The sequence below is a fragment of the Bubalus bubalis genome, chromosome 11 (genome assembly GCF_019923935.1).
Source record: "Bubalus bubalis isolate 160015118507 breed Murrah chromosome 11, NDDB_SH_1, whole genome shotgun sequence".
Taxonomy (NCBI): Eukaryota; Metazoa; Chordata; class Mammalia; order Artiodactyla; family Bovidae; genus Bubalus; species Bubalus bubalis.
In genome coordinates, this window is record NC_059167.1 from 83,394,847 (window position 1) to 83,455,794 (window position 60,948).

The 60,948-nt window shown below is 44.4% G+C and overlaps 1 protein-coding gene across 6 annotated transcripts; it reads left to right on the forward strand.

The window, feature by feature from the left end:
• The first annotated feature begins 28,169 nt into the window (after nucleotides 1–28,169).
• ADPGK (ADP dependent glucokinase) lies at nucleotides 28,170–59,255 on the forward strand. 6 transcript variants are annotated; one of them, XM_006056893.4, is made up of 7 exons: nucleotides 28,189–29,354; nucleotides 35,325–35,550; nucleotides 39,048–39,110; nucleotides 47,864–47,984; nucleotides 52,267–52,463; nucleotides 53,082–53,180; nucleotides 57,653–59,255. In XM_006056893.4, the coding sequence occupies exons 1-7, from the start codon at nucleotides 29,122–29,124 to the stop codon at nucleotides 58,205–58,207; spliced, it is 1,494 nt and encodes a 497-aa protein (XP_006056955.3). In that variant the 5' UTR covers nucleotides 28,189–29,121; the 3' UTR covers nucleotides 58,208–59,255. The 6 variants fall into 6 exon arrangements, with proteins under 6 accessions (XP_044781293.2, XP_044781294.2, XP_025151982.3 ...); XM_006056894.4 differs by having other exon boundaries at nucleotides 57,656–59,255; XM_025296197.3 differs by lacking the exon at nucleotides 52,267–52,463 and having other exon boundaries at nucleotides 28,173–29,354; nucleotides 53,113–53,180.
• The last annotated feature ends 1,693 nt before the right edge of the window (nucleotides 59,256–60,948 follow it).

Below are 60,948 nucleotides of genomic sequence, written 5' to 3' on the forward strand. Positions count from 1 at the left end.
AAGGATTCAACTCCTGGGTCGGGAAGATCCCCTGGAGAAGGAAATGGCAACCCACTCCAGTACTCTTGCCTGGAAAATCCCATGGAGAGGAGCCTGGTAGACTACAGTCCATGGGGTTACAAAGAGTTGGCCACAACTGAGTGACTTCTCTTTCTTTCTTTCTTTCTTTCAACAAATCTAGAGCCCACACTTCCTTTATCATATTCTTACACACTAAGCCAATAGCCTCCCTGCCCTAAATCACTCCAGGGCCACGTGCCAGACAATTTAGAACCAGCCCTATAGCCAGAGTCTACCAAGATTATTTGAACCATCCAATCCTAAACTTACTCACTGTGCCTACCCTGTCTCGCCCATGCCTTCCCATGAAAACCCTAATAAAGACTCTGATCCTGCTCTCTTCTCCCGGATGTTTACCTCCTGACCAACCCCAGTGCTTCCTCATGTGGCCCTGCGTGGCACACATGCCTCCTGTTTCTAGAGATCTGCGCGTGTAAACGTCTTCCTCTGTGACAGTCATTTCCATGTCTGCACGTCTTACCATACCTGATGAAAGCAAACCCTGGGTACGCTTTTCACGTATTCATTTATGTCTGTGCTGGGTCTTCTTTGCTGCTCTCCGGCTTTTCTCTAGTTGCAGCAAGGGCTACTCTCTAGTTGTGGTGTGCGGGCTTCTCATTTCAGTGGCTTCTCTTGTTGCAGAGCACAGGCTCTAGGGTGTGCAGGCTTCCACAGTTGCAGCACACGGGCTCAGTAGTTGTGGCACATGGGTTTAGTTGCTCTGCAGCAGGTGGAATCTTCTAGGACCAGGGATTGAACCCAGGTCCCCTGCATTGGCAGGCGGATTCCTAACCACTGGACCACCAGGGGAGTCCCCATCTTTTAAAAAATATCTGTTTATTTATTTGGCTGCATTGGGTCTTAGTTGTGGCACACAGGACATTTCATTGTACTACACAAATTCTTTAGCTGTGATGCACAGGCTCAGTAGTTCTAGCTCCAGCTTAGTTGCTCTGTGGCATGTGGAATCTTAGTTCCCCTACCAGGGATCATATCTGAATCCCCTGCATTGTAAGGTGGATTCTTAACCATTGAACCACCAGGGAAGTCCCCTGGGTACACTTTAGAACAGCCACCATGCTATGAGATGTCCAGATCACACAGAGAGGCCACAGGGAGATGTGACAATCAGCAGCCCTAATTGAGTCCCTAACAACACTCTATGTCAGCTGCCAACCACATGAGTAAACCCTCCAGGACATTCCACACAGAAAACCACACAGCTCCAATGAACATCTGACTACAACTGCATGAGAGATGTCCACTGAGCCCCACTGAGCTAAGCCAAATCAGCCCATAGAATAATAAATTAGTAGTAAATCACTCTGTTCAGCGGAGGGGGTGTCTTGATACACAGCAGTAGATGCCCAGAATGTGCCTGATGTTCTTTCACTGAAGGAGTAGTTCCCACTACATTAAGTTCCCATGAATGGTACTGTGGCTCCTTCCTACTCAAAGCTTGAAGATCTGGAAGCTTGTTACAAACACAGAATTTCAGCCCCACCTCAAATTTTCCCTAGCCAGAGTTTGCATTGTAACAAGAACTTCTAATGAGTTGAGTGCCCATTAAAGTTTAAGAAGTACTGCTGAAAGACTTCTCTGGTGGTCCAGTGGTTGAGAATCTGCCTTTCCATGCAGAGAACAAGGGTTCTATCCCAGGTCAGGGAACTAAGACCCCATATACGTGGGGCAACAAAGCCCATATACCACAACCAAGACCCAGCACAGCCATAAGTAAATAAGTAAATGAAGCACTGCTGAAACCAATATTAACTATACTCTGCCCAGCTCCCCTTGGATCCTTAATTGCCCTTGGATTAATGGAGTTACTCTGTCTGTATATGCAGATAGCCAGAAGAGTCTGGGAGTTGACGTCCTGTAGGGTTGCCCATCCAATGACCAGCTAGCAGCATGAAAGCCCAGCTCTCTTGCCTTGAAAGTGAAGTCGCTCAGTTGTGTCTGACTCTTTGCGACCCCATGGACTGTATAGCCTACCAGGCTCTTCTGTCCATAGGATTTTCCAGGCAATAGTCCTGGAGTGGATTGCCATTTCCTTCTCCAGGGGATCTTCCCAACCCAGGGATCCAACCCAGGTCTCCCGCATTGTAGACAGACGCTTTACCGTCTGAGCCACCAGGGAAGTCCCTCTCTTGCCTTAAGGTAGAACAAAACCATAAGATGTCATTTTCTCCAAAGCCGTCAGGATCAGTCTAAGACTGAGACTTTGCCTGAGATTTCAGTCTTGCTTCACCTCTTCCCCTTCCCTGTGCTGCTTCCCCACCTCCTTTTCCAGCTCTCTTGGGAGCTCTTCCTTAATGCATCTCTTGCATGTGACCCGTCAGCCCAGGGTCTGCAACAGGCACCTCACATGAGAACATTCCGACTAATCAGAACACAGCAGGGCCCTGTCCTAGACACACAGGTGGTAGTTACTGGCTAACACATTAGGACAGACAGGACTGGGTGAGATAAAAGTGCTGGGGGGGAAAAGAAGACGATGAGTAAACACTGGGTTGGCCAAAAGTTCCTTCAGTTTTTCCTGGACTCTCTCATGGAAACACCCAAACAAACTTTTTGGCCAACCCAATACAACTCTTTTGAAGAGCTTTGCTATCAGAGGGAACTAAACGATGATACAGGAATTGGAGAGAAATGAAAGTTGTATTAATTGTATTTCCATATAATCCATAACTTCAAAACATAGCAACTTAACAAACATTTATGATCTCACACAGTTTCTGAGGAATTTCTCAAAGTGGTCCTGGCCAGTCAGGACTGCAGCCCCAACTGAAGGCTTGGTGAGGGCTGGAAGACCTGAGTCTCAACTCACTTACATTCCTTCAGTTCCTTCAGCTTCAGTTCCTCTCCACCTGGGCCTCTCCATTGGTTGCTCATTACAGAGCTTCCCCAATAGTGCATAAAGAGACAGTATTTGCAAATATGTAGGCAGGAATCGGGAAGGGTATACCATTAACAGTTGGTAAAAAAGAAAAAAAACACCTTAACTCTTGGGAATGGGATTGAGGATTGAAGAGCACAGGACTGTGGGGATGATGAATATAGACTTCCATTTGTACGTCAAGGCTGTATATTGTCACCCTGCTTATTTAACTCATATACAGAGTACATCATGAGAAACGCTGGGCTGGAAGAAGCACAAGCTGGAATCAAGATTGCTGGGAGAAATATCAATAACCTCAGATATGCAGATGACACCACCCTTATGGCAGAAAAGAAAGTGAAAGTGAAGTCTCTCAGTTGTGTCCGACTCTTTGTGACCCCATGGACTGTAGCCTACCAAGCTCCTCTGTCCATGGAATTTCCCAGGGATTTTCCAGGCAAGAGTACTGGAGTTGTTTGCCATTTCCTTCTCCAGGGGATCTTCCTGACCCAGGGATCAAACCCAGGTCTCCGGCATTGTAGGCAGACGCTTTACCATCTGAGCCACCAAGGAAGATCATGGCAGAAGGTGAAGAGGAACTAAAAAGCCTCTTGATGAAAGTGAAAGAGGAGAGTGAAAAAGTGGGCTTAAAGCTCAACATTCAGAAAACTAAAATCATGGCATCTGGTCCCATCACTTCATGGGAAATAGATAGAGAAACAGTGGAAACAGTGTCAGACTTTATTTTTTGGGGCTCCAAAATCACTGCAGATGGTGATTGCAGCCATGAAATTAAAAGACACTTACTCCTTGGAAGGAAAGTTATGACCAACCTAGATAGCATATTCAAAAGCAGAGACATTACTTTGCCAACAAAGATCTGTCTAGTCAAGGCTATGGTTTTTCCAGTGGTCATGTATGGATGTGAGAGTTGGACTGTGAAGAAAGCTGAGTGCCGAAGAATTGATGCTTTTGAACTGTGGTGTTGGAGAAGACTCTTGAGAGTCCCTTGGACTGCAAGGAGACCCAACCAGTCCATTCTAAAGGAGATCAGTCCTGGGTGTTCTTTGGAAGGAATGATGCTAAAGCTGAAACTCCAGTACTTTGGCCACCTCATGCGAAGAGTTGACTCATTGGAAAAGCCTCTGATGCTGGGAGGGATTGGGGGCAGGAGGAGAAGGGGACGACAGAGGATGAGACGGCTGGATGGCATCACTGACTCAATGGACGTGAGTCTGAGTGAAGTCCGGAGTTGGTGATGGACAGGGAGGCCTGGTGTGCTGCAATTCATGGGGTCGCAAAGAGTTCGACACAACTGAGTGACTGAACTGAACTGAAATTCCTTCTGTAATTTTAAAACATTAAAGGAGAAAGTTTAGATGGATGGTCAGTAGTTGGTAACAAATAAAACTAAGTCCACTGCAAAAATTATCTATGAGAAGGTTAAATGACAAACAAAATTTGAGTTGGGTCATAAAAAAATATGTGGGTGATAAAAAACATGTGACTGATTTTAGAGGCTTGTATCTGTCCCATGTAGAATTTCTGGAAGCAGGTTGTGAGTTCTTGACTCCAGGCCTAACGGAAGTTCCTACCTCCACTGAGAAAACCCAGAGTATCCTGAAAATGAAAGTGAAAGTCATTCAGTCGTGTCCGACTCTTTGTGATCCCATGGACTATACAGTCCATGGAATTCTCCAGGCCAGAATACTGGAGTGGGTGGCCATTCCCTTCTCCAGGGGATCTTACTGACCCAGGAATCAAACCGGGGTCTCCTGCATTTCAGGTGGATTCTTTATGGTCTGATCTTCATAAATACCTCATATCCAAACATCTCCTGCTACCTATGGCATGGGTTACCATTTGCCCTGGATGTAGGGCCCTGACTACTCTAGCAAGCACGATACCTGAAACAATCAAGTCTCAAATTTTGGCCTCAGTCCCTAAGAGTAAAGACAGGTAAATAGCCTAGTCTCAGCTCCAGAAATGCTCCTGCCCTCTGGCCCTGTCAGAGCAGAGAAGTAGCCACATTCCCTGAGTTCAAGGGGTAAAAAAGCCCTCTTGAGCCTGACCCTCATCCCAGCAATGTGGGGAGAGGCCTAGGAGACGTCCTGGCTGTGTCAAAGGCAACATCACACTTTCCGCGTGGTCCTCGACTTAGAAGCCCCTCTCCAGGCTTAACATTCAAGGCCCCTCCTCATACACCGATGTAAGGTGACTCAGGGAGAATTAGGGGCTATAGAGGCTCATGGAAATGATGGGACCTTGGACATTTGCACCTATGTCAGAACAGTGACAGGACAGACGACTTGGTGGCCTGAAATGAGAGCTGCATGACCTAGGGGAAAGCTCACTCAGAGACTGAAAAAGCCTGTGGGGTGGGATTCAAGCAAGAGTGGCTCCTACCCGGAGTCCCTTGACTTTCTGAGTAATGTGGGCCATGGACCAGAGCCTGTCCACAGTCTGTTACTGATTCTTGATGAGTACACACAGAAACCAAGAGTAATTTTATGTCTGTTGAATCTGTAAAAATTCAGCCTTGTATTTGGTATGGATTTTTTTTTTATTTCATTTTTCTAGTGATTTATTTTTATTGGATTTTTTACAAAAGAATTGGTTTGGATTGGATTGGAAAATTAAAAAGCAATCCTGTACCACAGAAAGTTTGCAAAGCCCTGTTTTAGAAGTTCCCACACATCCCAAATACACCAAAAATAAATGGATTAAGGAGCACTTGGAATCTGGTGCTCAACAGGGGCCGAGCGCAGCCTGCAGGTAACACAGTTCAGGCCCCAGGAAACACCACTTTCCTATGCCCTAGACACAAAGAGCAGCCATGTCTGAATGTCACAAAGGTTTCAGGGCTGTGCTTCTGCAACATCGGAGACAGACACTGCTTCAGAATAAGAGGAAGACTTGAGTGGCAGAAGCACTTAAGTAAGAAAAAAAAAAAAAGACAAATTAATTAACTTGTCAAATCCTTTTTCTCAGATAGCATGAATGTAGTAGTTTCTTGCAGGGTGAAGCACCATTTCCCAGGAGGGCCATACGTCCATTTTCATGCTTCATTTTGTGCTCCAGTTTGTGGTCCAGTGGGTACTCATGAAGCAGTGTGGTTTACACAGTTTCGCATGGCGGCTGAGGAACATTTTGCACTAATCACACTTTTTTTTACCTTTAAAACAGTATATATGTTAAGTATAGATACATAACACTAATTCTTCCTATCACTGCATGAACCTAGATATTCCTTTAAGAGACAGTAAAATTTACAGTGTAAGAGGTAAAAATTTATATTGTGAAATTAAAAGATTTTATAACATTTTCTGCAATAATATGATTTATCTTAACTTTGTTAAAATATTTAAACAGATTTGTACAACTCATGGTTCACTTGCAAATTTAAATATGGTTTTTAGGGTACTTCTGTGGTGGTCCAGTGGCTAAGACTCCACATTCTCAATGCAGGGGACCCAGGTTTGATCCCTGGTCAGGGAACTAGGTCCCACATGTTGCAACTAAGACCCAGAGCAGCCAAAGAAATAAATTTTTGAAAAATAAATAGATGTGGTTTTTAAGATTTTGATAACAATCTCACTTATTATTGAAACGTTCTCCAAATTGAAATTAATTTTAAAATTTATCTAAGAATTGCATTGATTCAAAACAGATAGTCTAATTTGTCATCATTTTCAATAGAGCATAAATTGTGTAAAAACCTTGCACAATGGTGATTAAGTAATTTTGCAATAAAGGAAGAAAGAAAAATAAAGTTAATGAAAAATTTGTTGTTGTTGTTTATTCGCTAAGTCCTGATGGACTCTTTGAGACCCCATGAACTTTAGCCCAGGAGGCTCCTCTGCCCATGGGATTTCCCAGGCAAGAATAGCAAAACGGATTGCCATTTCCTTCTCCAGATCTTCCCAACCCAGGGATCAAACCAGTGTCTCCTGCATTGGCAGCAGATTCTTTACTGCTGAACCACACAATAATTTATGATTTATGTAGATCTTGATTTTATTACTTATCTAAACATCACCAGCCAGTCCTATCCCTCTTTGGATATTCACACAGAATATCCAAATATGTGCAAAAATAAATTCTGTGATCTTCACTGGCTTGCCAACTTTCATTTACATAAAAACCATAGTGTTATACTGTAACTAATTTTTCTATCTTATGAAGGTATATTTTTCAAGATAGGAGGATAAAATATTTTTATCTAATAGTTGATTGGCTTGGCTTATAATTTTAAATATTTACCCATGTATGACATGGCCCTCCATTTAGTATAGAGACCTGCTTAGAGCTGTCTTCCTGAGCTAAGCCACGGCTGCCCAGCAATCGAATGGAGGTTGGTGAGCTCAGTTCACACGTTAATTCCCTTAAGAGAGGGAGCATCAGGTGAAGGGAGATGTGACTTGAATGCAAACATCTGAAGGGAAACATAGCTTTTAGATAATAATTATTTGCAATTGGTCTCATGTCTCATTTATTCTTCAGGTAGTAGAGATTTTTGCCTGACTTTGACTTTAAAAAGCCACTGTAGGCGTGACTGACAGTGGATATCCATAAGAGCCACCTCTGTGATCCTCCTTTGTGGGTGTCCCTTCTTTGATCCTGCAGGGACAGGATCTGAGCCCTGCTAAGAGAGGATGCCACTGTCCTGCATGGTCACTCCTCCAAGTCCTGCTCTGGAATCCAAGCTGCTGGTTAAGGACAAGAGGAAATGGGCTTTCGATCATCCACAACTGTCTGCCCTCCCCCGCACTCGAGGTGAAGACCTCTTTCAGTCCATAGTTTACCCTGAGGCCTCTGGACTGAGAACCCTGAGGGAAAGCACTATCATTTATACCACTTCTCTGCTGAGAGGCATTTGCTTTGGGTTGAGGGGGGAGGTGTATGTGTATGTCCGCACACACAGGCGCCATGCGTGCACCTCTACGATCAATGCTGCAATAAACACCCTTGTACATGGGCCCTTAGGTGGAGACTTTCATTTCTCTGGAATAGATTCTCTGGAGTGGGACTGCTAGGTCAAAGGGCATATGTATTTTTAATTTCAATGGATTTTTCCTGATTGATTTCCAAGAAGGTTGTAATAATTTACATCTTCACCAGCAAGGATTAAGTGCACAATTTTCCCCCATATGCAATAGATATAGAGGCTCTTTTTAATTTTAATTTTTAATTTTGCCAGCCCAAAGGGTACAAATTGGTAATCTTATTACTACTTTTACATTCCCCAGAATTCTAATGAATTTAAGCATTTTTCCATATAGTTGAATAATTTTCTTCTCTGACTTGCATTTGCACTATTTTATTTATTTCTCCATTGGGTTGTCTTATCAATGGGTAAGAGTGCTTTACACATTACAGCTTTGACTGTCACCTGCATTACAAATATTTTTTCCAAATCTAATGCTTATTCTTGACATTGCTTGCAGTATCTTTCACCATAAAAATGATTTTAAAATATCTATATGCAAAAATAGCTATCTTTTTTATCCCCTAGATTTCCAACCTTAGTTGGGAAAGTCTTCTAACCCTAAGTTTATATGAGGCCTCCTTGCCAAAAATTTTATTGAAGTATAACACATATTTTTGTGGATCCATAAAATCTCACAAGTAAAATATTCATGCAACCAAGGACCCAGCTCAAGGAACAGAACATTCCCAGCACCCTAGAAGCTCTTTCATGTCTCCTTCCAGTCATCACCCTCCCTAAAGATTAACCTCTACCTTGACTTCTAAAATCATAGGTTAGAGTTAAAATTTGCTTAAATGAATCATCCATATGTATTCTTTTGTGTCTAGTTTCTTTAACTCAACACTGTGTTTATAAGATTCATTCATGTAGCCCACTCATTCTCATTTCTGTGCAGTATTCATAATACTGAATACTGAATACATATATATATATATGAATATACATAAAATTCATATATATATATAAATATACCACACTTTATTTATCTGTCTTACTTCTGAGTTGCTTCCAGCTTGCAGCCTTTACAAACAGTGCTGCTATGAATGTTCTTGTATATAACTTTGGCGAATTTATGTTTGCATTTCTGTTGGGTATTTACCCAAGAATGTAATTTCAGGATAACAGGATATGTGTACATTCAGCCTTCGTAGGTATTGGCAGTTTTCCGAAGCAGTGGTACCAATTACCCCCTCACCAGTAATGTGAGAGATGTCTTAGTTGTTCTATATCCACCCCAGAACTTGGTATCATCCGACTTTTTCATTAGGTAGGTACGCGCTGGTGTTGCACTGTGATTTGTCTTGCCAGACTCCTAATATTTTCTTTTTTACATTTTAAACCCTTAATTCAGCTGGAGTTTTATTTCTGTATATGATAAGATAGAAATCCACTCTGACTCTGTTTCAGACAAATAGCCAGATGTGCTAGATTAAATAATATATATTTTTGCCCTGCTATGTTCTGAGGTGTAAGTAGACATCTGCCAGGTGGAGTGAGGTTGGGGAGAGCACTCCAGGCTGATGGGCCTGCAGGAGCAGAGGCATGAAGTGGCATGATTTGGCTAAAATTAAAAGTGTGAATAGTGGGACTTCCCCAGTGGTCCAGTGGCTAAGACTATTCCTTCATAGGGGATGCAGGTTCGATCCCTGGTCAGGAAACTACGATTGCACTTGTTGAAGGGTGTGGCCAAAAAAAATTTTTTTTAATAAATAAAAGTGTGAGCAGCAAGAGGCACAGGAGGGAGACAGAACCAGCTCTTGCAGTTCTTGCAAGAGACCACAGGCACAAGGCTGCTGCTGAATGGGTGCACAAAAGGAGGAAGGATCCCCTCCATTTCTGATGTTTGAGGACCTTCTTTGAGATCCTCATTTTGAAAAGTGTGATTATCAAAATGTCACTTTCAAGGGAGTGCTGACTGAAGTATTTGTTATGATCCATGACATCTATTATTTCATTTAATCCTCATGACTTCACAATAGGGGTGCCATTAATCTCAACTTACAGTTAAGGGCTCCCCTGCAGGAGGAAATGGCTACCCACTCCAGCATTCTTGCTTGGAAAATCCCATGGACAAAGGAGCCTGGCGGGCTACAGTCCATGGAGTTACAGAGTCTGACATGATTTAGCAACTGAGCACGCACAGACACGCACGCACAGATGAGGGCTGGAGGCTCAGAGAAGTCAAGTGGCCTACCCCAGTCACACAGCTAGCAAAAGCCGAGACTGGAACCCAGGTCTGTCTGCTTCCTGAGTTCCTACTCTCCCTTCCATATACACTGTTGGCACTGTCCATGGACAGAGACTTGAGCTTCCAGCTGCTTTCCAGACAATGGAGCATATGATGAAGCAGAGATTTAGAGTCACTCCTTCAAGCCCCTGCAAACAGACCCTGTTGGTGGCTATTTCCCCTTCCCCAGTCACACAAACAGGTTGATTTCTTGGGAAACCCAGCTGCTGTTCCAGACAGCAATGGCCACTTCAGCTGAAAGGCAAGCAAACTCAGACTGAGGTGGCTGCTCTGGGCTCCTGGGGAAGTTTATGAGTCCACAGAGAGACGGGAGCACATCCCAGGAGAACAGAGTGTGGTGATGGAGACAGAGAACACGAAGTTGCCTCTGTCCTCTGCCCTTTTCCCATTTCCAGTTCTAGGTAACAGAAGGCCTGGCTGTTCTTTTTTTCCCAACTGAGAGTTCTCTGTTTCCTGCAATAACTACCCCCCACCCCTGTAACCTGCATGACCTCTGTTCTCCACTGCCAGGGAAACATGGACACTCACTGACAGGAACACGTTTGTGCTCAGACACACATCAGACTCAGACACATGCAGGTGACACGCAAACTCCACGCTGACACAGCAGGGCCCAACCCCCACTTACCCAGAAACTGCCTCCTGGAATAGCAGATCCCAGAGAATCAATCTAGCTCAAGGGTTTTCAAAGTATGCCAGGTGAATTATTCTGCAGAAAGAAGTCACACAAATAATGAAGCGATTTCCCACCAAAGGGAAGATGTTTAACTGCTAGAGATAACTGAAGAAAAGTGCACTGAAATTATGAGGTGTCATTTTCCTCTATCAGATTGCAAAGATTTAAAAGTTTGATAATATCCAGTGTATAATATCCTGGTGTATCTTTACACCAGGGGGTGTAAAGATAGGTCATTTGGTAGGAAAAAAAAAGATTACAATTTCTGGGATAGGTAACTTGGCAATATATATCAAAATGTTAAATGTAGCTAACCTTAAACCCAGTGATTCCACTCATAAAATTTACCTTCAGTTCAGTTCAGTCGTTCAGTCGTGTCCGACTCTTTGCAACCCCAAGAATCGCAGCACGCCAGGCCTCCCTGTCCATCACCAACTCTTGAGTTTACTCAGACTCACGTCCATCAAGTCAGTGATGCCATCCAGCCATCTCATCCTCTGGCGTCCCCTTCTCCTCCTGCCCCCAATCCCTCCCAGCATCAGAGTCTTTACCAATGAGTCAACTCTTCGCATGAGGTGGCCAAAGTACTGGAGTTTCAGCTTTAGCATCATTCCTTCCAAAGAAATCCCAGGGCTGATCTCCTTCAGAATGGACAGGTTGGATCTCCTTGCGGTCCAAGGGACTCTCAAGAGTCTTCTTCAACACCACAGTTCAAAAGCATCAATTCTTCGGCGCTCAGCTTTCTTCACAATCCAACTCTCACATCCATACATGACCACTGGAAAAACCATAGCCTTGACTAGACGGACTTTTGTTGGCAAAGTAATGTCTCTGCTTTTCAATATGCTATCTAGGTTGATCATAACTTTGCTTCCAAGGAGTATGCGTCTTTTAATTTCATGGCAGTCACAATTTGCAGTGATTTTGGAGCCCAAAAAAATGAAGTCTGAAACTATTTCCTCTGTTTCCCCATCTATTTCCCATGAAGTGATGGGACCAGATGCCATAATCTTCGTTTTCTGAATGTTGAGCTTTAAGCCAACTTTTTCACTCTCCTCTTGCACTTTCATCAAGAGGCTTTTTAGTTCCTCTTCACTTTCTGCCATAAGGGTGGTGTCATCTGCATATCTGAGGTTATTGATATTTCTCCCAGCAATGTTGATTCCAGCTTGTGCTTCTTCTAGCCCAGCGTTTCTCATGATGTACTCTGCATATAAGTTAAATAAGCAGGGTGACAATATACAGCCTTGACGTACTCCTTTTCCTATTTGGAACCAGTCTGTTGTTTCATATGTAGATAAATATCACCATACATAAATACTTATTAAGGAGGTTCATTATAGTATTTGTTTACGAACCAGAAAATTAGAAACACCTAACAAAATCTGTTAATAAAAAACTGGTCAAATAAGGGTATTAAACTACTATACATAAAATAAATAACTAATAAGAACCTACTGTAGAGCACAGGGACCTCCACTCAATACTGTGTAATTACCTATATGAGAAAAGAATCTTTAAAAAGTGGATTTATGTATAACTGATTCACTTTTCTGTACACCTGAAACTAACAAAACACTATAAATCAACTATACTCCAATAAAAATTAATTTTCAAAAAGTTAAGGGTACACAAACCATGGAATACTACTTATGCTAAGTCGCTTCAGTCGTGTCCAACTCTTTGTGACCCCATGGACTGTAGCCCTCCAGGCTCCTCTGTCCATGGAAATCTCCAGGCAAGAGCATTGAAGTGGGCTGCCATTTCCTTCTCAATATACCTCTTAATCTTCTACTATTACCTTGCCCCCTCACACCTTCCCTCTCCCTCCTGGTAACCATTAGTTTGTTCTCTTCATCTGAGTTTGTTTCTTTTTTTTATATTTACTATGTTGTTTTATTTTTTAGATTCCATATAGAAGTGACGACATACAGTTTTATCTTTCTCTGACTCATTTCACTAAGCATAATACCCTCCATATTCATCCACATTGTTATAAATGGCAAAATGTCATTTTTTAACTTTTTATTTTGTATTGGGGTATAGCCAATTAACAATATTGTGATAGTCAAGGGGACAGCAAAGGGACTCAGCCATACATATACATGTATCCATTCTCCCCCAAACTCCCCTCCCATCCAGGCTGGCACATAATACTGAGCAGAGTTCCCTGTGCTATACAGTAGGACCTTGTTGGTTATCCATTTTAAATAAAACATTGTGTACATGTCGATCCCAGACTCCCTATCTCTTCCCCCCATCCATCCTCTCTGAGAACCATAAGTTCCTTCTTTCTGCTATGTAAATAAATTCATTCATATCATTTCTTTTTAAATTCTGCATATCTCTGTCTGACTTATTTCACTCAGTATGACAATCTCTAGGTCCATCCCTGTTCCTGCAAATGGCATTATTTCATTCTTTTTATGGCTGAGTAATATTCCATTGCATATATATTCCACTGGATATACCACATCTTTTTTATCCATTCATCTGTTTATGGACACTTGGGTTGCGTCCTTGTCTTGGCTATTGTAAATAGTGCTGTGTCAACATCAGGGTACATGTATCTTTTTGGTTTATCATTTCATTTTCTTTGGATATATCTCCAGAAGTGGACTTGCTGGATCGTTACAGTTGTATTTTAAGTTTTTTGAGAAACTTCCCTAATGCTTTCCCACAATATATTTTTTAATTGAAAAAAAAAGTAAAGTACAGAAGAACAAATTCTTTTTATCCCATTTGTATTTTAAAAAACATGTTTGTGCATGCATAGAAGGTACCTACAGGGTATATAGGAAACTGTTACAGTAGAAAAGTCTGGAATTGAAAGGGGAGAGGGAGGGAGGGGAAGAGAAGGGAGGCTGATTTTTTTACTTAATAACCTTCTGTACTATTTGACATTTTTACAATGAACATGTACTAACTGTATAATAAATTATTTTAACTGAGACATTTAAAAATATATTAGGGTTTCCTGCAGGATTTCACCTAGAAAAGAGTTCCACAAAAATTTTGAAGAAACTTTGTGCCGCCCAACCCTACTGTACAGTCAGGAAAAATCGTGAAAGTCTTTTGAAATAGGAGGAAAAGTACCCTATCGAATACTGAGCTAGTGTAACCTTCCTTATCTGAGTCTGCACTTGTCCTCACCTGTCATTGTCTTTGAGTCCATAAGTTATAGAAAACTGAAAGTTATACAAATGATTCTTGTCTACAGCAGCAAATGAATTTTCTCAGGTGGAGATACAATTGATCTTCCCCTACTGTGGAAGAAGCCAATTTTGGATCGATTAACAAATTCATTTCATTATTCTTGAGTGCCAGTATGTGTAACTGGTCTTTGTATTGTCCTCTGAAGAAATGCTTAACACATCACTGGTTTCCTCATTAATTAATTAAAATCTCACACGTGTTCATGTTGTATATTTATGAGTTATGATTTTTCCTTCTAAACAACGATCTTTTAAGAAAGTGGAGGCAAATGAGGAGGAGTTTTGCCCGAGGTTAGGTGCCTGTTGTTGCAAATATAGAACCAACCTCCAATCCTCAAGGGCTTTCCAGATGGAGCAGTGGTAAAGAATCTGCCTGCCAAAGCAGGAGATACAAGAGATACCTATTTGATGCCTGGGTTGGGAAGATCCCCTGGAGGAGGAAATGGCAACCCACTCCAGTATTCTTGCCTGAAGAATCCCATGGACAGAGGAGCTTGGCAGGCCCCAGTCCATGGGGTCGCAAAGAGTCAGACATGACTGAGCGCACACACATCCCGGCCCTCAAATTTGTCCATTTTACCTATACCATCAAGTAACAGGGATTGAAATCCTGGCCGCACTGACATATATTTAATTCCATATAGAATATCATTCATTTAGAAAATGCTTTCTCCCAAATGCTTTCTCTCCACACAACCACATATGCACAAACACTCTGCTGACATGTAAAAACTCCCACACAGATGCAAGACCCACTCATCACACACACACACACACACACACACACACACAACTGGGCCACGGGTTCTATTCTGCCAAGCGGCTGAAGGGCGTGATCCCTTCCCACAGACCCTTGACTGTGCCACGCAGAGAAAAGAGCCGGTTCCCTCACTTATAACCATAGGCCAGAGGCACTGTGGTGCTTAGGTGTTGCAATAAGGGCTCGAGTTCAAGGAGGCAGCCAAAGCCCCATCCTTAGACAGCCCAGCCTGGGAAGTGGGTCGCATTGGGACAGGACCAGGCTCTATCCGGGCGCCACGCCCCCGAGATCTGGGGCAGTCAAGGAAGGCTGCCCTAAGGCGGTGGCCTCTGCGTTGAGGTTTGAAAACCCTGGAATCCAAGACTTCAATTCCAGGAGCAACTGCACGGCGGCTGCGGGACTGAGCAGGGGATGAAAAAAGCCCACGCTCCAAGCGCGGACAGGTTGAGCTGATGGCGTTTCTGTTTGTTGTGCGGAAAAAGAAATCCCAGGGGATGAAGACCCATCGCGGGGCCTAGCCCATGAGCCGCGAGGCTCGGGACCCACTCCCGGATCGCGCGGTCCCCACCCGGTGAGTTTGAGGCTCTTGCGGTGGGCTTGCGGCGCCCCCTGGGGGCTCCGAGCGGCTCTCCCTCCTGGCACGGGCCAGCCGGGAAACGTCAGCACGAGCTTGAGGGGCGCTCCTAGGCTGCCAGCCAGACTGTCCAGTCCTCCGTCCCCTCCAGGCGCCGGGAGCGCTCCTGCAGGCGCGGCTCGGTTCTGATGCATCTCTGAAGGTGACATCCACGCATCTCCATCACCGAGAGATCCCATCCTCATTCCGCAGATGAGGAAGCCGGGATTCTAAGACACATCCACGGGCACCAAGAGGAGTCTCTGGGACCCTGAGGCCCATCCTCTCTCGTCTTTTTCCACCTAGGGACCCCATCCTTTGCCCTACAGAGCCTAGATGTGACCTCGGACATGGTTTGAGTCCCTTTCTACCTGCCCTCTCTTCGCGGTTTCTTGAAGCCAGAGAGGTCACCTGAAGCATCCTTCTTGGGAAGGGCTGGCAAGGCTGCAGTATGAACAAGAGTGTGTGTGGAGTGGGGTTATTCTTAGGTACTGAAGAAGGAAGGTAGAGCAACTTTAATGGAGGCGAATCTGAGAACATCATCGGAACTGTCCTCGGAGGTAGGTGTGACTCTGTCCTAAAGAGACATTTAAAAAACTGCAGATTCTGCCATGAGAATGTTCCTCCTTCATGGTTTGTAATAGCAAAAACTTGCAAACGGTCTAATTTTCTACCAGTAGATTAGATAACTAGCAGCCTATGCAGCCATGAAAAATCATACTGGATTAAAAAAATTGGTGATATCACAGTGTTCATTATATAGTTTAGGGAAAAATCATTACAAAACAAAATCAGTTCAGTTCAGTTCAGTCACTCAGTCATGTCTGACTCTTTGCGACCCCCTGAATCACAGCACGCCAGGCCTCCCTGTCCATCACCATCTCCCGGAGTTCACTCAAACTCACATCCATCGAGTCAGTGATGCCATCCAGCCATCTCATCCTCTGTTGTCCCCTTCTCCTGCCCCCAATCCCTCCCAGCATCAGGGTCTTTTCCAATGAGTCAACTCTTCACATGAGGTGGCCGAAGTACTGGAGTTTCAGCTTTAGCATCATTCCTTCCAAAGAACACCCAGGGCTGATCTACAAAACAAAATATGTAATAATAAAATTCCACTTTTGTGAAGATGTATGTATCTGTCTGCACACATTATATTAAAAAGTCTGCAAAGGGCTTCCCTGGTGGCTCAGTGGTAAAGAATCTACCTGCCAATGCAGGAGACATGGGTTGGATCCCTGGTGTGGGAAAATCCCACATGCCTCAGAGTGACTACACCCATGGGCTGCAGCTATTGAGCCTATGCTCTAGAGCCTGGGAGCCACAACAAGAGAAGCCACTGCAGTGGGAAACCTGTCCACTGCAACGAAGAGCAGCCCCCAATCATGGCAACTGGAGAAAGCCTGAGTGCAACAACAAAGACCCAGCACAGCCAAAAATAAATGCATAAAAGTATTTTTTTTAAGTCTGTAAAGATATACAGCAAAAAACTGAACATTGATCAATGGGATTAAGGGTGATTTTTAAAGTACTCATTCTTTTCTACATTTTCTAAATGATATATACTGAATATGTATTGTTTTATAATTTCTTTTTTAAGCAGAAAAAGTCCGGTATTCACTTACTGGAGAAAGAGCAGCCAAAAAAGTTGGATAAAGGAAGTAGGAAAGAGGATTATGGGGGCCTTTCCTATGCCCACGCCAGAACAGCCACAGGAATCATGGTCACCAAGAGCGGCTCCTTCTGAAGAATGTGATAGTGATGATACATTTTCCAAAGTGTTGATTATAACACAGTTTGCAGCATGACTCAGTTTAGTGGATCATGCATTTGGCCACAGATCAGGAGCTCTGGAAGAAAAATTGCTACTGGACACCCACTCAAGTTGTACTGGATAAAGTAACTGACCAATGCACCAGATTCCAGAAGGTTGATGAATATGCAGTGAGTAATGTGGTTTCTTTCTTGTACCAGCTCCACGTAAACTGACTGGAGCATATAGAACAATGTTTGAGATCCAATGAAGAAGCAGAGGATTTATCTGCACCAACCTGGGCTTGTCATTCTTGGCTGTGCATGATCAGCATGTGAAGCCGTCCTGTGGATGGATTCCGCTGTGATTGGGAGCAGTGATGACAAAGTAGGCTGTCAGAGAGAAGCAAGTCATCCGGATTCCCCCAGACAAAGAGACAACACTGAAACTACGCTGGGCTGTTTCCTTCTGAAATCTGGCAAAGTGGAATTCGCTGAAAAGTAAGCAGTGCAGTCTGTTTTTAATTTCACTTCTCAAGAAAGCCAGCTAACTTTCATCATGACTTATGAAGCTTGTATCTTTTTTGAAATTAACTTTTTCATAAACCTTAATTGAAGATATGCAGAATTTTTACATGTGAAAATAATTTTTCCAATGTATTACCCAGTATTTTTCCAGTGTATCACCCAGTTTTTATTTGAAAAGTTATCCTCTATTGTTCTAAACAGTACATAGTGCCAAAAACTAAAAAAAAAAAAAAAAAAAAAAATTATAGTTTCAGCATCAGGAATGGCTTATTTAAAGAAATTGGCTTGCAATAGATTGTAATGAACGATAATGGCCCTTTAAAGATTTAGATGACCTTTTAAAGAATGGTTTAGAAGTAAATTGCTAGAAATATTAATTCATTAACAAAAAGAAAAACATGAATATGAGGGGGGATGAATTGCCTGCCCTTTTTGGGAGGTAGGGAAATAATATTCCACATTGGGACCTACAGGCCCTGCCACTGCGCCTGAGGCCAGTGACCCCAAGAACTGACCACTTGGGATGTTCGCTACCCCTGGTCTGGCACTAGGGTCCAAGTCTGTGGTATAAAGAAGACCTACTGGGCTTCCCTGGTGGCTCAGTGGTAAAGAATCTGCCTGCCAATGCAGGACATGTGGGTTTGATCCCTGATAAGGGAAGATTCCCCATGCCAAGAAGTAGCTAAGCCCGTGCGCTACAACTACTGAGCCTGTGCTCTACAGCCCACACACACCACAACTACTGAAGTCCACAGGCCCTAGCGCCCACGTTCCACAACAAGAGAAGCCACTGCAATGAGGAGCCTGCACACCACAACTGGAGAGTAGCTGCAGATCACTGCAACTAGAGAAAGCTTGTGCAGCAACGAAGAGCTAGCACGGCCCAAAATAAGAATAAATAAAGTTATAAAAAGGAAAAAAAAAAAGGAGCTACTGTTAAGGAGATAGATGCAGTCGCCTTCATTCTGCCCTGCTTCCTGTTTCAGAATTTTTTTAAGAAGAGAGGGTAGTGTGTCTTTAGAAATCAGAGATTCAAATCTCAGCACCCAATCTCCACACCACCACCACCAACTGTGTGGTTTGGGGCAAGTCACATAATCTTTCTCAACTTCTCATCTGTGACATGGAGAGAACAATATTTATATTGTGCAGTTGCTGAAAGATCTGTTATTATTCAACAAGTATTTATTGAATGCCAGGCACTATTCTAGTGACTGGCTAGGACAGACAAGGTCCCTGTTTTCACAGAATTCATATTCTAATTGGATGAGATCACAGTAAACAAATGAGAAAATCAGATATGAATAAGTTCTAGACATAAAGTAAAAGAAGGAGGGGTGAGAGTCCTCCAGGCTCATGATATTCCATTGGTTGCTCAGGGAAGCTCTGTGTGAGCAGACTGTATTTGAGCAGAGAGATGAATGAAAGAACCCACCTACAGTGCAGGAGATGCAAGAGACCCAGGTTCAATCCCTGGGTCAGGAAGTTCCCCTGGAGAAGGAAATGGTCACCCACTCCGATATCCTTGCCTGGAAAATAGCATAGACAGAGAAGCCTGGTGGGTTACAGTCTGTGGGGTCACAAAGAGTTGGACACGACTGAATGACTGAGCACGCACACACACATGAATGGCAGGAAGCAACCAGGCAGGTAGAGATCCAAGGGAGAATCTGGGTGAAGGGTCCAGAGGACTTCTCTGAACCAGTTTTTTGTGGCTTCCTGTGACTCTATAACTATTTCAAAGTAAAAAAGTTCTTTTAAAAGCAATTAACTTATTTTTTTTAATATTTATTTATGTATTTGACTGGGTCTTGGTTGCAGCATTCAGGATCTTCCATCTTCATTGCAGCATGCGGGATCTTTAACTGCGGCATGTAAACTCTCAGTTGCAGCATGTGGGATCCAGTTTCCTGCCCAGGTATGGAACCCCCTGCATTGGGAGAGTGTAGTCTTAGCCACCGTACCACCAGGGAAGTCCCAAAAGCAATTAACTATTGATACACACTACAGTCTGCATGCTAAATCGCTTCAGTCGTGTCTGACTCTGTGCAACCCTGTGGACTGTAGCCTATCAGGTTCCTCTGTCCATGGGATTCTCTAGGCAAGAATACTGGAGTGGGCGACCATGCCCTCCTCCAGAGGATCTTCCCGACCCAGGGATCCAACCTGCATCTCTTAGGTCTCCTATATTGGCAGGCAGGTTCTTTACCACTAGCCCCACCCACTATTGATACACACTAGCACAGCTCAACTTTCAGAAAACTAAGATCATGGCATCTGGTCCCATCACTTCATGGGAAATAGATGGGGAAACAGTGGGAAAAGTGTCAGACTTTATTTTTTTGGGCTCCAAAATCATTGCAGATGGTGATTGCAGCCATGAAATTAAAAGACGCTTACTCCTTGGAAGGAAAGTTATGACCAACCTAGACAGCATATTCAAAAGTAGAGATATTACTTTGCCAACAAAGGTCCATCTAGTCAAGGCTATGGTTTTTTCTGTGGTCATGTATGGATGTGAGAGTTGAACTGTGAAGAAAGCTGAGTGCCAAAGAATTGATGCTTTTGAACTGTGGTGTTGGAGAAGACTCTTGAGAGTCCCTTGGACTGCAAAGAGATCCAACCAGTCCATTCTGAAGGAGATCAGCCCTGAGATTTCTTTGAAAGGAATGATGCTGAAGCTGAAACTCCAGTACTTTGGCCACCTCATGCGAAGAGTTGACTCATTGGAAAAGACTCTGATGCTGGGAGGGATTGAGGACAGGAGGAGAAGGGGACGACAGAGGATGAGATGGCTGGATGGCATCACTGACTCGATGGACGTGAGTTTGAGTGGACTTGGAGTTGGTGATGGACAGGGAGGCCTGGCGTGCTGTGATTCATGGGGTCGCAAAGAGTCAGACACGACTGAGCGACTGAACTGAACTGAACTGAACTGAGCACATACTGTATGGTTTTATTTATGTAAAATTCTGGAAAGTATAAACTGACTGACAGCAACAGAAAGTATGTCATCAGTTGCCTGGGTACAGAGTAGGAAGCAGGGATGTCTGGGCAGGAAGGGATGAGAGGGTGGACATGAGGAATCCTTCAGGGTGATGGATATGCTTATTATCTCAGTTGTAGTGATGGTTTGGGATGTGTATGCAGGGTAAACTTATTAAATTGTACACTCTATTGTGAAGTTCATTGTACGCTAATTTTATCTCAATAAAGGTACTAAAAATCTTAAGCACCTAGAAGTAAATCATGCTAAAAACATGCAAAGCTTCTACACATAAAAGTCTATTACATTATGCAAAACATTTAAGTAGGTCTAAATAAATAAATGGACATATTGTAGTCTTAGGAAATACAACTCAATACTGAAAAGATGTCAATCCTCCCCAAATGAAACTGATGAAAATCTTAACTGATTTTTTGGTTTTGTTTTGTTGTTGTTGTTGTTGACAAGTCAATTTGAAAATGTATTCAGGAATGAAAACAAGGCCAAGGATAGCCAAGCTGCTCTTGCAAACTAAGGTTAAAAAATTTACATTCCCATATCAAAATAGTGAGGTGCTGGTATGAGGATAAATGAATAGACGAATGGAGCAGAATAAAGAGCCTCAAAATAGATCCACGTATATGTAGATAATTGATATTGGACAAAAGTGGGAATGCAGAGTTGTTGAGAAATGACCAATAAAAGGCACTGTGCCAATTGGGTATCTATAACAATTCCTGCCACAACATACAAAAATCAGTTTCAAAGTGGATTAAACACATTAACATGAAACATAAAAACTTACACCTCTGAAAAGGAGAATAGGTGAATATATCATGACCCCAAGTAAGGAACTATTTTTTAAAACAGTAACAAAAAATACCAATGACAAAGGAGAAGGCAACAATAAAAAGGAAGAAACTATTAACTACATTAAAATTAAGAACTTTATTCACTAAAGACATTATGAAGAGAATGAAAAGACAAGCGACAGGGGTGGAGGATGAGATATTCACAACTAACAGATAAAACCTTGTCAGAACCACAGGCAGATACCACTGCACATCCGATAGAATGGCAAAATGTTAAGAATCTGTTGGTATGTATTTGGAGCAACAGAAACTCATATGCTGCCAGTGGGAGGGTAAACTGATGGATCACTTGGAAAGATGTCTTATATTATCTAGTGAAGTTGAGGAGGACAAGGGTGAGCATATGACTCAGAAACTTCACTCTTAGTGTACACCCTAAAGGAGCATCTGTATATGTATATCAGAAGTGTGTGCAAAGCAGTATTATACATAATAGGAAAACACTGGGAAAATTACAAATGTCCTACACACAGTAAAGTTGATAAATGAACTGTCATATTTTCATTCAGTGGAATATTGTACAGGTGCTGAGCAGCTAAAAATTAGAAAAGGCCACTTGTACAGTGATCCATGCAGAGATGCCAGTCCTCCTTAAAGTGAGAGAGTGGCAGTCCAGGAAGCCTGAGAAGAAAATTAAATATAGTTCTCAAGAACCAATCAGAGCAATGGCAGGGAGTGTTTGGGCACGTGTCAACATGTAGCAGACATGTGGTAGGCTCTTTTAGAATAACTCTATTGCCCGCAACCATTTGGCAAAGTAGGAATTATTTTGTAGGTAAAGAAACTGAGGAACAGAAAGGTTAAATGACTTGCCTGAGGTCACACAGATAGTGGATGGCAGAAGTGGAGTTTTAAAACCAAGCATCAGGGACTTCCCTGGTAGCCCAGTGGTTAAGACTCCTCGCTTCTAATGCAGCAGCCATGGGATCAATCCCTGGTCTGGGATCTAAGATCCCCCACATGCCATGTAATTTGGCCAAAAACAAACAACAACCAGAAAACACACACACACACACACACACACAGGCATCAAGCCCCACAATCTCTTCATTTACATAGAAACTGGTGGTTGCCTGGCAACAAGCATTCACTGCCTCTCTTTTCTTTCAGAGCCTGATTTGATTCTTTCAAAGCCATCATGATTTTGTCATCAGGTACTCCTGCCTTTCTGCTGTCCCCTAGGGATGGCAGAGCAAAAGACAGAACAAGTCTGGGCCCCTGACGACTGGACAGCAGAGGTGTCCTGCCAGATCAGTTTTTGCTTCCTTTCATTTATTTTTTTTCTTTATGTTATTTTGGAAAACAACTCTCGAAGGCAGAATGCTTCAAGAATGGTTAAGATTCTTGAATTAAGAAGGAAATGCAGTTTGAAGGCACAGTTTCCATTTCCTTCCAAACATATGCTGCAAGGGTATCAGAACCCAAATCAGAACTATAGCATATACTGCACGATGCATGACAGGGCTGGTGGACACAGCCTGCAGAGGAACACCGAGCAGGAGGGCCTATGCACGCAAAAAGGCTGCACAGGCAGTGTTCGCCTATTTTTAAAAATATTTATATATGTATTTGGCTGCGTTGGGTCTTAGTTGAGGCACATGGGATCTTCACTGTGGTGTGAGGGCTCTCTAGTTGTGGCACATGGGCTCAGTAACTGCAGCACTGGGGCCTATTTGCCCCACGGCATGCGGAATCTTAGTTCCCCGACCAGGGATCAAAGCTGAGTCCCCTGCATTGGAAAGCAGATTCTTAACCCCTAGACCACCAGGGAAGTCCCCAGGCAGTGTGATGGCAGTATTCCAGGGAGCCTGAGGTGCCCGGAGAGCACCATGGGACCAGCCCGTGCTTCCCCTGCCTGCTGACTAGTTTGCCCTGTGAAGCTCTTGGGTCCCTGCCAGACAGAAACACTGCACCTCCCACTTTCCCCTGCTCAGCACTCTGTCCGAGCAATTCATCCTGAAGTGTAAACGTAGGACCACTGCGTCGTTACAATAGTGTTACACACTAAGACGTTCCCAATCCATGCAGCAAGGTTTGGTCACTGGCAAGGGACCAGCACACCTCTCTTCACTGCTTTGCTGCCACCATTCTTGTCACCCAGCTCCTGTGCCTCCAAGGGCGCCGCCTTGCCCCAGGCAGAAGCCCAGCCTCTGTTTTGCTGGTTTCCTCCTGATTCAGCTTAGGGAGGAGGATGTCTGATGGCCTGAGAGCTCTGGCTCCAGACACAAAGCCTGCTCTTTTCGGATCCCAGGATCCTTTATTCCTTCTTTTTTGTCTCCTGGGGGTTTTCTACAACCGTCAAAGCTGTGCTCTGATGCTGGCCTTCGGGTGTGACCTGTGTTGGGTGATGTCCCCGGCATCAGCAAAGGCCTTGACACAGTATGGACTTCAGCGAGCACCTTGGATCAAACCCTAGAGGCTTGAAACTACGGTAAAAGTGGGTTATCCCAGCATTCATGAGGCCTGTTTGGTCCTACTTTAGTTTCTATTCCAAATGTGGGAACAAACTTGCTTCTTAAAACCCTTCAGGTCACATAGGTTGTGTGTTGACTGGTGTTTATGTCAAGGCTAAGGACTGTGCAATGGCACCCCACTCCAGTACTCTTGCCTGGAAAATCCCATGGACGGAGGAGCCTGGTGGGCTGCAGTCCATGGGGTCGCTAAGAGTTGGACACGACTGAGCGACTTCACTTTCACTTTTCACCTTCGTGCATTGGAGAAGGAAATGGCAACCCACTCCAGTGTTCTTGCCTGGAGAATCCCAGGGACAGCAGGGCCTGGTGGGCTGCCGTCTATGGGGTCACACAGAGTCGGACACGACTGAAGCGACTTAGCAGCAGCAGCAGCAAGGACTGTGCATGTGTTAGTTGCTCAGTCGTGTTAGACTCTTTGCGACCTCGTGGACTGCAGTCCTCCAGGCTCCTCTGTCCATGGGATTCTCCAGGCAAGAACACTGGAGTGGGTTGTCATTCCCTTCTCCAGGGGATCCTCCTAACCCAGGGATCAAACCAGGTCTCCCACATTGTAGGCAGAGTCTTTAACCTCTGAGCTATCAAGGAAGACCTTGCCTTAAGCTAATTGGGACTGACAGGACTCTGCTAACTCCTTATATAAATATGGGATCTGCTCCTTGGCCTTCCAGGTCAGGGTCTTGGGTGCGACACCTGTAGCCTCTGTCTGCCTCTGAATTTTCTGAAATAAAGTTGCTTTTTGCTCTCATTTCAAGGTCCTCAGAGAGATAACCAATAACAAAGGCCATGTCTGGAAGCAATTTGGGTTGGGGGAAGGGTGCCTTGAGGCTTGTACAGTCCTTTTCTATTTGTTCAGAACTGGGCAGCCCCACCTATCCACTTAGGGCTGTTTTGTATAACTGCCCCCAGAAATCTAACTTCAAGAAAAACAATTGGCTTGTAAAGCATTCCAGAGTCATTAAACAGATCGATGATGAAAATCTGAAATGACTATTGCTCACTAATGAAATCTTTCAAGAGGAACTGTAGTGCCAAGAACACTGAATGCCTGCCCCTGAGCCCCTAGTGAGTAGAAGGAAGCAAGGCCCCTGTGACTGTTATGAGACCAGAAGCCACAACAGCTTCCACCATGACGGGCAATGCTCACTCATATTCTTCAATTCCTGCAGCTCCTGCCTCTAATTCTCAGTTAGAATTAGGTGAGCACCGTGTCCAACCTTATCACCACCCACAATGCAAACTGACACTGAACCACCAACCAATAGGGGCCACAGAGCATTTCTAGCTTGCTGCTGTTGCCCACAGAGTACTAGCACCCTGTTTGGACTTTTTTTTTTGGCCTCACCTCATGGAATGTGGGGTCTTAGTTCTCCAATCAGGGATCCAATCCAAGCCCCCTGCATTGTGAAGCTCAGAGTCTTAACCACTGAACCACCAAGAAGTCCTGTTTGGACTTTTACAGGAGAAATCAACTTCCGTTTTGTTTAAGCTGCTGTTGTTTGTTACCAGCCTGGATTCTTGAACTCTTTAATCAACAGAAATTATTGAGAGGCCAGACAAGAAATTCAGGCAAGGCTTTACTGGAACTCATGATGTAGCACAAGGCAGTGAAAACAAGTCACAGGTGCCTTTGCTGGCTCTCTAAGGGAGGACAGGTGAGCTGGTCCCTTAAGGGGGGTGAGGGTAAGGGTGGATTGGTGGGTCTGGTTGGAAGGTTGGCTCAGGTGGTTTGCCCACCCCCTTCATGGTGCTGTGTGCAGGGATCACATGCAGTACTCTGGTTTGGCTCCTGGCACCTCAGAAGTGGCAGCTGGCAAAGGGGAGGAGAATGGGAGAGGGTTGGATTGGGAACTGGTTGGATGCAAATTGGTGTATATAGGATGGATAAACAACAAGGTCCTGCTGTATATCACAGGGAACTATAGTCAATATCCTGAGGTAAGCCATAATGGAAAAGAATATGAAAAAGAATGTACATATTATGTGTGTGTGTATATATATATATGTATAACTGAGTCCCTTTCTGTGTATGGGTAATTAATACAACACTGTAATTCAACTACACTTCAGTTAAAAAAAAGCAGGGGGTGGGGGGAGTGGTGCTTCCTTTCTTTACCAGGCAGCTGGTAAAGAATCTGCCTGCAATACAGGAGACCCGGATTCGATCCCTGGGTAGGGAAGATTCCCTGGAGAAGGGAATGGCTTCACACTCCAGTATTCTTGCCTGGGAAATGCCATGGACAGAGGAGCCCGGTAGGCTACAATTCATGGAGTCACAGAGTCAGACACCACTGAGCAACTAACACTTTAACTTTCAATAAAAAATATATTTTAAAAAATTAATTAAATTTAAAAAAGAAGTGGCAGTTGTGTTTTGGCCTTTTTGTATCTTATAGTTCATAATTGCCTGACTCCCCTGAAAATAACTGAATATAAAAATATTCAGTTATTTTTAGTCCCTCATAGTTTCTTCAGAGAAGGCAATGGCACCCCACTCCAGTACTCTTGCCTGGAAAATCCCATGGATGGAGGAGCCTGGTAGGCTTCAGTCCATGGGGTCACTGAGGGTCGGACACGACTGAGCAACTTCACTTTCATTTTTCACTTTCATGCATTGGAGAAGGAAATGGCAACCCACTCCAGTGTTCTTGCCTGGAGAATCCCAGGATGGGGGAGCCTGGAGGGCTGCCGTCTATGGGGTCGCACAGAGTTGGGCACGACTGAAGCGACTTAGCAGCAGCAGCAGCATAGTTTCTTTGTATTCTGTTTCTCCAGAAGAAGGAGAGGAGACATTTGTCCAGGTAAAAGCACTGCAGTAAAGGGTCCCAGATTCTACCCTCAGTTTTGCCTCTGTGAGTAAAGCTCAAATTCTAGTATGATATATTTAAAAGTTGCTAATAGAGTAGATCTTAAAAGTCCTACAAAAAAAAAAGAAAATTGTTATGCAGGTGATAAATGTTCACTAAAATTATTGTGGTAATCATTGCACAAAATGTATATGTAATACACCTTAAACTTGTACAATATTATATGCCAATTATATCTCAATAAAACTAGAGGGGGGGAAGTTCTGGCAAGCCTGCTGCTGCTGCTGCTAAGTCGCTTCAGTCGTGTCCGACTCTCTGCAACCCCATAGACGACAGCCCACCAGGCTCCCCCGTCCCTGGGATTCTCCAGGCAAGAATACTGGAGTGGGTTGCCATTTCCTTCTCCAATGCATGAAAGTGAAAAGTGAAAGTGAAGTCGCTCAGTCGTGTCCAACTCTTAGCGACCCCATGGACGGCAGCCCACCAGGCTCCTCCATCCATGGGATTTTCCAGGCAAGAGTACTGGAGTGGGGTGCCATTAGGAAAAAGCAAAAGAATTTAGTACAAAGTGCTGGCAGCTTAGCAAGTCTCCTGGGAGCCAGAAGGGAAGGCCCCCCAGGTGGCTTTCTCTTTACATCACTTTTCCTCTTCCTCTAAGCTTGTTTGCTCCATGGTCTTCCCACAGTTCAGCTTCCTCAGCTCCCCTCCTAAAACTCCACCTTGGGAATATGTTTAACTGGCCCTATCTCACCTTCAACATTACATGACCTTGGAGGTCCACAACCCAAACCGACTAGCTACAGATTCTTGACTCTTGGCTCAAATTCTCAGTGGAGAGCTCTGGCCAGTGAATTCACTGCTTTTGATACGTGCTGGTTCAGTCACTTATAGGGTGGTAGGAAAACCTGCTCACTGGGGGTCATGTGGGGGAGCAGTTTCTCTGGGAACTAACTGACATGTCTCCCTGAGGTGAGAGAAGGGCCAGGTAACTCTAGTGAAGACAGCTTCACACAGATCTCACTGGCTCCTTTCTTTTCTGTAATAGCCCAGATCTCTTCCTGTGTGAACATCTCCTTTGAAAGGGATGTTATGGTCAGGTGGGCTGGGTGGGGTGAGACAGGGAGAGTAGATGACCAGGATAAGGATATGCTGGGGGAAATGAAGCCAAATGCCCAAGATCAAAGCTAGAGAAATAAAGAACCACTGCCAAGTCCAAAGGTCAGGAGCAGAGCGGAAAATCGGACGCAGAGCCAAGGTCAGGAGCCAGCAGAACTGGAAAAATGGAAACCATCCAGGAACAAGACCAGGCCTGGCAAGACGACTGCTGAGAATGAGCTGGCAATAAGCCTAGCTTCACTGACTCTCAACCGAGGCTCACACACAGAAGAGTCATAGCAGACAGGGTCTGCTGGGTTTAAGTCATGTTACTAAAGGAGAAGAAGAAACCAGGGTTTCTTAACGCAGGTCCAAAACCCCTTGTGTTGTACACAAGATTGTGTGCATGTGTGCATGTTCTGAGGTTGTTAAAGGGAACAGCGCCCCCAAAGGGTTATTTTAAGGTTCGAAGCTGATCATCCAGCGAGGACAATCCCTGCGGACTCCCCTCAGTCTCGGCAAACGCCCCCAAGCAGCTGCAGGTCTCGGTCACCCTCCAAAGGGACAGAATCCCCTGCCACTCGTGTCCCCAAGGGCTCACAAGCAGCGCCGCTGCCATCGTATTCCTTCGGGGAGGGCCAAGCCCCGGGTCTGAAAGAGGGTGAGCTTAGTTAACAATGTAGGATGGACAGACTGGCAGAGGGACAGATTAAAACAGGGGGAGTGTGATTTGTGCCCCTCTGAGGAACTGCGGGTTCAGCTCAAATGGGAACACCGACCGGCTCAAAGACTGACATGAGGTTTACCCGCTTCTTCAAAATCGGTCTGGTTCATCCTACTAGGAAAACAAACGGATCCTTGCCTCCCTATTTTTGGGTACGGATGGAGTTCTGGGAAAAGGTACAGCGCCTGGACAAGCATTATGGCCTTTGTCCAACCTCCCTCAGAGCCTCAAAACCGCGCGCGCCCCCAAGAGCTAAAATTCGGACCAAGGAAGAGGAGTCTCCGCCCCTCTGTTAAGTCTACCTCCCCGCGGCGCCCCGCCCATCCGAAGGACCACGACGCGCCGGCGTGACGTGGCGCGCGAGTCTACGTCGGCGCGTGCTGAGCCCGGAAGAGGCGCGGGCCGGGCAAGGAGGTGTTCTCCGTCGCTTCCACGCCTCTGTCTCCATGGCGCTGTGGCGCGGCTCCGCGTACGCTGGCTTCCTGGCGCTCGCGGTGGGCTGCGTCTTCCTGCTGGAGCCGCAGCTGCCGGGGTCGGCCCTGCGCTCGCTGTGGAGTTCGCTGCAGCTGGGGCCCGCGCCCGCGCCCCCAGGAGTCGGCTCCCCTGAGGGCCGGTTGGCAGCCGCCTGGGACGCGCTCATCGTGCGGCCGGCCCGGCGTTGGCGCCGCGTGGCCGTGGGGTGAGTGTCTGCGGGGCTTGCCTCTCTGGGTGTCTGCAGGAGGTGCGGTCTCTCTGGGCCTCTGAGGGCCGCCTTGCCGGAGGTCAGACGGCGTGGAAACAGGTTCCTAGAGGTCCCCCGGAGGGCCCTTGGTGCTGGTTTCCACGCTACCTGCCTGGCGAGAAGCATCGCACGTCTGGGACGAGCCCCATTTGTCACTGCTGCCGGGACTCAACCAGACTGCTTTTTCCTCTCGGCTGGCCCCTGCACCCTTCTCGTCTCGGTAGGACCAGCCCCTGCTGCTGCTGCTGCTGCTAAGTCGCTTCAGTCGTGTCCGACTCTGTGCGACCCCATAGACGGCAGCCCACCAGGCTCCCCCGTCCCTGGGATTCTCCAGGCAAAAACAATGGAGTTGCCATTTCCTTCTCCAATGCACGAAAGTGAAAAGTGAAAGTGAAGTGGCTCAGTCATGTCCAACTCTTCGCGACCCCATGGACTGCAGCCTACCAGGCTCCTCCGCCCATGGGATTTTCCAGGCAAGAGTACTAGAGTGGGGTGCCATCGCCCGTAGAACCAGCCTAATAGCCTCTTGGGAATCCCGCTCAGCCTGACTCCGTAAAGTTCAAGTCGCTTTCATTCCAGTCTCTGCTCTTCTGGCGGCTACTCCTTTGCAGTCAGAAATGCTTGGTCTTTCCATTTTAGTGGCACCCTCTTGCTTCTGAACTACTTGAAGGTGTAGTCGCTGTCTTTAGTTGCTGAATTTCTTTCTTTACGCCTTGTTTTCGCTTCCTTAATGCCATAGTCTGGAGACCACCATTCTACTGAAACTTCTCGCTCAAAGCTTATCTAAGCCTTGTGGGTTTTCATAATCAGCTTCCACTTTTAGTCTTCACTGTCAGCTCTCTGCAGCCTTCCACACATTAAGCATGCCTTCTTGAAACTCTTTTCTTCCCCAGATTTCAATGACATTGCAATTTTAGGATTCTCCCGAATCACAGTGCCTCCTTTCTTTATATTCTCCTCTCGCGTGTAAGTAAATTATTCCCTCTACAAATTTTAGTTCTTGTCTAAGTTCGACGTGAATATCTTGCCACAGAAGCAGATCTTCTACCAAGTACGCTACTAGTTCTGTGAGTATTGGGACCACAAATTGAAAGTGAAAGTGAAGTTGCTCAGTCGTGTCCGACTCTGCGATCCCATGGACTGTAGCCTACCAGGCTCCTTCCTCTCTGGGATTCTCCAGGCAAGAGTACTGGAGTGGGGTGCCATTTCTTTCTCCAGGGGATCTTCCCGACCCAGGGATTGAACCCGGGTCTCCCGCATTCCAGGCAGATGCTTTAAGCTCTGAGCCAAGAAGAGTTATCATGAAGATTAAATTATCTTTGTTATTTAGCATAGTGTCTGCTTTAAAGAGCAGACAACTAATGTTAGGTAGTATGCTGCTGCTGCTGCTGCCAAGTCACTTCAGTCGTATCCAACTCTGTGCAGTCCCATAGACAGCACCCCACTAGGCTCCTCTGTCCTTGAGATTCTCCAGGCAAGAATACTGGAGTAGGTTGCCATTTCCTTCTCCAGTGCATGAAAGTGAAACGTGCAAGTGAAGTTGCTCAGTTGTGCCCGACTCTTAGCGACCCCATGTTGCAGCCTACCAGGCTCCTCCGTCCATGGGATATTTCAGGCCAAGAGTACTGGAATGGGTTGCCATTGCCTTCTCCGGTTAGGTAGTATATATATGTGTGTATATATATATGTGTGTATATATATGTTAATATTTTTATTGTTTCTTCAGGTGTATCTTTTAACTCTTCTTTCAAGTTCAGGCACTTTCACCTGTATCCTTATCAGCTTAATTGTCCTCCCTGGTTTTGTGAGTCTTCAGTCAATTCATGGGCTTTCCAGGTGGTGCACTGGTAAACAATCTGCCTATCAATGTAGGAGATGCAAGAGACATGGGTTCGATCCCTGGGTTGGGTAGATCCCCTGGAGCTATTCTTGCTTGGCAAATCCCATGGACAGAGGAACCTGGTGGGCTATAGTCCATGGGGTTGCAAAGAGTCAGACATTCCTGAGCACACACTTTGAATAAATATTCATTAACTACATGGTGTGTGGCAAGTCCATGCTAAGTGCTAAGAATCCAGGGATAAATGAAGCAAGGTCCCAGCCTCATTTTTTGGAAACAAATATATTCATTATTGTATTAGTTCACTCAGGCTGCCATAACAGAGGACCACAGACTAGGGGCTTAAACAGCAAAAATTTATTTTCTCGCAGTTCTCCAGGCTCATAATCCAAGAAGTCCTCTCTCTCAGACTTCACGCTGTGTACTCATGCGGCCGTTACTCCATTCATGAGCACTTCTGGTGTCTCTTCCTCCTCTTAAACTGACAGTAGTCCTATTGGATAATGGCTGCATATATGTGTACTCAGTCACGTCTGACTCTTTGTGACCCCATGGGCTGTAGCTCACCAGTCTCCTCTGTCCAGGCAAGAAGACTGACGCCATTTCCTGCTCCAAGGCATCTTCCCAACCCAGGGATCGAACCCTCAGCTCCTTTGTCTCCAGCGCTCGCAGGCAGTTGTTTTTTTTTTTAACCACTGCACCACCTGGGAATCCTGCATAATGGCCTCATTTAACCTCAATTACTTCCTTAAATAGTCCCTGTCTCCACATATGGTCACATTTGTGGTCAGGGCTTCAATATGAATGGGGGGGTGGGGTGGGAGAGAGGGGCACAATGCTGTCCATAACAATTTTAAAAAGTACTTTCTTGTGTCCCAGAGAATAACTAGTAATTCTTCCCAGGAAGAGGTTTCAAGAGAATCTCCATCTAGAAGCTGACAATCCATTTACTATTGTTACATCACACATTACCCCACAACTTAGCTTAAACCAATGGTCATTTTATTCCATGATTCTGAAGTTCAGTTGGGCTCGGCTAGGCGACTCTCATTTGGGGTTTCGTGCAGTTTCAGGCAGGTGATGGCTGGGCCTGGGATCATCTCAAGGTGTTGATTGTTGTCGTCAGCTGTGACCTCAGTCGTGGTTTTACCTGAACACATGCAGGTGGTTTCTCTTTGTAATTGTTCAGCTTTCTCACCGCAGGATGACTGGATTAGGGGAAGGAATTCCCCAAGAGGACCAGGCAGTAGCATTAATGCCTTTTATGACCTAACCTTAAAAGCACACAGTGTCACCTCTCCCATAGGCTCAGGTCCAAATGGTTTTGAGGAGAGGGGACAGAGAACACAGCTGGGAGGGAAGGGCGTCAGCGTCTCATTGTAAAATGAACACGTGGGACGGGGCATCTTGTGGCCACCTCGGAAAATATATTCTGCTACGGTGACGTGCATGGGTCAGGCCCTGGAGAAAAAAAGAATTTATCCACAAGAAAGCTGGGGAATCAGCCCACCTGGGAAGAGAGAACCAAATGTGAAAAGGTATTTGGCTTGTTTGGCAACAGCAGGTTGGTTCTGTGTTTAGGGCAAGGACTTTATGATAGATGTTTAGATGAATCTGAAAGGAGCCTTGTGTGTCAGTGTGGGTGATGGGAAAACCATGAAAGTTAATAAGCAGGTACGGTCCATGGAGTCGCAAAGAGCTGGACACGACTGAGCATGAATGGGCGTGCACACACACAATGATGCTAAGTTCTTTTCACAGACTTAACTGGAGGAATGGAAAATTTGAGCAGTGGTTCTGATCTATTTGACTGCTTCACATTATTTTTGTGGGTAACAGACTAATAAAGAGTAAAGTCTTGAGACCCTGACACTAGCTATGAAGCCATAGAGCTTTTTCTTGTTTGGCACTGGTGCTAAACAGGTGAGATTTGACAAGAGGCTAGATGAAGTAGAGTAAATAGAGGCAGTTGCAAATGACAAGTTCTTAGTATTGGGGATGTTATAACTTCATGTAGACAGATACAGATATTGTCAAGCTTTCCTGGTGGCTTACTGGTAAAGAACCTGCCTGCAATGCAGGAGATGTGGGTTCAGTCCCTGGGGAAGGAAATGGCAGCCCACTCCAGTATACTTGCCTGGGAAATCCTGTGGACAGAGGAGCCTGATGGGCTACAGTCCAGGGGTCGCCTAAGAGTCAGACACAGCTTATCATATATACTGATCTGCCCATGATCTCACAGCTGTCAAATGCCAGAGGTGCAGCTTAAACCTATTTGTGACTCTAGGTGCCACATTGTTGCCATGAAGAGAGATTAAGAAAGGAACAAGTTTGTGGCGAAAGGTAACCAGTTTGGTTTCAGAGGGGAGAAATGTATATTCCTGTAGGATTATAGAGGAAGCTGAGCCGGCAGCTGCTGACAGCTAGAGGCTGTAGTTGAGGAGCATGGTCTCAGTTTGGAGACTCCAGCACCTAGGTTGAGGCCAGAGGCTAGACAGCATCACCCAGGAAGAGAACAAGAAGGGAAGGTAAATGGCAGGGGTGGGGGATGGGTGGGTACTGCCATGTAAGGGCCTGATGGGAAAGGACCAGAGAAATAAAGGAGTGGTTTCAAGGAGATGGTCAATGGCAAGCCCACACCACATTTTTCTAAAACGTATGCTGCCTCCTCTGCTTCAGAGTCGGGCCCTGGTCATCAGACTCGTTGGGCGCCTGATGAACCCTCATTTTAGCACTCACTCTCCCTTACTGCAGTCTCTCTCCTCATCTTTAGAGCTGGCTACCATTAACGATTTGGTGATCAAGAGATTTTTAAAGGAAACTACAAGGGAGACATTGTAGTTATATATTATACACCAGAATCCAATCCATTGGGCCTTCTTGATTGATGAATTTACCTTCTAATTTCATGAAAAGTGAAAATGAAGTCACTCAGTTGTGTCTGACTCTTTGTAACTCCATGGACTGTAGCCTGTCAGGCTCCTCTGTCCATGGGATTTTCCAGACAAGAATACTGGAGTGGGGTGCCATTTCCTTCTCCAGGGGATCTTCCCAACCCAGACTCTTTGCCATCTGAGCTACCAGGGAAGCACACAACTTCTGGCTTCATAACTATTTGGAACTAACGTGGAAGAGCAGCCACCCTTGTCACCCAAAGCTGTTACATTTGGTCATCCAACCCCACTGGCAGGGATGGCAGAGGCAGGAATAAAGGTGCCCGGGGACCTCACCTACCTGCCCAAAGTATTTGGAACTTCTTTTTTAAGAAATGGCTTTTGGAAAACACACACACAAAACACTGAAAATGTAAGCCACAACTTCGGCATGCGTGCATGGGAGAGGTGGGGCCAGACAACCTTATGTGTATTTTATAAATCTGTAAGCATTAACCGGGTAACACCACACTGACTGCTTACTAGTCTTCAAAGTTCATGATGAACATCTGCCAAGTGTTGAGTTGTTACAAGGCTGCAGGTGCGCCTAAGTCTTTAAGCCATCACTCAGCTCTCAGTTTCACCTGGAAGTAGTCAGTGTATTTTACCACCATCCTCAGCTGTCTTTTGAGGGAAGGTGGCTTTTGACCAAAACTTACTTTGCTTACTAGCAAGCAGTGTTCCTAAACATGTATTATCTTATTTAATCTTCACAACAGCCCTATGAGTTAAATACTCATATTACACGATTTTAGAGAGGAGGAAACTGAAGACAAAGAAATTAAAGTGACTTGCCCAGGTCACACAGCCAGGGTGAATCCAGACAGTTTGGCTCTGCCATCATTTTCTCAGAAATGGTATATTTGTGTTATGATACTTTGTTCTGAAATGCTGAGCACCTGTCTTCTCTCTTTGTAATGAGTGTAAAAGTTTACCAAGCTATTGCCAGGAGAAGACATACATATCCAGATAAAGTAATCCTCCTTCCACCATATGCTATTTGCTTTCCAGGTCAGGTTTCAGATCCACTACCTCTGTTTCCCTGTTGGAACACAGGCCTCTGAAACATTTCCCTGTTGTTAAATGCAAAGCTGTTGCCCCAGTGCTTCTGTTTGTTTCACACCATCTCTTCCTTCCTTCCTTCCTTCCTTCCAGTGTCAATGCATGTGTTGACGTAGTGCTGTCAGGGGTGAAGCTCTTGCAGGCGCTTGGCTTGAGTCCTGGGAATGGGAAAGATCACAGCGAGCTGCATTCGAGGAATGATCTAGAAGAAGCCTTCGTTCACTTCATGGGGAAAGGAGCAGCTGCTGAACGCTTCTTCAGTGATAAGGAAACTTTCCATGACATCGCCCAGGTTGCATCAGAGTTCCCAGAAGCCCAGGTCTGTCTACAAGCGGTAAATTTAGATAGGGTGGGAAAAGATACTTTGTTTGTATGGTCTCTAGAAGCAACCAAGCAACTCTTCTCCAGTTTACCCGTAGAGGGTGATTGTTGGCAATACAATTCTGTAGTGTTTTTCTCTTTTTGGAAAAGTGTGTACCTGACCTTCCTTTAACTCTGCTGTTGCTAGTTATTTCACTTCAGCCAACATTAATAAGGCATACTTACTAAAATTTTAGCCCTGAGTTATCCATGAAATTGCTCTTTTTTCATGTTACTCAGGTTTAAAGTAGGAAAATGTCTACTCCAGAGTTGTTTGGGTACTGCTTGGCTGATACCTTGCAGTTATATTAATATGGCTCAGTTCTTCCTAAACCAAAAAAGGCCAAACCCACAGAGAAATAGTGACAGTGTCACTCCTCCTTTTCCCATATTGTGACAGTCAAAACTGTCTCCCAGCATGTCAGATGTTTCCAGGGTCAGGGAGAGAAGGGATGCAAAATCACCCTGATTGAGAAACTCTGGTCTAGTTTGGTGGCTCTCTGACCTGAATGTGCATCAGAGTCATGTGGAAGGTATTGAAACACAGATTCCTGGGCCCCCCCTTCCAGAGTTCTGATTAGTACTTGTGGGGTGGTCCCAAGAATTTACCCTTACAGCAAGTTTCCTGGTTATGTTGATGCTATTCTGAACACCTTGTTCTGAGAACCATTTGTCTACAGGGTAAAGACTGTCAGAGAGAGAACTTAGGAGTCTTCAGGCCCACCGGGTGATCACAAACAAGGCTCTGGAGCCTACATGGTCCAGACACTTCCTCAAGGCTCACACACCTGCCAATTCCCCTGCCCTCACACCTTAAGGGCAGGATTTTATTGTTTAAGCATCTCTCTTATGCCCACTGCATCTCATGAGCATCTCATCCCCAATTTTTACCTAAAATCTTCTTTTACCCATCACCCCAGTCTGGGTGTACTTCTCACTTGGGGAGCTCTTCAAGTTTTTTTTATTCTTTGGGAGCCACCCATTTGAACATTAGCAGTGAGCACAGGTATTTCCCAGCTGAGTTTCTCAAGGAGACAGCAAGCTGTTAAAACCTCAGTTAGTCATTTTGATAGCTGAATTTGGTAGTGAGATTCTGATTTTTTTTTTGTTTTGTTTTCTGTACATGCTGCATGGCTTGTGGGATCTCAGTTCCCCAGTGGAATCCTAATCACTGGACCACCAGGGAACTCCCAAGATTCTATCTTTTATGAAATAGTCTTGAAAGTTCTAACAAGATGGCAAATCTACTGCTTAAAAGTCTTTAAGATTGTAGTATCTAAAACACCAATTTGCTTTATGTTCTAGTCTCTTTGGCCTTTTGTTTCATAATGCAAACATTTTTTCTACAGAAATTTTATCTATCTTTTACATCATCGAAATTATTTCTTAATATTGTGAAACCTAAAATGTGTTATTTATCTTCCACTAGTGTGACACCTCATTTGGTACTTTGTCAAACTCCCTTAAACTATAAGGCAGATGGACTGATAAACAGCAGTTAATAATAACTATTATATGAAAACTGTAAAATCCATTACATGGAATCTTAATGTTTCCCTGGGATTTTTAGCAAATTCTTCTAGCCATCAGAGTTAAATAAAAAACTGAGGTTAACATGATAAAAGGCCAGATTTCAGCCTGGATATCACAGTGTTTCAAATTTATCTATAGAAAGCCATCACTGTCCCATCTGAATCCAGTGATCTGTCAGCACAAAACTTGGTCGGACTAAAAGTGCTGTTGAGTATCTAGAATTGAGTTGTTTAGTCTGTGCCTCTTCATGGGGCTAGGGACTAGAGAGGTAAGCTGATAGCATTCAGTCCTCCCAGACAGGGCTGTTGATGCAGTGTCTCAGCTTACATAATAGAGCATCAGAGCTTTATTTCCTGTTTGTCAGGTTTCCAGAGCATGTGAATCCATCCTTAGAACAAAGGAATACTAGAATTCTCTGCTCTTCTCCTTTAGTCCTCAGCTGAGAGATGTGGTGTGTCATCTTTTAGAACCCATTACCTTTCCTGATGCATCAATGTGTGTTTCTTCCTTTCTCAAAATCTAGCAGTAGTTACTGAGCACTTACTGTAAGAAGACAGTCCTTGCCCTGAAGGAGTTAGACATGTCCCCAGATGACACTAGCTCAAGAGGACAAGGGCTGTAGTGGAGGTCTGTTCTGAGTCTAGAGGTGGCAAGAAGCAAAGGATCTGTAATCCTCTCTAGAAGGAGGATTGTGGAGATGGAGGTGACCATAGGAAAGGGGCAACAGAAAGCAGTACAGAAGAGGTGACGTTACAGCTGATATTTGAAAAGTGATCCCTGACCAGTGAATGAGAAAGGGGAGGCATCCTAGTCAAAGCAGCAGCATGTGCTTAAAGGCATAGACACAGAGAGGAAGGCTTGGAGAGCTATAGACAGGTAGAAGCAGAAAGGAAAGCAGGGGACAGATAAAGACCCGTGTACTTCGCTTAAGAGTTGGATTTTAAAACTGATTCAAGAAGGTACATGTATCCCAGTGTTCACAGCAGCATTATTTATAGTTGCCAGGATAAGGAAGCAGCCTTAAGTGTCCATCAACAGATAAAGATGTGTGTGCGCACGTGCATGCATGTAATAGAATATTACTCAGCCCTAAAAAAGAATGAAATTTTGCCATTGTAGCAACATGAATGGACTTGGAGGGGATTGTGCTTAGTGAAATAAAGTCTGAGAAAGACAAATACTATATGATATCACTTAGATATGTGGAATCTAAAAAATACAACAAATTAGTGAATATAACAAAAAAGAAACAGATTCACAGATAAAGAGAACAAACTAGTGATTATCAGTGAGGAGAGGAAAAGGGGGAAGGGGCAATACAGGGATAGGGGATTAAGAGGTACAAACTGTTAGGCATAAAATAAGCTACAGGGATATATTGTACAATATGGGGAATATAGAAAATATTTTATAATAACTATAAATGGGATATAACTTTGAAAAGGTGTGAATCACTACATTGTACCATTGTAACTTGTATATCAAATATATATCAGGAAAAAAAATTGAGAGTTTTAGATCATTGTAGTATCGAATGATTTTCAGGAGGAGACTGACATAGTTGTACACTCATTTTAGAAGGATCACAGTGCAGAAGATAAAGTCTGTCCATACTTGTATTTCCTTTTGTTTCATTTATCTGTTCTGGCTGCCTGGAAGCTCAAAGCCAAGGTTGATCTACAGTTAAGGCAATTATACTGTTTTCCAAAGGTAGCAATTTGCTTTTTTTTTTCACCTTTCCTTATAACTCATTGTCTCCTTATCTGTGGAGTTAATGTTTTTATTAACCCCATCTGTGTGTACTTGTTGTAAAGTCATCTCAAATTTTTTTGGGGGGAAAATGGAGTATAATTAAAACATTATTAAGCTTGAGTAGCATAGTTATGTTAAAAAACTGCCTAATAACCTTGAACTGTCTTACAGCACTATGTAGGAGGAAATGCAGCTTTAATTGGACAGAAGTTTGCAGCCAACTCAGATTTAAAGGTAAGTCAGATTCCCAGATTAAAACCTATGTCCTTCACTAGTATTTCAGTAATTTTAGGGGCAATACTGAGTACCTGCCCATTCCTTGATTGAACTTGCCTGGGATTCTTGTTAGGGATAGAGTCATCAAAGGAGAGGAGCGGTAGCTAATGATTCCTGAGTGTTTACTGCATGTCTGATGTCTCCAGTGTGTGATGTAGATTACCTCATTTAATTCCTTTCATAACCTGTAAGGTCATAGGTACTGTTGTTGGTAGTTATTGTCATGCTTTCTATGTGAAGCTTGAGGCATAGAGAGGTTTACAGCTAGAACAATTGTATTAAACAAATAGAACAGTTGTAACCTCAGACCCCAGAGTCCATGTCCTCGAGTACCTTACCATGTAGTCATTAAGAGCGTGTGGACTCTGGAGTCAGTGCCTGAGGCTGGGGATTGTGCAGTGATGAGAGAAGACTTAGTTGGCTGATTCTTGAGGCTGGATCCAGAGTGTTAAAAACAAGGGCCACTGGATGGGGGTTGTTAGGGTCGTGTCTTCAAGTCGTAAACCATTTGGTTTAAGTAGAATTAAAATTACTGCTATTTTCAAAATAGCTTCTGAGTAAGAAGTTCTTTTGCTGGAAGTGGAATAGGTCCGAGAGGGAAAGCCAACAAGGAGGTTATTGCTGTTGTCTTGTAAAAGCAATCATTTTACAGCAAGACCACAGCACTAACCTCCTTGCTGGCTTTGGCTCAAGTAGCCAGAAGAGGAGAAACATGTCTGTCTAAAGCCTAGTGGAATCACTTGGTGACAGACCATATGTAGGGACAAAGAAGGTAAGTTTAACGGAGATGGTTCTGAAGTAAATGAACTTGAGAAGTGCAGAATAGATGTGACTACTGACGATGGAGAGAGGGAACCATCAACAGTTCTTAGGGGTACAGAATCAAAAGTGCAGAGACGGACCCAGAAACACAGATAAATGATCAACAGTTTGAGGGGACAAAATTCATATGGACCCACAGTGTACACCAAGGGATGGATGTGCTTAGATATAGAGAGCATATTAAAGTGTGGACATTCACATTTTTATAAGGATTAAAATTTTAATAAAAGATTACAGTGGGAAATTTTAAGAGTCATTATCTTTATACATAGTAATAAACTCCCAAACAAAGAATATTAGAAGTTCCAGAGCTGGTCTTTAGAAATATTGCTAGCTAATGGATGGAAGAGAAGATCAATCATAAGCTCAATGGAGAGAACCCAGGCCCTTTGCATCAGAATCCTGGGCATTTGGGTCCCAAAAAGAACACCCTCTTGACCCTGAGAAGTAATTCTGTTCCTGGAAGTTCTAGGTTAGATGTTTCTTTCAGTATTTCCTCCTCTGAGACCAGTATTTGCTATTGGTCACTGGGGAAGCTGGGCCTGAGACCAGTCCAATCTGGTAAGAAAAAGGGGAAGGGAAAAAAAAAAAAAAAGAGTCTGACCTTAGTAAAAGATTGAGGGAAAGAAAAGGGTATCTGTTACTCCTTCATCAGATTGTTATGATCTTCACAATAATCTGATGAGTTTAGGTATTACCATCCTTTTAAAGAAAGGAGGTCCAGAGAGGTTAAGTAATGTGCCCAGGGTCACCCAGCTGATGGTGGGTAATAAAATAATAAAGCCAGGATTCAAACACCAGGCTCTGCCTTGACCTCACCACCCTATACTGCTGTCTCAGATTCAATTTAACTTGCTGAAATGCCTCTCAACATGACCAAGTGATCATCTAAAAATAACCACAGATTAAGGAGAAGGAAATGGCAACCCACTCCAGTATTCTTGCCTAGAGAATTCCGTGGACAGAGGAGCCTGGTGGGCTGCTGTCCATCGGGTTACACAGAGTCAGACACGACTGAAGCGACTTAGCATGCATGCATGCAGTGGAGAAGGAAATGGCAACCCACTCCAGTATTCTTGCCTGGAGAATCCCAGGGACAGAGGAGCCTGGTGGTGTGCCAACTATGGGGTTGCACAGTCAGACACGACTGAAGCGACTTAGCAGCAGCAGCATTTTCCATAGGTAATAATAATCATTAACATTTTCATAGTTCTTACTGTTTCCCAGGCACTGTCTTAAGTGCTTTACTTTATATTAACCTATTTGATCCTCAAAAAGCCCTTGAGGGAAGTCTATTATTATCCCCATTTTGTAGATAGGAAAAATGAGGCATGAAGAAGTTAAAGCTGTTCAAGGTCACATACCTAGTAAGGAGCGGAGCTGGAATTTGAACCCAAGCAGTCTAGCTCCAGAGTCCATGTTGTTTCCAAGCAAACTATGTTGTGTCTCAGAAATAGACCCTGGTGAATATAATAAAGGCAGATGTTATAGAATGGTGAAATAGAAGCCAGATAGCAGAAAAGAACAGTGTCTTTACGAAATATATTTTGGAATTTAGCCAAGAAGGAGATGTTGGATCTTGTCAGATGCTGCTTCTGCATCTGTTGAGATGATTGTGTGGTTTTTGCTTTTTACTTTGGTAAATGGTAATTACACTGATTTTTCAAATGTCAAACGAACCATGTATCCCAGAATAAACCTCACTTGCTTCTGATGTATTACCCTTTTTATATATTATTGGATTCAGTTTACTTACATTTTGTTTAAAATTTTTACATCAATTTCCCTTGGGGATATTGAGCTGTATTTTTCTTTACTCATATGTCTGTCTGATTTTAATATGGGTAATACTGACCTAATAGAATGAATTGGGGAGTGTTTCGATTTTTTTTAAAAAGTGTTTATGTAGAACTCACCAGTGAAGCCCTCCAGGCATAAAGTTTTTCTGCTGTTTGGTTGGTTTTTAGTGTTTTATTTTTCCATTTCACTTTGTTGTTCTTTGGGGAGGGGGGGTTAAAAAATTTTATTGGAGTATAGTTTATTTGCAGTGTGGTGTTAGTTTCAGGTGTACGACAAAGTATATCAGTTACACATATATTCACTATTTTTTTGAATTCTTTTCCCATGTAGAGGCCTGAAGTTTTTGATGCGGGAAGGTGTTTAATGATTTGATAAAAGGAAATTCAGATTATCTACTTCTTGAGTGTGCTTTGGTAGTTTTGTCTTTCAGGAAATGTGTCCATTTCATCTAAATTGTTGAATTTATTGACTTGAGGTTAATCATAATGTTCTTTTACTCCTTTAAGTCTGTGGAATCTGTAGTGGTGTTCTGTCTTTCCTGAAACTGGTAATTTATCTTTTTCTTTTTCCTTTTCCTTGATAAGTTTGGCTATTGGTTTATCAATTTTACTGATCTTTCCAATAAATAAAGGGCTTTCAGTTTCATTGATTTTTTTTCTTTATTTTTTTTTCTTTTCTATTTCATTGGTTTCTATGTTTTTAATTTAACTTTCATTTTCTAGTTTCTTAAAGTCATGGCTAAGGTCACTGATTTGAGAACTTCCTTTGTTTTCTGATGCAGGGTGTTTAGTGCTGTAAACGTCCCCTTAAGTGCTGTTTTAGCTCTATCCCCCAGATTTTGATTCTTTGTTTTTATTTTCATTCAATCCAGATGCTTTCTGATTTCCCTTTGATTTCTTGAGATGAGGTATTTAGTAGCCTATCTTGTGGAATATTCAGAAGTGTTATTTAGTTTCTAAATATTGAGAGGGTTTCCACATATCTTTATATTATTGATTTCTATTTTAATTCCATTGTGATCAGAGAATACGTTTTTCTGATTCCTGTTAAATTTATGGAGACTTTTATGACCTTGCAGATAGTGTCTTGGTGAGCCCTTCGGGTAGAGTGTTCTATCAGTGTCAGGTAGGCCAAGTCGATTGATTTCAAGTCTTCTGTAGTCTTCTGATTTTCAGTCTACTTGATTTATCTACAATTGAGAGAGAGAGAGATTGGCATCTCCCACAATAATTATGGACTTGTCTGTTTCCCTTGAAGTTCTGTGACTTTTTGGTTCATGTGTTTTTCAGCCTCTTTTTAGATGCATAACTGTGTAGAATTGTTTCATCCCTTCATGGACTGACTTTTTTTTAATCATTACCAGGGATAAAGAAAATAATTTCATAATATTCTTTGCTCTGTAATCAATTTTGATAAAAATAGCCTTTCCAGTTTCGATTAGTGTCATCATGAGATATCTTTTCCCGTTCATCTGCTTTTAACCTGTTTGTGTCTGTATATTTAGAATGTGTTTCCTGTAAGGCAGCACAGTTGAGGCTGGATTTGTAACGCACTCTGCCATTCCTTATCTCTTGTTTCTGGCTGCAGTAGGCCTTTGTTGCTGTGCTCGGGCCTTCTCTAGTTGCTGCGGGGAGGGGCTGCTCTCCTGCGGTGCCCGGGCTTCTCTCATTGCAGAGCAAGGGCTCCAGGGTTGCGGTGCATAGGCTTAGGGGTCCCTCAGCATGGGGAATCTTCCCACCAGGGATCTAACCCATGTCCTCTGCATTGGCAGGCAGAGTCCTAACCACTGGACCACCAGGGAAGGCCTTCCTGTCTTTTAATTGGGGCATTTAGACCATTTTCATTTAGTGTCATTGTTGTTGTATCAGGTTAAATTTCAGCCTCACAGCTTGCTTCTTGTTTTCTTAGTGGTTGATTTAGGATTACTGATGTACATTTTTAGGTTATCACAGTCTGCTTTCAAGTGATATTATTAAACCACCAGATAGAGTTTAAGAACTTTACGGTAGTATGCCTTCACTTTTCCCCTCCAGTCTCTATACTGTTGTCGGCATATATGTTTCTTCTAGACAGACTATACATCTCACACTATGCTGTTAATACTTTTCTTCAAATAGTTAATTATCTTTTAAAGACGGTTAAATAATAAAAAGATCTTACGTACTTATACAGTGTACCATTCCTGGCATTCTTTATTGGTTTGTTTAGATTAGTATTTCCATCTGGTATTTTCTGTCTGCCTGAAGGATTTCCTTTAATAGTTCTTGTAGTACAGGTCTGCTGGTGATGAATTCTTTCAGATTCTGTATATCTCATTGTTGTTCAATCAGTAAGTCCTGTCTGATTCTTTATGACTCCATGGACTGCAGCACCCAGGCTTCCCTGTCCTTCACTATCTCCTGGAGTTTGCTCAGACTCACGCCCACTGAGTTGGTGATGCCACCCAATCATCTCATCCTCTGTCGTCCCCTTCTTCTCCTGCCCTCAATCTTTCCCAGCATCAGGTAGCCAAAGTATTGGAGCTTCAGCATCAGTGCTTCCAATGAATATTCAGGATTGATTTCCTTTAGAATTAACTGGTTTGATTTCCTTGGTGTCCAAGGGACTGTCAAGAGTATTCTCCAGCACAACAGTTCAAAAGCATCAATTCTTCAGCACTCTGCTTTTTCTTTATGGTCCAACTCTCACATCTGCACATGACTACTAGAAAAACCATAGCTTTGACTGTACAGACCTTTGTCAGCAAAGTGATGTCTCTGCTTTTTAATATGCTGTCTAGGTTGATCATAGCTTTTCTTCCAAGGAGCAAGCGTCTTTTAATTTCATGGCTGCAGTCACCATCCACATTGATTTTGGAGCCCAAGAATATGAAATCTGACACTGTTTCTAATTTTGCCCCATCTATTTGCAATGAAGTGATAGGACCAGATGTCATGGTCATAGTTTTTTGAATGTTGAGTTTTAAGCCAACTTTTTCCACTCTCCTCTTTCACCTTCATCAAGAGGCTCGTTAGTTCCTCTTTGCTTTGTGCCATAGGGGTGCTGTCATCTGCATATCTGAGGATATTGATATTTCTCCCAGCTTCTTGGTTCCTGCTTGTGATTCATCCAGCCCAGCATTTCTCATGATGTACTCTGCATAGATGTTAAATAAGCACGGTGACAATATACAGCCTTCATGTCCTCCTTTCCCAATTTTGAGCCAGTCCATTGTTCCATGTCTGGTTCTAACTGTTGCTTCTTGACCTGAATACAGGTTTCTCAGAAGGCAGATAAGGTGGTCTGGTATTCCCATCTCTTTAAGATTATTGTGATCCACACAGTCAAAGGCTTTAGAGTAGTCAATGAGCCAGATGTTTATCTGAAATTCTTTTGCTTTATCTATGATCCAGCAGACGCTGACAGTTTGATCTCTGTTTCCTGTGCCTGTTCTAAATCTGGCTTGTACATTTGGAATTTCTTGGTCCACCCACTGTTGAAGCCTAGCTTGAAGGATTTTGAGCATTACTTTGCTAGCATGTGAAATGAGCACAATTGTATGGTAGTTTGAACATTCTTTGGCATTGCATTTCTTTGGGCTTGGAATGAAAACTGACCTTTTCTGGTCCTGTGGCCTCTGCTGAGTTTTCCAAATCTGCTGGCATATTGAGCGCAGTACTTGAACAGCATCATTTTAGGATTTGAAGTAGCTAATCTGAAATGTTGTCACCTCCACTAGCTTTGTTCGTAGTGATGCTTCCTAAGGCCCACTTGACTTCACACTCCAGGATGTCTGGCTCTCAGTGAATGACCACACCATCGTGGTTATCCAGGTTGTTAAGATCTTTTTTTGTGTAGTTCTTCTGTGTATTCTTGCCACCTCTTATTAATAGCTTCTGCTTCTGTTAGGTCCTTGCCATTTCTGTCCTTTGTTGTACCCATCTTTGCATGAAATGTTCCCTTGGTATCTCCAATTTTCTTGAAGAGATCACTAGTCTTTCTCATTCTGTTGTTTTCCTCAATTTCTTTGCATTGTTCACTTAAGAAGGCTTTCTTAACTCTCCTTGCTCTTCTCTGGAACTCTGCATTCAGATGGGTGTATCTTTCCGTTTCTCCTTTTCCTTTCACTTTTCTTCTTTCCTCAGCTATTTGTAAGGCCTCCTTGTACAACCATTTTGGCTTCTTGCATTTTTTTTTTTTCCTGTGGGATGGTTTTGGTTTCCACCTCCCATACAGTGTTATAAACCTCCGTCCATAGTTCTTCAGGCACTCTATCTACCAGATCTAATCCCTTGACTCTATTTGTCACCTCCACTGTATAATCATACGGGATTTGATTTAGGTCATACCCGAATGGTCTAGTGGTTTTGCCTACTTTCTTCAATTTAAGTCTGAATTTTGCAATAAGGAGCTGATGATCTGAGTCACAGTCAGCTCCAGGTCTTGTTTTTACTGACTGTATAGGGCTTCTCCATCTTCAACTGTAAAGAATAAAATCGGTCTGATTTTGGTATTGACCATCTATGCATCTGGACACTCCTTTGGGCTCATTTGCAGAGGGATTTGTAGGGCTCGCTCAGTTTTTTTCTGTTTCATAGGTATCACTGTCCTTTGTTGCCCAGTGCCCAAATGTTCTGAAAACCGTTGTTTCATGTATTTTATCTGTTTTGTTGTTATTGTTTCAGACAGGAGGGTAAATCTGGCCCTTGTTGCCTCACCTTGGAAGCCAAAATTCTAGCCAAGAATTAGAGAAAATAAATAAAATTACAGGGGTGAGACTTTTCAGATTTGGCAAACAGCAGACATGTGTCAAGGAGAGGGAGATGTATTTTTGCCCAGTAGCTGGGATTTCTTAGACACATGAAAATGCCTCTGTACAAACAAGTGATTAGTTAGCAAGTAAAAATACTTTTGGAAGCTTCTGGTGGGGCATATTAAACCTGAAATGGTGATGATCATCTCTAAGGACTTTCCTTTGATTCCTGGTCCAAGCCTTCATGCTTCAGTGGTTTTGAGTCTGGCCTGGTCATGAGTGGGGCCAGAGCTGGCATGGCAGAAATAGCAGAAGGTGTGAAATGACTTCTAGAAGGAACTGCCAGGAAGAGGCCCAGGTTGGAGTTCAAGAAAATATTTTTTAAAAGTTGCAGCATACCTCTCCCCAAACTTAATGAACTGAAGTGCTCTTTAATTCTTCTGCTGGGAAGTCTGTGCTGTTCACAAGGAGCTAAGTATAGTAGGGAGCCTGCCCCCACAAGTTAGGTCACTGGTTGACTAGAGTCTTGTGACCCTGAGGCTCTTTTCTATGCTGTGTACAAGTCAACCAGTTGCTTTTGTCTGGCACCTTTGAGCAGACAGCACCCAGTATCTCTTTGCTTACATAGGATGTGAGTCAGTAAAGAAAAGAAAGTGAGGTACAGTGCATCTTAGTCTTCTCAGGCTGCCCTGATGACAAAATGCTGTAGACCAGGTGGCTTGAACTGCAGAAATTCATTTTCTCACAGTTCTAGAGACTGGACAGCCCCAGGATCACAGTTGCAGGAGGGGCTGGTTCCTGGCGAGCATTCTCTTTCCAGCTTGCAGACTGCTGCCTGCCTCTGTGTCCTCACAGGGCCTTTCTTTAATGGATGTAGTGGAGAAAGAGCAATCTCTCTCCCCCTTTTCTTCTAAGGCCGCCAGTCCGATTGGATTAGGAACCCACCCATATGACCTCATTTACCTCCTGAAAACCCTTTCCAGTATCATCACATTGACAGTTAGACTTCGACACGGAAACCAGGGGGGCAGGGGTAGGGGCGGGGAACAAACAGTCAGCCCCTAACAGAGTGCCTGGGATTCAGCAGACGCACGAGTGCCTGTGTAACACACGTGGATGCTTGACAAGGGTCTTTTGCCAGCTTCTCATTTCTGGGTACTTTGTGTCCATACCCTCCAGGCCTGCACCCTGGTAGGAGCTCTTCCAGTCCATACCTCCAAACCAAAAGCTTTCAGAATTGGATTTGGAGTCCAGTGGTTTTTGTTGAAACAAATGAAAGTGCTGGATGTACTTTACTGAACAGATTTCACGGGAAGGGGGCAGATCTCCTGATAGACTTCATATTGCCTGTCTCCAGGTTCTTCTTTGTGGTCCAGTTGGTCCAAAGCTGCATGAGCTTCTTGATGACAATGTCTTTGTCCCACCAGAGTCATTGCAGGAAGTGGATGAGTTCCACCTCATTTTAGAGTATCAAGCAGGTAAGAGGAAATGAGTAAGTAATGGCGTAAGCCTGGTCAGAGGCTGTGTGTTGTCAGGTTGGGGGTATGAATGTGCTAGAAATGTTTCTTTGTAAATTGGCAGGGCCCTGTTCTTACCTTACCACACGTTTCCTGGTCCCTGATCCTACGGAGCTGATACAGGCCCTTGTCTCAAGGGAGAGTAATGGAGAGTATTACAACACTGAATAAAGTTCCCAGGTCCTCAAGTATGATTGATCTGAACCCAAGAGAAATCAGGCGGTAGGAGAGCAGGCACCTTAAATGAAAATGTGTGAAACACATGTATATAAAGTTTTCCTTCATTACGAAGAAAAGAGAAGGGCAGGTAACATCTCTGAGCTCTGTGCTGGGTTCTGTCCTCAGCCTTGCTGGCCAGCTGTTCCAGGCTGCTCAGGATTAATTCCAGGCCTCTGGCAAACTTCCTTTGAAGGATTTTCCTTTCCTTTGGGTGCATTAGTGGAAGTGTTTTATATTTAACAACACATACTATTTCCCATTATATAATGTTGCAAGATTTAGAATTCTAAATTCACCCCATCCTACCCTACCCCGACTAGATTTTATGTGTTAAACAGAACACACATCTGATTTCTGAGAGATCCTAAATACCTGAATGTATTTTAATCGCTTATTTGAGTCCATGTATTTGCTGTTGTGTCTGTCCTGTGCACAAAACTCTTGAATTTCCGATTTATCACATTATTAACTCAAGTTAAAGATTTAAGCATCTAATAGACTAATTGGTACCTAAAAGCAGTACTTAGTTGATAAGAATTAGCCAAGTGTTTCCAAGTCTGATGCTTAAGAAACTCTTACCTACTAGAGTAATTGACTTTAAGATATAAAATATAGTGCATCTTAAAAATTACGCCTTCCTCCAAGTACAAAAAAAGAATTGTTTCTGTTTCTCTTTTGGATGCTTAGTAGAATTGAGGGGGTTAGGAAGGGCAGAGTCTGAAAATTAGAGCCAGAATGTTGGACTGGGCAGTTCCCATCTGCACAGTTTTGGAGTTTCTCTCAGTTTTCATGGGTGAGCAGAGTAATGGCTTTCAGTGCCTGAAGGTGGTGGTGAGCAGTGAACTGCTTCAGCGAAAGGCGTGAGTCAGTCTTGACTGGAAGGGTCTAGAGCGGCTGAAGGTGTGCCTCTGGGGCGCTCCTGCCGCTGCTGCTAGTTCCACGTCCGTCTCGTGTTCGCTTTGTTGGTGCTCCCTTCAGAACCTGTGGTCCCTGTTGCAGTCATCGTCCCTGGTGATGACGGAGTGGAGACAACTAGCACCAAGCCTTTGGTGTATTTGACAGCTGTGCCTTGTATGTGGTAAAGAAGACAGCACAGCTTATCTTGAGAAGAAGTTGTTTCCATCCTTGGGTTTACAAGCTTCCCACTTTCGTTTTTCTTTTCCGTGCCTTATTTCTTAGTACTAAGCAGCGGCCTTCCAGTCAGCTCAGTGTGAAGTTGCATTTTCATCAGCCTCTGGAGGAAACCTAGTCTGGTGGCAGCAGCCCTCAGGTCAGCTCTCTCAACATAAATCCATCCCCAGCACCTCTAGCCTAGATGGGTAAATTCCCAGAGGGCATTTGTCAGCATTTGTCAACATTTGTCCCTTCTCTCCCACCAGACCTCCTCAGAGAAGCTTATTTTCAGGCTTTGGGCCAGTGAGTCACTGCATTGGTTTTGCTGACTTACTGGCTGAAGGGCAGGATCATAAACTGAGAGAAGGAATCACTTAAGGAAATAAATTCAAAACCTAGAAAAGAAGGGCATGGACTTTTATCACAGCTCACTCTGTCTACGTTTCAGTCATTTTGCTTCTCGAGCCACTCCATCAGGCCTGTGGACACTGCAGCGGTCAGCTCTCCACACCCCGCCTTGTCTTTGCCTTGTGGAAGCATGTTTGTTTCTGCCTCCCTCTCCTTTCTGCTGAGGAGATTCGTTTGTTTTGAATGCTGTGTGGCTCTTCTCTCCTAGGTTGAGTTAGATCGTGCTTCTGCACACTTTCAGTCTGAGTAGCAGTTCCAGGTCTTGTCCTGCAGAGAATACCCGTGTTGCGTGTTTTTGCCATTGTACAGAATCGTGTTGGTTTAGGACGCACACCCCTGTGGTTTGTTGTGGGCACCTGAGTCATGGGTCTGTCCTCTTCCTCACTGTTCCTTTGCTGATTTCGGTCTTGCAGCTGAATGCCAGGTGTGGTGTGAGTCAGTAGAAGTGTGTTCGTAAAAGAAGACACGGGCCCCTTCCCCAGCCAGCACATCACTACAGGAGATGGACTCTTGAATAAATGATGGCACAGTCGCGTGCCGAGTCCTCTAATACAGCAGTGGCCTGGGGGAGAAGGTGCTGGAATTGAGTCTGCTCGGAGGTGGCAGTTCAGTGAGGCCCCTGCACTGGGTCTTCAGAGATGAAGCAGAGGGGGAATGCTGCCATCTGCTCTGTGGATCACCATGGGGCATTTTCTTTGGACAAAGAATAAGATATGGGCGAGGAGTTAAGAAAGGAATGTGGTGTTTTAACAAATATAACCATTACATCAGGTTTTAGGAAATTGGTGATGTTTTCTTTCCTGCTTTCATAGATTTTTATACATATGTCCCACATATAAAATGTTTTTCAGAGGAATGGATTCAGTAAAGCTGAGCAAGGGGAGGACGGCTGCCACCACCCCGCCCCCCCCCCCCCCCAAAAAAAACACACAGAGGCCCAGCGGAGGCAGGAAGGAAGTGGGGCGCTGACCCAGGGGACAGATCAGCCTGCAGTGTACAGAGACCCTCTGCCAGGGTTAGTCTGCCTTGGGAAAAACTTTCTGAAGGAATAGCCAGTAAATGATGAAACCAATGAAAAACTACGCTTCATCATATGGACTTCAGTTTTGTAAATGGGACAGATGCTTCATGTGGAAGGAAAGCTGTGTAAACACAGGTCATAAATCATGCCAGTTTCTGGCAGCACCCCAGGCTGGGGGTGACTGCTTTCCCCTGGTGCTCAGGGGGACGTGGCCTCTAAGGAATTGCCTAGGCAGCCCTTACGCTGAGTTTTGAGATTTTCAGGACTTTAAGGAGAGGAATGTGGGATCCGCATGGTGTGGTGCAGAGTGAGCTTGGAAAAACCTCGTGCCCCCACACCGGCCCTCCCTTAGGACTCAGGCACCAGCACCCTCCCCTCGGGTGCGTGGCAGCTGTGTGTATGTGGGGTGGGGGGGCATCTTAACTGGTACTTCACCACCTAACTGCACACCAGGATCTACAGGGGGCTGCTGTCTGCACATTAAAAACTAGGTTCTGACTAGGCCGATGCTGAGAGGCACTCCTGTAGCTGCAGAGACTCCCAGCTACCGCTGCCCAGGACCCAGCTGGGGAGGGTCTGGCCTCCTCCTGCTTGGGTCAGATTAGTGAACACTGAGTGGGCAGGCTCTGCAGGGGGCCGTGACTGGGTTGTGGGAATCAAAGACACACAGTATTGAGTGGGGATGTGGCCCAAAGATGAGTAATGATACAGATCTGAACACTAGATAAAACAGTAGAAAACTCAAAGCAAAGTGATAGATCATCAAACCATGTAAAGGAAAACCACTGGATCCTCAAAGTAGCGGGAGCACACCTTGGGCTGAGCAATCAGCAACCATTTAGGGAGGGAATAATACGTGAACTTAGTCTTTATTCCTTATTACAGTCATTATTCCACAGAAGCTTGCTCATAGGAGGCTGGAGCAGCCATTTACTCTTAGCTTCCAGATCAAATGCCCAGAAGTCACCATTGGGCAGCAGGGCTGGGGGTGGGGTGTGGTCGGCCTGGCTCTTGGAATTCCAGCCTCCTTAGGTCCCAACGAAGTGACAGGTGCTAGGGCGCACCCGTGAAGTGGAAGTTGCTTCAGGAAAGGCAGCCTGTCCTGCACGCAGGCCTGCATGGTGTGCTGCACACTGGGGTTTGGGAGTCATGCTCTGGGAGGGGAGGGACCGGGGCTCCTGGGTATGAGGGCTGAGGGGACAGAACTTTCCTGGGACTCGAGGGGCATGACCCTGCCAGCCCTTGACAAAGGCACACAGCACCCATACTGTGTTTTTGTGGGGTTGGGGTTTCTGGTTCATTGCCAACCACGGTCCTGGCCGTGGCACTGTGCTCCCCTTAGGCCATGGCAGCTGGGGTTCACTCATCCAGAGGCCCGCCTGCCCCGAGCCAAGGCTCCAGTGGGGTCCTGCCTTCCCCACACAGCTCGGAGACTCAAAGCTTCTTCCTTTTCTTCCCGTTGTGTTGACTGGGCTTTTCTAGGGGAGGAGTGGGACCAGTTAAAAGCTCCCCATGCCAACCGGTTCATCTTCTCCCACGACCTCTCCAACGGGGCCATGAATATGCTGGAGGTGTTTGTGTCTAGCCTGGAGGAGTTTCAGCCAGACCTTGTGGTCCTCTCTGGATTGCACATGATGGAGGGACAGAGCAAGGAGTTCCAGAGGAAGAGGCTCTTGGAGGTAATGGTGGCACCGTTACAGAATTTCACAGATGGCAGCTCATGTTTTCCTTCGGATTTCCACCTCTCTCGGCCTCTGCAGCCTGCACTGCCTTGCCCTAGGTCCCAGCCTCCCGGTATGGGTCGTGGTAGCCAAGAAGCCTGCCTCCCACTCCAGCAGGGCACCTCACGGTGTTTTTCCAGGCGCAGGCGGCAGCTTGAGTAGGACAGGTCAGAACATCATATTGCCTGAGCCTCTGCTTCCTGTGCTAAACCAAACATGGCTGCAGGCTGCAGTGTTTGTGGTCTGTGTCCTTCATGTTTTCCATATCATTCATTCACATCAGCGTGTTGCAGATTCACACAGCACTTGAAGCCGATTGCTCAGTTTAGGTCCCCAGGAAGAGGTTGGCTGTGTGAACGTTCAGGGGGGTTTCCCAGTGCACTCCAAGTCCTTAACCCCAGCGCCTCCCTGCAGAGCCTAGTTGTCCCTGTTGGGCAAAGCCTCCCTTGTCCACAGAGACTGTGGTCACCCGTGTAGCCAGGAGCTCTCATGAGGATGCACTGCCTCTTGGACCCATCCTTCTCTCTTGCCTGACTCCTTGTTTCTGATGGCAGTGCTCTCCTCTTGTCTCTGCAGGTCGTGACCTCCATTTCTGACATCCCTACAGGTGTTCCAGTTCACCTGGAGCTGGCCAGCATGACCAACAAGGAGCTCATGAGCACCATTGTGCACCAGGTAACCCACGGGCAGTACTCGGGGCTCAGTGTGCTGTGGGTGTCATCTCACCCAGACCTGGTCCACGAGATCCAAGTGAGGAGCCAGGACTGCCCTGGAGCAGGATCTCCTGCTAAGTTAGGAAGACGGCAGAGTTACTGATGGGTTCATTTACTTCAGTTTAGCCAACTAAACTAAAAAGTCATGTCTGACTCTTTGTGACCCCATGAACTGTAGCACGCCAGGCCTCCCTGTCCATCACCAACCCCTGGAGTTTACTTAAACTCATGTCCATTGAGTCGGTGGTGCCATCCAACCACCTCATCCTCTGTCACCCCCTTCTCCTCCCGCCTTCAATCTTTCCCAGCATCAGGGTCTTTTCCAAGGAGTCAGTTCTTCACATCAGGTGGCCAAAGTATTGGAGCTTCAGCATCAATCCTTACAGTGAATATTCAGGACTGATTTCCTTCAGGATTGACTGGTTTGATCTTGCAGTCCCAGGGACTCTCAAGAGTCTTCTCCAACACCACAGTTCAAAAGCACTCAGCTTTCTTTATGGTGCAACTCCCACATCCATATATGACTACTGGAAAAACCATACCTTTGACTAGACAGTACCTTTGTTGGCAAAGTAATGTCTCTGCTTTTTAATATGCTGTCTAGGTTGGTCATAGCTTTTCTTTCAAGGAGCAAGCATCTTTTAATTTCACGGCTGCAGTCACCATCTGCAATGATTTTGGAGCCCAAAACAATAAAGTCTGTCACTGTTTTCATTGTTTCCCCATCTGTTTGCCATAAAGTGATGGGACCAGATGCCATGATCTTATTTTTTTGAATGTTGAGTTTTAAGCCAGCTTTTTCACTCTCCTTTTTCACTCTCATCAAGAGGCTCTTAAGTTCCTCTTTGTTTTCTGTCATAAGGGTGGTGTCATCTGCATATCTGAGGTTATTGATATTTCTCCCAGCAGTCTTGATCCCAGCTTGTGCTTCATCTAGCCCGGCATTTCACATGATGTACTCTACATAGAAGTTAAATAAGCAGGGTGACAATATACATCCTTGACGTACTTCTTTCCCAGTTTGGAACCAATCCATTGTTCCATATCTGGTTCTAACTGTTGCTTCTTGACCTGCATACAGATTTCTCAGGAGGCAGGTCAGGTGGTCTTATATTCCCATCTCTTTAAGAATTTTCCATAGTTTACTGTGATCCACACAGTCAAAGGCTTTGGCATAGTCAATAAAGCAGAAGTAGACGCTTTTCTGGAACTCTCTTGCTTTTTCTGTGATCTAATGGATGTTGGCAATTTGATCTCTGGTCCCTCTGTCTTTTCTAAATCCAACTTGAACATCCGGAAGTTTATGGTTCACGTACTGTTGAAGCTTCGCTTGGAGAATTTTGAGCATTACTTTGCTAGTGTGTGAGGTGAGTGCATTTGTGCAGTAGTTTGAACATTTCTTTGGCATTCCCTTTCTCTGGAATTAGAATGAAAACTGACCTTTTCCAGTCCTGTGGCTACTACTGAGTTTTCCAAATCTGCTGGCATATTGAGTGCAGCACTTTCACAGCATCATCTTTTAGGATTTGAAATAGGTCAGCTGGAATTCCATCACCTCCGCTAGCTTTGTTTGTAGTGATGCTCCCTAAGGCCCACTTGACTTCACATTCCAGGATATCTGGCTCTAGGTGGGTGATCACACCATCATGTTTATCTGGGTCCTTAACATCTTTTTTGTATAGTTCTTCTGTGTATTCTTGCCACCTCGTCTTAATATTCTTCTGCTTCTGTTAGGTCCATACTGTTTCTCTCCTTTATTGTGCCCATCTTTGCATGAAATGTTCCCTTGGTATTTCTAGTTTTCTTGAAGAGATCTCTAGTCTTTCCCTTTCTATTGTTTTCCTCTATTTCTTTGCATTGATTACTTAAGAAGGCTTTCTTATCTCTCCTTGCTATTCTTTGGAACTCTGCATTGATGGGTATATCTTTCCTTTTCTTTGCCTTTCGCTTCTCTTCTTTTCATAGCTATTTGTAAGGCCTCCTCAGACAACCTTTTGCCTTTCTGTGTTTCTTTTTCTTGGGGGTGGTTTTGATCACAGCCTCTTGTACAATGTCATGAACCTCTGTCCATAGTTCTCAGGCACTCTATCAGATCTAATCCCTTGAATCTATTTGTCACTTCTACTGTATAATCATAAGGAATTTGATTTAGGTCATCAATTTAAGTCTGAATTTTGCAATTAGGAGTTCATGATCTAAGCCATAGTCAGCTCCCAGACTTGTTTTTGCTGACTGTATAGAGCTTCTCCATCTTTGGCTGCAAAAACTATAATCAGTCTGATTTTGATGTGTTTCATGGAGTGTGTTACCAATGGGTTCGTAGTGTGTGTTTCTCCTTCTAGCATGGGGAGGTTGGAAGTGAATCCCTTTTGCAGTGGAACCCAAAGGAGAAAACCAAAAACCCAACCCCGGTGCTTTCAGTTGAACTTCAGGAAGCTCAGAGAAAGGAAATTTGGGGGACACTTCACTCCCTTGCCATCAGGCCCCCAGGTGTTCAGCCTTTGGACAGTAATAATGATCAGATAAATCCAAGAGTGGGATGCTTGAGAGCACAGATTTTGAAAACCAGGATTGGAATGCCAGCTTTGCCTGCCCTCTCTAGTTCTGTGAACTTAGGCAGGTTAGTTAACCTCTTGTTTTTTAACGTCTTTCATGGGTAATATATGGTTCAAAAGTCACAAAATATTAAAAGATGCACAGTGAAGTCTCCCTTCCTCCTGCCCTTGTACCCACTGTTAGTAACCTCCTTACGAGTTTTGTCTCATCCCTCCAGATTCATTGTGTGCATATATAAGCAAATGGGGAAGAGCCTTATAATTTCATCCCTCTTTATCCCAAAAGATAGCATAGCATACTGCATAGACTGTTGTGCACTTTGCTTTTTTCCACTGGATGCATTTTGGAGATGTTTTCTCTGTCATCACATGGAGAGTCATCTCCCTGCTGCCACGTGCGTAGAAGCAGCCGTGTTGCACGCAGGGTCTTTAATGCCAGCCAGAGCTGAGTGTTTGGCTCACTGACCTTTTCTGTTCCTACAGCGCTGCAGTGAGTAACCTTTTACATGAGTTTAATTCGACCCATGACCAGGTACATGTGGATGATACATTCTCAGAAGTTGAACTGCTAGATTGGGGCATAAAAAGCATTTGTCAGTTTGATCCTGCAAAGTTAGCATCCATGAGCACAGCACAGGTTTACTTCTACTTCTTTGCAGTGCTCTTTTCCTCATATATTTGCTGCTGAAACATGATTTTTAAATGTGCTTTCTTATCAGTCAAACATGTGAAAGGTGTTTAGGGCAGTTTTAGGCTCACAGCAGAAGTGAGCAGGATGTAGAGTTCCCGCATAGCTCTCGCACCCCCGCCCCCAGCCACAGCCTCCCCCGTCTGCAGAGGGACATTTGTCACAGTGAACCAACACTGGCAAGTCGTCGTCATGCAGAGCCCACAATTTACATTAGGGTTCACGCCTGGTGCTTTTCAGTATGATTTTTATTCATGTATTTCTCTTCTTGAGGTTATTTTTTCACTTCTTTAAAAAGCCATGTTTGTTTCATTTTCTGCATAACTATCTACCTAACCTTTCTAAGCTTCAGTCCCCTTAGCTGTAAGGTGGAGGCAACCCCTCCCAACCCCTCCTTCCTTCAGAGCTTTACAGCAAGGAGTGAGTGAAATAGAGCCGTTAGCGTGACATCTGATATAGACCATACGGCAAACAGAAGTGCTGTTACATGAGCACCCCTGACTTTTATATAAATACACACAGGGCTCATCACTCTTGCACAAACATTCACTTTATGCAAGTCCCTGCTCTGAGGAAGGAAGTGCTAATTAAGAAAGATAGTGAGGTGGACATCATGGTTCCCCTCAAAACAGAAGACCTGGCACCTGTTTGGTGCTGTTTTCCACAGTGTTATTATCGCGTAACAGTCTTCCTAACCCACACCTGCTCAAAAAACTTAGATCTGACACGAGGCGCACTCCTCGCGACCCTGGCTGTGGGGTGGGCTCTTCTCCACTGTGCGGGTATAACACCTGCTGATGTTCGGGAACTGAGAGTCAGGCCCCATCAGCGGTGAGAGGCTCTGCTGCATGTGCCGAGGCAGAGACTGGGCACTGTGGAAAGGAATCCAGAGTGCACACACTCTGCTTTGTCCTCCAGCGTGTAACAGGAGGCTGGCTCTAATACAGCATCACTGCACCTTCCCGGTTACTGTGTGATATTGCGAGTGGAGTCTAGTGGAGTCTAGCTAGAGGTGTGAGAGCCAAGATAGTGACCTTGATCTGTCACTCAGTGCCTTCAGGGGCAGGGAGTCCTCTGGGAAGGAAGGAAGATGGCCCTGCCTTCCCTCCTTAACTTCCGTCACTGGCCATGTCCTAGGAGGTTAGGAGCTAGGTGTCCATCAGAAAGAGACCCCCATTTTGTTTCTGTTAGCAGGTCTTTCCTGCCGTGACTTCCCTGGGGCTGAATGAACAGGAGCTGTTATTTCTCAGCCAGTCGGCATCTGGACCTCACTCTTCTCTTTCTTCCTGGAATGGTGTTCCTGATGTGGGCGTGGTCAGCGACATCCTCTTTTGGATCTTGAAGGAACATGGGAAAAGTGAAAGCAGAGCCTCTGACCTCAGCAGGATCCATTTCCACACACTGGCCTACCACATCCTGGCGACTGTAGATGGACACTGGGCCAACCAGCTGGCCGCCGTGGCTGCAGGCGCCCGTGTGGCTGCGACACAGGCCTGCGCGACGGAGACCATAGACACCCACCGCGTATCTCTGAAGGCACCCCTCGAGTTCATGACCTCCCGTTTGGAGGCCGGCTCCAGGGTTGTGTTAAACCCAAATGAGCCAGTGGTCGAATGGCACAGGGAGGGCGTGTCCTTCCACTTCACACCAGTGCTGGTGTGTAAAGATCCTGTTCGAACTGTGGGCCTCGGAGATGCCATCTCAGCCGAAGGACTCTTCTATTCAGAAGTACACCCTCACTCGTAGGAAGGTTGTTGGGGTCATTTTTCTGATGAAGGAAAACTAGCCAACCTAAAAATGACAGGAATTCAGTGCTCTGGGAAATAGGATTGAGTGTGTCAAAAATCATTTCTGTTGATCAAACTGAAAGACAGCCAAAGAAACAACAGCAGATTAAACTGTACCAGATACATTCCAGCCTTTTGACAATTACACAGAAACATTTCAGGTTTTAATCGCAATTCAGCTGTCTACTAACAAGACTGGATTTTTGTTCTCGTTTATTTTTATGTTGTGTGTTACAGGGGTAAAAACTTGATTCTCCAACCCCTTTTCAGGTATTTTAGGCCAGACTCCTTGCCCATGAGAGCATGTCGGTTGGAGAAAGCACTCCCTTCTTGCCCACCTCAGATGCGCATGCTCACTCACCCGTTCTCCCATCTCTGAAAGCCCAGTGTGAGTTCTTGCATTGTCAGCTCAGCACCCATGACAGGATCATAATTTCCATTCAGTGTTATAATGACAATATTCAATGAATGCACCTTCTCAGTTTTCTGCTCCCAAATTAAGACAGAGCCACAGGTAAGGACAAAATAGCGCTCCTGTGTTTCAGAGAGACAGCAGAGGCTGGGTGCCTCGTGGAGCCCTTGAGGGAGCCAGTCACTCTGCAGTTAGGGGCCTGGCTGGCCTGCAGGGTGGTGCTGTGAGCTGAAGGGCTGCACCTTCCTGCCCTGGCTCCTTAACTGTAGACTGGCTGGTCAGAGGCTGCTGTGCCTGGGCCCACCCTCATTGCCCAGCTCTGGACATGATTTCTATAGCAGAAGACTGATCTGTGTTCATTGTGATCCTTAAAGGAATTTTAGTTTTACAACTGGAATCTGCTTCTGGGTGTACAACAGATCATGTATGTTTTACTATGTTTTACAGTGATACATCACATCTGTTAAAGAGTTCAACCTCCTAAGAGCCCCAGGATCATAAATAAATTTGTCATATTATGTATTTATTTTTATAAATCGAGACTTCAGTGTGCTTTTAAATATATTAAAAACGATTTACATTTCTGGAATCCTAAGTCTGTCTGTGATTGATTTCATTTCTACCATGATTCTGGAGCCAGCTAAAATGTAAATCATTTTGATCTTGACTTGTGACTTACATGTTCCTCTGCTGTTGAGGTGTTTGATTATCTTGTCTTCCCCATCACATTGAGTCTGAGCTGTAGGTCTGTCCTCTGGTTTAAAGTGACATACTAGTCTCAAGCAGTCAAGCCAATATGACCCAGTAATTTGAAAATGTGTGTGAAGAGCCTTCTCGATTTGTTCAGAGAACACTGGGAACACGTGTCAACTGGTGGCAGGCCTTCTTGGGTCAGGGGTAATCGTTCACGCTGGGCTCACAGCAGCAGCTTCTGGAATCTCAAAGCCACCTCGCGTTCTCAATTTATGACCTTCCCTCCTGGTTTGGCTGAGAAGGAACAGCCTGATTACTCCTTTGAAGACAAGGCTAGAGAACTATGCAGACTGAAATTCAAAGCCAAGTAGCTTATTAAGGAAATCTCTGGCTGCTACCTCATCAGTCTGCTTTGAAGCTCAATAAAAATAATTCAACAATCTTATGTTTTTATTAGAAAAGCTTAAGTGAGAAGAAATTTCTCTTTTCCCAAGAAAGAATAATTCATCATTTATGTTCTAACCCTAAGCAGCAATGTTCTCCATGTGATCTTTTTCTTACAGGCAGCCCTTGTCCTTAGTACATTCTCAACAAGTTCTCCAGTTCTCGCTGGTGATGTCAAGGAAGATGATCAGGAGGTGTGGACAGCAGTGTTTTCCAAAAGGTGGGTTTTGAACTATTAATCATGACTAAATCAACTTGGTTATAAAGTATCAAAATGCATCATACATTATAGGAATAATTCTTTTAAGTATTGTTTATAAAACTATATTCCTGAGTGTGTGTGTGTAGGTATGAGTGTATGTGTATCCCTCTGTGAACGTCCCACCTTTCTACAAGCACATTAAGCTTTGGGAGGAAGATTAACTGGGCTCCATCACCGAGGATGGACAGATGATGCAGCAGTGAGTTGGAAGGGCTGGAGAAACTGAAGAGGTGGAGCTGCTAGCCCCATGGCTTTGAGCTATATTTTACAAAGGTTTCCATGTATGATTTTATATGAACAAGAATAGTTTGAAAATCCCCTGGACTAGAAAGGATGCCTGGTGAAAAAGGATCCTTCCTAAAAACTTCTATCACTCACTCTTTACATTCCCTTAAAACTGATTTAATGTTCAGGGAAAAGCTGCAGCACACAGAACACTGTCAGGAGACATAAAAATTCAACCAAAAATCAGTAATAGTTACTGTGCAGATTCAGTTTCCATGCTCTTACTCTGTCAAGTTTGAGTGGGGCAGAGGTAATTATTCATCAGCAGAAGAAATCTGAATTCTCTGCAGGGCATGAGATGGCAAGTGTCGTATGCTGTTGGTACCTTTCCTGAGCCTCATCTTTCCTCATCTGTAAAATGAGACTTGTAATGGTCCTTACCCTTATAGTGTTTTTAATTAAAAAGGAATGCCAAGCAAAATATTAGTACAATATGTGGCACGTATGTAAAAGTTGGGTAATTGTCAGTTATAACTGAACCAGGCCATTTCTTGGGTCTTTCTAAAAATAGCTGAAAATCATTGAAACACTACCACAGTGATCATTTAACATTTTTTAATCTTTTTTTAGGTAAAGATTTTCATTCAAACAATGAAACTGTAGA

Coding starts and splice junctions, on each gene's coding strand:
- ADPGK (XM_006056893.4), top strand. CDS start 29,122: ATGGCGCTGTGGCGCGGCTCCGCGTACGCTGGCTTCCTGGCGCTCGCG. Junction 29,355..35,324: donor TGGCGCCGCGTGGCCGTGGG/GTGAGTGTCTGC, acceptor CCTTCCTTCCAG/TGTCAATGCATGTGTTGACG. Junction 35,551..39,047: donor CAGAGTTCCCAGAAGCCCAG/GTCTGTCTACAA, acceptor ACTGTCTTACAG/CACTATGTAGGAGGAAATGC.